Source organism: Eurosta solidaginis, chromosome 1 (genome assembly GCF_040869045.1).
Source record: "Eurosta solidaginis isolate ZX-2024a chromosome 1, ASM4086904v1, whole genome shotgun sequence".
Classification (NCBI taxonomy): domain Eukaryota; kingdom Metazoa; phylum Arthropoda; class Insecta; order Diptera; family Tephritidae; genus Eurosta; species Eurosta solidaginis.
Window position 1 is genome coordinate 362944057 of NC_090319.1, and position 59021 is coordinate 363003077.

At 36.7% G+C, this 59021-nt stretch overlaps 2 protein-coding genes across 2 annotated transcripts; both read right to left on the minus strand.

The window, feature by feature from the left end:
• Window positions 1–28389: 28389 nt before the first annotated feature.
• On the minus strand, window positions 28390–58361 carry LOC137238158 (NAD-dependent protein deacetylase Sirt2-like). The gene is made up of 4 exons (XM_067762828.1): window positions 58121–58361; window positions 50641–50735; window positions 50479–50575; window positions 28390–29609 (listed from the first exon to the last, which is right to left on the minus strand). The coding sequence occupies exons 1-4, from the start codon at window positions 58323–58325 to the stop codon at window positions 28765–28767; spliced, it is 1242 nt and encodes a 413-aa protein (XP_067618929.1). The 5' UTR covers window positions 58326–58361; the 3' UTR covers window positions 28390–28764.
• LOC137238159 (NAD-dependent protein deacetylase Sirt2-like) lies at window positions 32232–33352 on the minus strand. The gene has a single exon (XM_067762829.1). The coding sequence runs from the start codon at window positions 33178–33180 to the stop codon at window positions 32434–32436; it is 747 nt and encodes a 248-aa protein (XP_067618930.1). The 5' UTR covers window positions 33181–33352; the 3' UTR covers window positions 32232–32433.
• Window positions 58362–59021: the final 660 nt, after the last annotated feature.

Genomic DNA, 59021 nt, shown 5'->3' on the forward strand with positions numbered 1-59021 from the left:
TGCTATAGGGATACCTGAGAACTCAAACATTTTCACATAGGACAATTTTTTGACCCGGACTTTTTCGACTCCCAAAAAAAAAATTATTATTTTCTGTCCCTGCTAATAACAAGAGATATTTTTCGAATTTTTTGTCAATCGACGTGGCATACCAAATCCAGCATTTTCCATATTTTTTTTGCAAAGGAGTTCAATGAAAAAAAAAATTTTGAAAGCGCTAGTTATTGTTGTGCAGTGTAAATGAAATGTCTCCTTCACAGTTGAACATAGTCTTAATTTTAAAATTCAAAATTGTCGTGCAAATTACTTATGTCGATTTTGAAAGTAAATAGGAAGATATGGCATACATGTAGAAAACCGCTCGAACATATCCCATTTTATATATCAAATCTTGTTACGGATATTAAGCAGTAAAGTTCAGTCTCCTTCAAACTCATCGTGAGCCTATTTTAATAGAAATATAGGAGTATTACATATATAAATAGTACACTATCCATAAACCGAATTTCATTCAAATCGGTTGAAGCGATTCAGAGTAGTACTGAAAATATAAATATACAAAAAGAAACAATTTTAAGTTTTAAGATAATGTAAGTTATATTCTAATCTATAAACTAAAAAAAATCCAGTTTCGTTACCATCAAGTATTTAATGCTTTTATTCAAAAAAGTATCAAATTTAATACTATTTTAGAAATCGGCTTCTTCTGTTCTTCCCCTTTCTCTCATAATTCGTATTATGTGGGAGTCTTCGGAATGAGCTGTCACTACATAGAACACCTGGCTTTATTACATTATGGGCTGGAAAAATCCATTTCAAATTTATCATTCCAGTTCATTTTGCGGTTAATGTTTGATATGTTTTTGAAATCTATTTTTAAGGAAATCAAATATTGGTAAGTAAAAATATATAATATATATACATATAAAAAAGTAGAGTTTGATTAATGATGACATGTAGAACAAAGTATGTTATGCGGCATACTCGAAGATTGCCGAGCAAAGCTCGGTCGCCCAGGTACTATCTTTTAAACGAGTTAAAATTTTTATTTTCCGCCTACGGTTTATTAATACTGATGTCAAGACGCCTCGTTTGACTCCTCTCTCTCGATATTTTTGGTAGCGTATTAGCAGTCGACCCCTCAACCAGACTTTTACTTTAACTGTCATTTTTGACATTTTTGTGTTGCAAGTCCAACAACCTTTTCCATCTTATTATACTCAGCTGAGTAGAGCTCACAGAGTATATTAACTTTGTTCACATAACAGTAATCCGCAACGGCATAAACTAATCGAGATAGATATAGAGTTCTATATATCAAAATGATCTGGGCGAAAAATGAAATTCATTCAGCCATGTTCGTCCGTCCGTAAACACGATAACTTGAGTAAATTTTGAGGTATCTTGATAAAATTTGGAACGTAGGTTACTGTGCGCCCATCTCAGATCGCTGTTTAAAATGAAAGAAATCGGACTATAACCACGCCCACTTTTTCGATATCGAAAATTTCGAAAAACCGAAAAAGTGCGATAATTCATTACCAAAGACGGCTAAAGCGATGAAACTTGGTGTGTGGGTTGACCTTATGACGCAGAATAGAAAATTAGTTAAATTTTGGAAAAGGGGCGTGGCACCGCCCACTTTCAAAAGAAGGTCATTTCAAAGTTTTGCAAGCTGTAATTTGGCAGCCGTTGAAGATATCATGATGAGATTTGGCAGGAACGTTATTCTGAACACACTTTATCTTGGTATAAAAAATGGCCAAAATCCGACTATGACCACGCCCACTTTTTCGATATCGAAAATTACGAAAAATAACAAAAAAAAAATGCCATAATTCTATACCAAATATGAAAAAAGAGATGAAACATTGTAATTGGATTGGTTTATTGACGCAAAATATAACTTTAGAAAAAACTTTGTAAAATGGGTGTGACACCTACCATATTAAGTAGAAGAAAATGAAAAAGTTCTGCACGGCGAAATCAAACGTCCTTGGAATCTTGGCAGGAATACTGTTCGTGGTATTACATATATAAATAAATCAGCGGTACCCGACAAATGATGTTCTGGGTCACCCTGATCCACATTTTGGTCGATATCTAGAAAATGCCTTCACATATACAACTAATGACCACTCCTCCCTTTAAAAACCTTCATTAATACCTTTAATTTGATACCCATACCGTACAAACACATTCTAGAGTCACCCCTGGTCCATCTTTATGGCGATATCTCGAAAAGGCATCCACCTATAGCATTAAGACCCACTCCCTTTTAAAATAATCATTAACACCTTTCATTTGATATCCATATCGTACAAACACATTCTCGAGTCACCGCTGGTCCCTCTTTATGGCGATATCTCGAAAAGGCGTCCACCTATAGCACTAAGGCCCACTCCCTTTTAAAATACTCATTAACACCTTTCATTTGATATCCATATCGTACAAACACGTTCTAGAGTCACCCCTGGTCCACCTTTATGGCGATATCTCGAAGAGGCATCCGCCTATAGCATTAAGGCCCACTCCCTTTTAAAATAATCATTAACACCTTTCATTTGATATCCATATAGTACAAACACGTTCTAGAGTCACCCCTGGTCCAGCTTTATGGCGATATCTCGAAAAGGCATCGACCTATAGCATTAAGGCCCACTCCCTTTTAAAATAATCATTAACACCTTTCATTTGATATCCATATCGTACAAACACGTTCTAGAGTCACCCCTGGTCCATCTTTATGGCGATATCTCGAAAAGGCATCCACCTATAGCATTAAGACCCACTCCCTTTTAAAATAATCATTAACACCTTTCATTTGATATCCATATCGTACAAACACATTCTAGAGTCACCCCTGGTCCCTCTTTATGGCGATATCTCGAAAAGGCGTCCACCTATAGCACTAAGGCCCACTCCCTTTTAAAATACTCATTAACACCTTTCATTTGATATCCATATCGTACAAACACATTCTAGTGTCACCTCTGGTCCAGCTTTATGGCGATATCTCGAAAAGGCGTCCACCTATAGAACTAAGGCCTACTCCCTTTTAAGATACTCATTAACACTTTTCATTTGATACCCATATCGTGCAAACACATTCTAGAGTCATCCCTGGTCCAGCTTTATGGCGATATCCTCAAATGGTGTCCACCTATAGAACTATGGCCCACTCCCTTTCAAAATACTCTTTAATACCTTCCATTTGAAACCCATGTCATACAAACACATTCCAGGGTTACCCTAGGTTAATTTTGCTAAATGGTGATTTTCCTTATATTGTCTCCAAAGCTCTCAGCTGAGTATGTAATGTTCGGTTACACCCGAATTTAGCCTTCCTTACTTGTTTGATTTTGTTCTCGGACCAGTTGCGCAGACCATACAACGAGCCCCTGGACGTGTCAATTGGGCATTCGTACATTTTAAACATAGCTGGGCATAGCACACTAAGTTTTCATTTCGTGTACCACAATATTTTTACTTGTTCCCAACTATGTTCCCGAGTTGGTCTGTATGTAGGTCCAAAATTAAATTTTTAGAGATAGTTAGAATTGAAAAATTTAGTGAGCTGTGCCATATACTCAGTAATGAAAATTGAGTACACTGTGTCTAACTGCGCCTTGGCAACCAAGCTACTGTTGGCAGCCATAATTTCGAAATAGTAAAAGACTTCGTTTATTTGGGAACCAGCATCAACACTAGCAACAACATCAGCACTGAAATCCAGCGAAGAATCAATCTTGCCAATAAATGCTACTTTGGACTAGGTAGGCAATTGAAAAGTAAAGCCCTCTCTCGGCAAACGAAAATCATACTCTACAAGTCACTTATCGTTCCCGTCCTATATGGTGCAGAAGCATGGACCATGACAACATCAGATGAAGCAGCTCTGGGAGTGTTCGAGAGAAAAGTTTTTCGAAAGATATATGGCTTTATGGCGTTGGCTATGGCGAGTACCGAAGAAGATTTAAGGATGAGCTTTACGAGCTCTACGCAGCGGCTGCGCTGGCTAGGCCATATTATGCGAATGAAGGACGACGCTCCGGCCAAGAAAGGGTGTCTATCGGAACACGCCTATGGAAGCAGAGGTAGAGGGCGCCCCCCCCCCCCCGTTGGAGGGACCACGTGGAAAACGATTTAAACTCCTTTAATGTGACAAATTGGTGTCGGTTGGCAGACAAAAGGACCGACTGGCGCGCCTTTTTGTTCGGCCATAACCGTTTGAATGGTTAAGCGCCAATTAAGTAAGTAGGTCAGTGTCCAACTATGGTTTTGGAGAGCATTTTTTATCGCCTCGCCACCATAAGGCATTCTATATACATATATATTTTTTAAAACGCTGCACCGATTAAACCGGAATTTCTGAACGATTAATCACAAGGCAAGGTATTTCAATCAAAGTCGGTCATATTGAGGCTTTATTTTATTAGTTCTGTAGGTATAGTAAGATGTATAAAAATACGTGGCTATAAAATAGAGTGTAATACAAAGTGCCTTTAATATTTGATTTAAGATGAATTACAGTTGCTCAATATCGTAAATTGGACTTTGTTCTCGTTGACTATAATGCTTACGGAAGAACTCAGTCAAAGCAATGCACGATGTCTGAGGAAGCGTATTCAATTGAATACTTTTTAAAGGCGGATGCACCTGCAATAACCTACGTTGACGAGTGAGTGTATATTCCCCTTGATTGAATATTTTCCGTTTAGCTGTGAAATCCATCTCCTGCGGAGCACGGAAACGTGCTGAACTAATTGGTTTGGGCGATGTTATAATTGTGCTCCTTGTCGATTCCTCATTACGCAATTTACTAAATATATGTTTTTGTTTTTGTTTTGATTTTGGTGGTAAGGCCTTTGTTTTCCGTGGGAAAGGCGTATTTGTTTGAGTAATCTTAATAAAGCCATAATCTCTTAGATTTGGTTTATATGTTAAATCAATATTTTGTTCATCGAAGTGTGTATGTCTCTCGTCCGAAGTGCCAGAGCTACTATCAGAAAAGTTAGTATTTGGTGATGTCATAGATTTTATCGACAGAATAGATTTCAATGGTTGAAAGGACCCTTTTCTTGATATATTTTGATGTGTTGGTTCATTCTTTGGTTGTACGACGTATGCTGTTGGTATTTGCCTATCCCGTGCGTTGTTAATTTTTACGGAAGTCTGTCTCTCGCCACGATACATATTTTATTATCTGTTTTCTCTTTTAATTTTTATTTTCAATGACTTAGCGTTTGCGACTCAGGATATAACTAACACTATAATAAAAGGTTGTTTTGTATATTTAAATAATAATTTACTAATGATTATTTGCATCAATATTTGATTATTTTGTGATATATTATAAGAAAGTGTTTTTGGTAGGGCTTATCCCCCTAGACGGCTTCCCTCAATCAAGATTGGGTTAGGTCCAAGCCAGAATCAGAAATATTTGTGTGATAACAGATTTAAGTGCGGTGAGCCCGGGGATAGCAATAACTCATTTTCGACCAAACTCGGTCTTAGCTGTTAGGGCGTGTGTGATGGGTAAGGCTAAGTTTATGATCGAGCGTAATCGCATCGCGCGATGCGACGAGAAACGCTCCATCGCTTATTACATTTTCGCTAGCGTTATCGCTGGCCAATAAGTTTTATAGTAGAGCGAAATCGCAAGCAATGTAATGCTCAACAATATAACTCAACACCCACTCAGCATTCAGATTATTAATTTTTGAATTTCCCTACATATCAATACAATTTGATTACTCTTTCTGACTAAATAATGAGTTATCATATAATTGAACAAAAGAAATAATCAAATATGAATACTTTTGATGATAAAAAACTGAAAATCATTTTTCGATCACTTTTTGGAATCATTTTTAAATTCCTTTGAGGATTAAATTTTAATATTTCATAAAAACCAACAAAAAGAAAAATCAAATATGCTTACCTTTGATGATCAAAAACTAAATATAGTTTTCCAATCACATTTTGGTATCATATGTGAATCAAATGTGTAACTTAGGTGATCAAAAATTTATAATCATTTTTAATTCAGCTTTCTGAATCTTTTGTGACTATATCTGTTGACTGAATAATGAATTTCATACTTGTTAAAATTTTACTTTTCATTGAAAATCTTATTTTTTCCACATACACAAATATTTCCAATCATTAAGTTCAGAAAAAATATGTATATCAAATTTTTATTACTAAGACATTCTTCAAGACAATGACATGCAAATGCTGCTCGTGCCCAAAGATTTCCCCAACCATTTCTCCACCTTCGGCTTCCCAGAAAATACATAATAGTTGGACAATACAAAAGTTGTGAGCTATTTGACCAGGTAAGTGAAACTCTCTTGACATATGTACCTGGATATGTCTTCAACATCCCGTGCTGTATCGTATTTTAAGATATTGACGATCATACCTGATGTTGGATGTTGTAGTCGCAGGTCAAGTTTGTTTGCGAGTGACCTGTGGTTCAAATAGCTCACTTCCGCATGCTTTCTTCCCCTGATGAAATAAGATTATTATGTAGTATATATTTAGAATGAGATATGAAGAATAAATGCATCATAATCGCCTTCAAAAATGATTCAAAAATCTCAACCAAAACGATTGAAATATGTTCACGAATATGATAAGCAAATGACTCTAAAAGTAGTCAAATATTACTCTCAAACAATTAAAGCTCAATTTCACTATGATTTCAAATATAAATAAAAAGCGTTTCGAAATATGAATCATAAATTATTATTCAAGAATAATCACATTTATGGTACATTTTTCTCCCGACGATACGTTAATTTTCGAACAAAAAATGCTTTTAAAGTTGAACGTTTTTAATCATCTTGGGGTATGATATTTGAATATTTTTTGATCAAAATTTTCAAAAAATGCTGGCTGGGTTGTTACGAAAAAAATATTTGAAAAGTATACATAAGAAAAAAAATATCAAGTGCATCCAATCGCGATTGTAGTAAACTGCGTGACGCAAATTCCACAAACACTGCTTCTCACGTACCTTTTCAATAAAAACATCCATATTGTTTCGCTAATTTCGCTCAACTAAATCAAAATATTTTTGTTGCAAATTTTCGTCGCTTTTGTCGCTTGTAATCGTTCAATTCGCTTTTCGCTAAATCGCTTTGTCATAAACATCTCCATATGCACTAATATAATTGATCGCTAACAGCGATTCTCGTCGTATCGCGCGATGCGATTACGCTCGATCATAAGCTTAGCCTAAAACAGCAAAAGCTCAACAACAAACTCTCTCTAAAGAGTTGTAAAGAGCCCGTCTGAAGCTATTCACCACAATTTGCGTTTTAAGTATAAAGAAGGTATATTTATGCACCAAAAGTCAAACAATGGCACTCAGAAACGTGTCTCCCAATGAAGACTTACTTAATTGGCGCTTAATCGTTTAAACGGTTATGGCCATGCAACAAGGCGCGCAGTGGCTTCTTCGCTCTATCAACTGGCGCAAATTGGTCATACCAAGGGAGTATAAATCGTTTTCCACCTTGGCCTTTCAGCGGAGTGGGGCCGCCCTCTTCCTCTGCTTCCATAAGAGGGTTCCGATAAAAACACATTTTAGCCGTAGCGTAATTTTTAATTCGCATAACATGGCCTAGCCGGCGTAGCCGCTGCGTTTTAAATCGCTGGACTTTTTGATGTTTGCGTAAAGCTCGTTTAGCTCACCATTAAATCTTCTCGCTATCACCAACGCGTAGATATCCATGAATATTTCGAAGAACTTTTCTCTCGAACACTCTCATCTGATGTTGTCATGGTCCATTCTTCTGCACCATATAGCAGGACGACAGTGACGATAAGTGACTTCTAGAGTATGATTTTCGTTTCCCGAGTGAAGACTTTTCTTTCAATTGCCTACCTAGTCCAAACTAGAACTTATTGGCAAGAGTGACTCTTCGCTGGATTTCAGAGCTAATATTGTTGTTAGTGTGAATGCTGGTTCCCAAATAAAAGAAGTCTTTTACTATTTCGAAATTATGGCTGCCAACAGTAGTGTGGTTGCCAAGACGCATATGCGCTGACTCTTTGCTCGTTTTGTGCTCATTCACCATCAAACCCATCTTTACTGCTTCTTTTTCCAGTTTGGAGTAAGCAGAATTTACTGCGCGGGTATTCAGGCCGATGATATCAATGTCATCAGCATATGCCAGTAATTGCACGCTGTTATAAAATATTGTTCCAGAGCATTCTCCAGATGGTATAATTTTCTCGAACATCAAATTAAAGAAATCGCACGATCTTCCCAACTATGGCTAAGCTGATGGTGTTGCTCAACGTAATTTTATACAATGGCATATAATTCCTTTTCGTCCTATCGAAGGCGGCTTTAAAATCGACGAAGGAGTGATATGTGTCGATCCTTTTTTCGTGGTCGCCGGTAACCAAAGTCGAGTTGCGAAATCATTGGCAGTCTGTTGTGATTACAGCCTTTGGACGTCTAGCTTTCCTTGTGTTTTTTGTTCTTCGTATTTTGTATTTTGGCTGCGACGAGATAATGGTCCGAGTCGATGTTAGGTCCTCGAATCGTGCGCACATCTAAAACACTGGAGGCATACCGTCCGTCTATTACAACGTGGTCGAACTGATTGCGTGCAATTTTTTATGCATGAACCTCGTGATGCTGGATATGACCATGTTTCGAGCACTCTCAATGTCAATCAGCCTCAATCCATTAAAAGAAGTTTCATTGTGTAGGTTGAGCGTTCCGATTATGGGGCCAAAAGCATCTTATTTGCCCACTTGGCGTTGAAGGCGCCAAGCACGACTTCTGGTTTGTGCGTTCTAATCATTCATAGAAAGCGTCTTTCTCTTCTGTCGGCATGGGCGCAGATGAATTATATATTAAAAAATTTATTTTTTTATTCGAATAGCGGCGAGACGTTTGTACATAGGCGTGAACGTCAATAATTGGCGACAAATTCTCCTCCAACCACGAATCCGACGCTGAAACTGCGCTTATTTGTATTGCCACTCCAATAGATGTCACATATTTTAATCTTCTTTCTTCCTTGCTTCGTCCAATGCATTTCTTGGATGGCGGTGATGTTAGATTTGCTTTAACGAGGACATCAATCAGCCGGGCACCAATCCCATTCAGGGAACGGACGTTCAAGGTGCATACTTATCAGCGAGTTAAAATGTTTTTTTCCGCCTTCGGATTATTGCTGCCGAGGTCTATACGCGTCTCTTGGCACCTCACTCGATATTTTTGGACGCTCATTAGCAGTCGACCCCTGTTCTAGACTATTACCTTATTGCAGTTTCTTAAAGAGATTTCGCCTATCTTAAGAAGCGTTTAGTTACTTTCTGGAGAAGTCAAATTTGAAGGAAGCCGATACCAAAGCGGGTGTCTCGCCATGAATTCTGCCAATATTTCCTTTTTGGCTTGGATTAAGCTTGTTGGAATTCGGCCTTTGTTAATAATAAGAGTTTGAAATTTGTTATTGCCAGTTTGTGTTCGAATGAAAGTGGAGCGAAACGTGTAGGTTTAGTCACTCGTCACGTATGTTGCGATCTAAAATTACGATCAAAATAGTACGTTCACGTATGTCATAATCCGAAAATCATGTTTTTACGTGACGAGCTATACGATCACGGATGTTATGATTTGACAGCAGTTTTGATATCATTGATTCTGAACGGCATCTGCAAGGCAGATGAATTTTCACTGCGAAGCTTTTCATGGCAGAAATACAATCGGAGGGTTTGCCAAATCACTGCCGAGGATCGACCCCGCCTAGAAAAACCTTTCTAACTGAAAAAACTTGTTTCGAAATTTGTTTATGTTATTTTGGTCGAACCATGGCTCTTCGGTGTAGTGGGCGGAGCACGTTACTACCATACTTCCTTAAACAGTTCCGGTTAAGCAAGCAAATAGTGCGGACGGCTTTTTCTCTGCAATTTCATTCAAAAATAAAAATTCTAAAAAAAGTTGTTTTCAATTAACAGAAAGTGTGTAATCAAAAATATAGAGTGTAGTAAGCTAGATTTATTTCCAAGGTAAGCTGCATAGTTAAAAAATACAGTATTTTATACTTTTTTGTGCTGACCAAGTACAGCAAACACAGGTGTAGTGAAGCGTGGGTATAGTTGTGTAGGTGACACAATGGCGTCAAATAACGAAGAAACTGGTGGAGTGCCTAAAGAGCCGCCACCAAAATCTACTAGAAAAATAAAAAGGATTTGGAATCAGAAAATTGTACGGAGCAAACCCAAAATGTTAAAATTTCAATCACCCAAAGTAATGAAAAAACCGCCAATATTCCTTCTACTAGTACAACAACAACTACAGGGAATACAGTTAGCGAAAAAAGTTAGGCCAGGAGTTTTTGTTAATGCAAATGGTAAAACAAGGAAAACGGTATTTTACCCAGTAAGCCATAAGGGTAAAGCTAGTGTTCTCTTCGATACATCAACCCCCGAAAACGTGCAAAATAAAAATGTTCAAAATGGCCTCTATCTATGGAGAAAAATCGAGAAATTTAACATTGAAGGAATCTCGACTATAAAATCAATTGGATTAACTCTATATAGATTGACTTTTGAAAATGCAACTTATGCAAATAGATGCATAAGAAATAAAATTCTAAAGTATAATAATATCCGAGATTTTGTTAGAATTATATTGAGTCTTACGGCGTTATTAAGGGAATTCTACCAGAATATACGGATGATAAAATCAAAGAAGGTTTGATTTCTGAAACTCCCATAACGTCAGTTTAAAGACTCACTGAAAAGGAAAGTAAGGGAAGTGATACCAGGGTTTCGACCTGGTCAGTTAAAATTGGTTTTTCTGAAGATAAAATCCCAGCAGAAGTAATTCTACACTATTCAACTCTTGAAGTTCACTATTTCTATCCCATGGTAAGACAATGCTATAAATGTGGAAGGTTGGGTCACACACAGAAGTCATGTAGATCCGAGAAAAGATGTCTTAAGTGTGGGAAAAAAGGGGTGAGCATAAACAACTGTGAATCTAAATGCATTCTGTGTGGAGACACGTCTCATATTGCATTCGACAGAAAAATTTTCTCAGCATGGGAAAAAGAAAATCACATCAATAAATTAATTACATTATAAAAAAGAAACCAGGTGAGAGGTAGTTAAGGAAATTAAGCTAGAATCCCAAAATAGATTTGAACTTCTCAGTGGGGATCATTTCCCTGACCTTAATATACGTAAGAATCGCTCAAAAGATAATCAAATTGAGGTAAACAAAATTTTAACACCAATGTCTTACTCTAAGGTTGTAAGACGCCAAAGTCCAAAGGTAGTCAATTCGGAAAATCCGACGTGTAGTGGGGAAGCTAGACCGAAAAGAGCACAAAACAATGGTGTGGCGTTTAATCAGCCCAACCTACATTTAGTATCCGAAATTGAAAAAATTACCACTGAAATGACGAAATTTGCTAGGGATACCTTCCGTCAGGTAGACTTCCCTTCAATGCCTTTCTGCATTTTGCTGACAGACTTAAACAAAAATTTGCAATTTTAGAAGAGACATAATCGGAAGTTATGATGGAGGATGAGGAGAAATCAAACCATTTTGAGAGTCTTACAATATAATATTCAGTCTTTGTCTAAAAACAAAAACAGCCTTGACTTTTTTTTTTAACTCGAAAGAATTTGAAATAGCGTGCCTCAGCGAAGTTTTTTCACATGAGGACACAAACAAAAATAAAAATATATCAAATATTAACATTATTGAAAAGAAAAGAAGTGACGGTTATGGCGGAGTGGCTATTGCCCTTCGTAAATCAATTCGTTCCAGAAATACGAAAAAAACCCTGGTATCACAACTCAACACTCGAAGCAAAAGAAATTAAAACAATTAACAGGTTAATAACAGGTCACACGTAAGATAAAGTATACTTAAATAAAGTTAAAATAGTCGATGCAAACCTCTGTGATGTTTGTCATTCGCTTGACAAATATACCCACATGATCTTCGCTTTCAGAAAATGACACAATAGGAAATCAATACAATGCAGCGAAAACCTGCAAAGATTACTCTGGAACCCTAAAAAACGAGACTTTATCACACTCAATGAGCTTTGCAACTTCACGAATGAAAAAAATTTAAAAAAAGAAATGTAAAATTAATTAGCAAAATAATTGTAATCCAAAATATAACTAACATATAGTTTAGACCAAAGACGGACACATAAACTTATATGTGATATATACAAATTTTTGTATTCAAAAAAAAAAAAAAACAGATCTCATATATACATACATATCTATATGTATCACCTTAACACTGGTCACAAACTTTCATTTTCAACAAGAACTTTCATTTTCAGCAGAAGAGGTCAACGCAAATTCGCATCTTTTTTGTTTCTGTTCTTTTATTTGTTTAAATCTTTTCCGTTTTTTGCGCTCATTGCACAAACTGGAAGTGGGCTTATACTTAGCCCTATATATGTTGTAATAGTTCCAACAACTACATATACAAACATCGCTATACTGCCTCAAGGGCAATCGTTTCACAATCAAACAACTCATTTGAAGCTCTATTACAGTGCAACATTGAGAAATCAACATCAAACAAAGCTATCTGGGATACTATCAAGAACATTTCAATTGGCTGGCAACTTAAGATAACAGAAATCATACCTGTGACAATATGTAAAAACACGTTTTTCACTACCCTGGTTGTATGGGTGGACTGCCCCGACCCTCACAAATCTAAAACCCAAAAAAAAAAAAAAATAACTTCCATAAAGTATATTTGATTTGTTTTAAGTTCATTTGACTTATCTAAAGGAAATCGAAACAAAATCAGTTAAGTTTTGCTTGAGCCATGTAATCATCCGCTTATTATGAGGCTTTATTTCAAAGGATGCATAGACATAAACATATATCTGTTAAAATATAGATATACAAAAACAAATATGTACGTATTAAATAAATGTATATTAATTTAGGGTAGCCTTAATGCATAATCGGAAAATGAAGTTTGTTCCCGCTGACTATAATGCTTACGAAAGAACTCAGTCAAAGCAATGCACGATGTTTGGGGGCGCGAATTTAATTCAATACTTTTCAATGGAGGATGCACCAGCATTGGTCTGCGTTGACGGGTAAGTGTATACTCACCCCGATTAAATAGTTTACGTTTAGATACAAAATCCATCTCAAGCGGGGCATCAAAACGTGTAGATCTAAATGGTCTAGGCAATGTTGTGTCTATACTTCTTATCAAATCCTTCTTTACTAATTTACTCATACTAGGTTTTGTTGCGTTGAATGGTACTTTCGGTTTTTTCCATGGGAATGGTGTATCTGCTTGAGTAATCATAATATATCCATAATCTCTTGCCATTGGTTTATAAGTTTGATTGATACTTTCTTGATCAAAGTGTGTTCGCCTGCGACCTAAAGAGTCAGATGAGTCAGTGCTGCCAACAGAAGAACTATATTGGAACGATTTCATTGTCTTTGCTGATATTGCAGATTTATTCGACAATATCGATTTCAACGATCGAAAGGATGCTTTGCTTAATGGACTTCTTTGTGCAAAATTAGCATTTGTTGGTGGAATGTGTGCTGTATTTGTCTGCTTATCTTGTTCATTGTTTCTTGCAAGAGACCTCTGGCTTGTAGAGCTTGTGAAACGGGACATGCTTTTTTTAATGTTTGTATGTTTATTATTTTTAGTTATAGGCTTCGACGATTTAATGTTAGGAATTCAGAAGCTCAGCCTAACTATCCTCGGAAATAAAGCGCGCCAAGTATTTATTTATTTAATTCAGGATATACATTTATTTCGCTATAATATATGTATGTATGTTTTATATTTTTGTTGTATGTATATTGTGTAATATTTTTTTCGAAATTTCAATGTTGAAAGAAATTTATCACAATTTGAATGCTTTCTAGTTGTTTTGTAATAATTTTCATATGAATTACAGTAGGGCAGTTCAAGGGCCTTATCGTGATTCAGTCATGGGGCCTTATTATGTTACTCGATTCGAAAGCACTTTCTTCTGGATTTGAAATAAAATGTATCCGATTTGACAGCTTTCCTACAAGCTGCCAGATCACTGTAGCGTTTTCCAAGCGAAAGTATTAGCCGTAACCAAAGTATTAGCCATAACCAAAGCAGTAGAAACACTTGAAGAGAATAGCTTAACCTGCAGCTATGTTAACTTTTATATTTAGCACAGCATCTAAAAGTGTTTTAGAGTGTAAGCAATCCCAGGAAAGAATCGGGGCGGGGAAAAGCATCTATCTATACTGGGTCCCAGGGCATATGGGAATAAATGGAATGAAAAAGCGGACGAACTAGCTAAAACGGGCGCATCCCTCGAAGCTTGCTCCGTAGACGTCCCAATCAAATAGGGCGTAGTTAAGAGGAGAGAATTGCACATCTTCGACCAAGCGGAAAAGGCGTGGGTCCAAGAGCGGGACTGTAAAGTGTCGAGGATTATGTCTAGGTCTTACAACCTTAGATTAACAAAGCTTCCATCATTAAAAAGAGAAGACTGCAAACTCATGACGGGTATTCTGACTGAACACTGCCTTCTGGCGTCACATGCCTTTAAATATGGCTTGGCCAGCGATAGCATATGTGTGCGGTTTAGTGGAGGACAAAATGGAGCAACTTTTGTGCTAGTGCCCTGCGCTTGCCAGGCTAAGAATCCAGCTATTAGGAGTGATACTGCTGTCAGATTTAGAAGCAGCAAGTGGCATAGGTTCTAGAAGGCTTCGGACGGAGTTATTTTATAACAAAGGTCTTGGTTTTTGATAGAGGTTTCAGTTTGGTCGTTATATAAACTTCTGGTAACACTACGAACTCATTCAGTATATGTGAGGTCATCATGGACCGGCCAGCTAAACCTACCCTAACCTAACCTAACCTGAAAGCTTTCCAATCGCAGTTCCATTCGAATTGAATAACATAATAAATCCCGCAGGATTTTGTTTATCTGCATTAGCAGATGCCATTCGAAGTGGGCATAGAACATGTTGGCCCGCTATATTTCGATCCGATACGTTACGGTAACAAGCACCATTAAGATACTAGCCCGACCATTTCGGAATGAATATGACCATATTAAACATTCTACGCCATCCCGCCCCCACACCCTAGTTCCATGATGAATTTGTGGTCGCCAGGATTCAAATCGCGTAGGTGAGTTTGACAAATGGGTTGCGGAAGCTATGAATTTTGCCTATTGACCCCTTTAATATTTCTCGGGTATCTTCATTGCTGCAAATCGTTAGCCGACACCATTTCGTAAAGCTGATTGTTGATGAGTGATTATCTATGACCACTATTACAAACGGCATCGCCATGTAAAAAAGGACAATGGGAACCGTTAATAAGGTGTTGAATGAGAGCTTGTACAGTTGTCAAATATATGTAGCCCAATTTTCTGCAGGGCAGATACTGCATTGTTCTTCCTAAAATAAGTTGCGAATGCATTACGAAACTTTGCCAAGTGCCCAATTCTGTATACGCAGAATGGCTTTCGTCCTCAGTTCGGTGCAGTCTGAACATCGTATTACGTCACAGAAACCAAAGATTGCTAGATTGCATTTTCATATTACTGCTCTGGTGACAACAAGGCATAGTAAAGTTAAGTTTGACTGTTACTGCAGCTTAAACAAGCCTCGTCAAGTTTACGCCCTATATTAGAATTTTTTTAAAAAGCGACCTATTTCAGCAATCGGTTGAAGAACAATCTATCTTATATAGCCTGATATTTCACTCAGTAGTCAATAGGTTTTAGGTTTTACTAAGTTTTTTCGTTTGGTCGTCAGAAGATTTCTGGACACATTTATTCTATAAAACTAAGCTCTGTACAGTAAATTTTAAGGTAATTTTTTTTTTTTTTAATTATACCTAATCGGAATCATGCTGACGATAATGTTTGCGGAAGAATTCAGTTAAAGCCATGTGCGGTGTATACAGTGTATAAGTATCCGAATGAATACTTTTTAAAGGCGGATGCACCTCCATTGGCCTTCGTTGACGAGTGAGTGTATATTCACCCTTCTGAAATCGTTTACGTTTAGATATGAAATCCATCTCAAGCGGAGCATCAAAACGTACAGAGCTAAATGGTCGGGGCAATGGTACGACAATGCTCTTTCTCCTTTCCTCACTAAATAATTGACTCGTTCTAGGTTTTAGGTTTTTCTGCGTCTTCCGTGGAAATGGTGTAGCTGCTGTTGTTATTTTAATATATCCATAGTCTTTGTCTGCCGGCTTATAAGTTAAGTCAATGTTTTTTTGATCAAAGCGTGCTCGCTTACAGCTTATGGAATCTGAAGAACTAGTTGTACTGTCACTACTACCGGTCTTAAACGATTTCAAAGTCTTTGTTGATGTTTTAGATTTACTCGACAATATAGATTTTAGCGATTGGGTATATATTTTGCTTGATGCACCTGCATTATGTTTGTTGAAATTTTTTGCTGGCCGGTATGATGTATGTCCCTGCTTTTCTCGTAAACTGTATCTTTGGAGTGAAGATTCACTTATTGAGCTTTGGAAAACTGGCATAATTTGGTGTTTTTGATAATATTTTATTTTGTTTTTATACTCAATGACTTTATGCTAAGAACACAAATATATGTTTCAATATTAGATATATTATGAAATGTTTTAATATCCTTCAATAGTTTACATATGACAGATATTTTCAAATTTTTTTTTTTTTTTAATTTTTTCACAGCAACTACAGTGTTTTTATTTGCTCAAACTCCTAGGCAAATTTTTTGACAAAAGATATTTGAACTAAATTTAGTTTGATTTCTTTTCACAATTCGTTAACGACTTAAACGACCGTTAAACTACGCTTAAACTTATTCTGCAGTTTTTCAGTCTACTTTAACTGAAGTTTAAGATGAGCTTAAGCGGTCGATCTGGCTGATTAACCTATCGGTGATTTCAGTTCGCTCAAAATGGCTTCGAGAATACCCAACAAGCATTTGGGCCTGAGTACCATTAGAGCTCATGTTGATAACTAGGCATACTTCTTAAATCTCAAGAGTTATTTCGAAACAGTGGCTCAACTCGAGAATCATAGCGTACTCAGTAAAGTAGGTTATTTTTTATAAAGCAAAAAATGCTATCACTTAAGGTGAACAAATTTAATTAACAACTCGTGGTTCTTTAACTAGAGCAAATGTAAGATTCTATAGTACAGTTTTTTCACGAAAAATATTACATATACATAATTTAAAAAATAAATAAATGTGGCACGCTAACCTCCGAAGGGGCCGAGCTTCTCTTCCAATTTGTGTCGTGCTCCTTTTAATTTTTTCTACAAATTGGCCGGACGGGACCTACTTGTTTTATACCGACTTCGAACGGCCATATTAGTTTTCACTGAGAGCTTTTCAAAGCAGAAATACAAACGGAGTGCTTGCGAAACACTGCCGATGGGCAATCCCGCTTAGAAAAAGTAGGGTTCTAATTGAAAAACCTCGTTTCTAAAATTTTGATGTTGCTTTGCCCGGGCCATGAATCCAGGATCTTCGGTGTGGTAGGCGGAGCACGCTACCATCATACCACGGCGGCCGCCCATATAATATTATTCTTGATTACTTACGACTCATTACTCCTATCAATTATATGTTTATTTCTCACAATAAATAGTAATTTGCTTTGGTGGTACCACCTTCAAAATTTGTTTTCAACTTCACCTCAACTCGATATCCAATGTAGGATATCAACTGTAGAACCTTGTTGAAAATTCATTTGTGAACTGTACATTTCTCAAGATCTCTCGAAATTAGGATATGAATTGGAAAATATTAATAACGTTGGAGATAAACTCGAAAACTTTTAATTTTACAAAATTTCTCAAAGGTTAGATAGTGATTGGAGAATGAAGTTGGATATCAACTCAAGAACTATATGGTTTAAGAATAATTAAATATGATGTTGGATATCACTTCCGGAACTATATATATAAATTTCGCCGGAGAATTTTTTTCCATGTTTGTTGGGTAAACAAAATCCAGCTGTTGCCATATCTACAAATTATCTAGATAATAAAAAAACCAATGTTGTCACACAAAAAAGCACCCCAAAGGCGGCATTAAACTGTGACTGAAAAACTGCTCAGTAGTTTAACTGGAGTTTAAATTTGACTAGAGTTTAAGCAAACATACTTTAAGCTTAGTTTAACCAACTACTGATAAACCGGGCCTTAAAATGTTAGACTATACTATAGAAGACACATGAATCTATATTCTGCTTCACAAATTTATGTCTTGCGAATTGTGAATAGGATTTAAATTAAGTTGAATATGTAACCTTGTTATAAACAAATAATTTTTTCAGTTACAACAATTTTGGCCAGTCTCCAGAGATACGACTTTACTAACGGTTTCGCTCATATGCAGCCTTATTTACAGAATGTCTGAGATAGGAACTTCCTAAGAAAACCTTTAAGTTACGTCCTTTCTTTTAGGATAGGTCGATATATTGCAATACAATTGAATTTCTGAATATCATTGTAAGAAATAAGAGTAATAATTACATATTATACTGACGAAATGTAACAGATTCCGCTCAGCATGCTTCCTAATGCACAGGATTCCGCTCGGCATGCTGTTGGAATGCAAAAAAAATTCCGATCGGCATTTCGTCGGAATGTGGCAGAACTTCGAGTAGTATAGTATGGTATGCTCTCACAACGCATAAAAAAGTAACATGACTTGCGTTGTTGGAATGCACTACATTCTAATCATCTACTCGATGCCTGACCCACAGAACTAAACTGCCGGAAGGATACGATTCCGGTCAGTATCTCGTGAGAAAGCTTTTTTAACGTTGCTGGAATGCACTAGATTGCAATACAGATATTTAATTTTCCAGGTTGAAGAGTCCATATATATAATCCATCCATATACGATATCGTGTCTGGGTTTTTTTACGGAAGAAATAATGGCATATTAAGTAATAAATTAGGAGCTATCTCTTAGATTAGATAGGGTAGTATTGCATTACGTATCGCGGTCAAAGTACATTCAAAACTGATACAGCTATACAAGTCATTTTATTGTGAACACCGAATAAGCAGAGGATTATTTTTAGCAAAGTTTCGACGACAAAGAGCTATATAAAAATATACAATCGGCTGAGAAGGTCAGCGGAGTGAATTTCTCTAATAATGAGCTTTTGGATGAACAAAACCCCAGTTATATTCTGCGATTTTTCAGGGTGGGTAAGCTAATAAAAAGAAGCCCACTTCTGTATGGAGGATGGTGAAGACTGGAGTCCCAATTAAGGCCATGTAATGCAAATAGATATCAAAAAATGCTCTTGTATTGACTCAATACGCTTCCTGTGATTTTTTGGCAGTCTAACATTTTGCAAACTATCCCTATATAAGCCAGTATCGGCATCTCTAATCTAATGGAATAATTGATTATCAGAGAGAAAAATTTATATTGGAAATTTATTTATTTAATTATCTATCAGAAGTTAAGGACGCTGTGAGCCACTGCATTGGAGTTTTTTCAGTATAAACCAAGTGTGTACTTACCCTGCAGTCAAAAGCCCAAGTAGTCAGCAAACATTCTAGTTCATTGACTAGAATTTTGTGGGGTTATTCATACTAGTAAGCTTTTGACTAGTTCATTGACTATAATTTTGTGGTGTTATTCACAGTAGTTAGTATTTGAGGAAATGTGCGAGTGCCTTCTGTAGCCAGTTTGCAATGCATACTTCAGTTGACAATGCTGGATATCGTCCAAATCAACGAAAAGGCCAAGCCTTCCATATCAATAGTCTCAGACGGAAAACCTATGCCAATGCCAAAACCCTTGGCCATGAGGGCATCAGCAGCCTAGCATATTTTTTCTACTTGTCGTTAGAAGCCTTTGCAATTCCAGAATAACGGATTATGGTAAGGATAGGAAGACCAAAGACCGGAAACCCAGCCAGTGCCTACCTTTGGTCAGTAACGAAAACGTTTAAAGCCGTTATTGTTCCCCCCAATTAAATGAAATTCTTCGGTAATCCAGCCATCATCATGACTTTCGTAAAGTGCATATCACTACCACCGTTCTAAACTCCATTAACACTCATCATGGGATGGTGCTAGTGCAGCTTGACCTGTTTTGACATAGTCAACCACGATTGGTTCGTCCTTCTCCGTTAGATAGATAGATAATTTATTGAAGATTGCACTGCGACTATTGGTCTATTGTGCCCTCACCTCCTTCACAACACATCATCCAAGCCGACTTCCTTGATGAACCTTAGCAGTTCTCTCGGCTTGAGGGATTTAATGTGGGAATTTTCAGGCCATGGTGAGCCCATAAACTAAGCCATGCGTCTTGAGATTGTGTCACATTCCAGGAGGATATGTTCCGCCGTCTCCGCTGATCGATCACGAAATCGGCATGTGTCATTCCGTTACTTTTTAGGTTTTATATATGTGTACGTATTTTTTTTTTTTAATTTATTCCAAAGTATAATGTATTGAAGTGATAAATTTTAAAGGTATATATGTATGTATATATAAATTAGGGTGGGTCGATTTGTATGGACGAAAATTAACCGATATCGCGCCATCGATTTTTCGATAGGATTTGGGCTCAGGAAAAAAAGGTCCACTACGCATACCCAAAAATAATTTTTAATTTTTTTTCGACTTTGATTTTTAAGGCTTTTTTCATGACCTACTAAAAAATTTTCATATGTATACCCTGACCGATCCAAAAATGTCCGCTAGAAACGTTGTCGATAACAGTTTTAAAAAAAAAAAAAATAGTTTAGGGGACATTTTTGGGTCGGACAAAGTATACATGAAAATTTTACAACCAAATGAAAATTTTTTTAGTAGGTCATGAAAAAAGCCTTAAAAATCAAAGTCGAAAAATCGAATTTCGCAAGCTTCAAAATTATTTTTTTGGGTACACGTGGTGGAACTTTTTTCCTGAGCCCAAATCCCATCGAAAAATCGATGGTGCGATATCGGTTAATAAATCGACCCAGTCTAATATACATACTTTTTCTATATATGAAATATAATGAATAAAACAAATTTGAGCTAATTTATAAATTGTCAAGTAATTTTTCAACCCAACTAGGATTAGTATATTAACTAGTAGGATGCTGATGCAAATATCCACTAGTATGACAACTGGTGTTACACTGATGCATACACTGAGTGGTATGCCAACTGGTATGTTGATATTGAATACACTAACTAGTATGTCACAGTTGGTATGATATGATGTATATAATAACCAGTATGCCATTTGGTATAATGCTGGCGCAAAGGCTGACTAGTATGTTAATTGGTATGAGCTTGATGGGTATGCTGACTAGTATGTCATCTGGTATGATGTTGGTGTATATAATGACTAGTTTGTCAATTGGTATGATGCTGATGCAGAGGCTAGCAATTGATATTTCGTAGGACATCGCCGTGTTAAAAATACCAGTTGCTAATATGGAAAAAAGACAGAACTTATACTAGTTAGGATTTTTGGCAAACTAGAATTCTTCTAGTATACAACTAGTTGGTTTGACTGCAGGGTATTTTTGTGAGTAACCGTATGTGAAGGCTTATGGGAGTGCTATGAAAATTTTGTTTATATTCAAAGGTAGAATTTGTATCTGTGCCTATTCTTCAGGTAAAACAAAAACAAAAGTACTATAAGTGTAGAGGGGTTCAGCAGCTCTGTTTATAAGTATAACTTCTTCAGAATTTTCAAAATAGAATAAGTTTCAGCATGTGAATTTATAATCACATTTTTGATGGTGTCGGAATGGACTTGACTCCGAGCGGTAGTTTTTAGGAAGCTAGGAGATGTTTATCTTCGAAGGCTTATTATCTTTATTAAAATTTTGATTTCTTAACATGCCAGCGATAGCAAAATATGTGTAGCAAATATATATACATATGTATGTACATACATGTTGAGTTTGTTGTCGGAATGGGCAGGGTTTCGGACAACCCAAGACCTGATTACGATCTAAACTATTGGCGTACAATTATATATAATGTTGTCGGAATGGACGTGATTGCGAACAACAGAGTGAAACTTTCCAAACAGAAATTGTGGTTGCACTACATGGGAGATTGGAAAGCACGGGTTCCTAAGCCACCCGCCTTAAAAAATGGTTTGGATAATTCAAGGCAACAAGTATAATCTTTTTATTAAGAAGACCAAGTCAGAAGTATCAAAATTTCTACAATGATTATTAAAATACTCACAAAAGCAACGGAAAGGTTTGTGCCTTTCAAAAGTGCATCTGCATGTGCTTAGAAAAAGTGGCTAAAAATGCCTCGACCGCCTGAAAGGAATGTTAAACACAACATACCCAAGCAAAAAGGAGCTATTTACCATAAATAATAACGTAATTGTAATGTAAGCAACTGTAAAAGTTTTAAGCGACTGTAGTACGGAAGAAGATTCCTTAGCTGGTCCCATGGCAAGTCTCTTAACGCGAAAAGTAAAAAATGTTTTTGAACCGATTTCCACACTGCTGAACCATATTCTAGGATAGGTCTAACTATTGAGTTGAAAAGCTTTTTGGTAATGTAAGGGTCATTGAATTCCTTTGAACAACTTTTAATGAATGCCAAAACCCCTTAACGTCGGTTTACACCACTTTCAATATGTAACTTAAAATCTATTTTAGAGTCCATTGTAACAGCTAAGACAGCAAAGCTTCAAGTCTGATTAGGTAGTCACAAATGTAATGCATATATAATTTCTTTATCATGTCCAAGTGACGTCTCACACAGTACATAAGGGCAGTTGAGTTTGTGATGAGTTGGATATATATATACTAGCGGCTTAGAGAAGCGTATAAGTGATTTTCTAAACAAACGACTCAGTAACACTACCAACAAATGGACGCAGCTCAACATACACATCCGAAAGGTAAATCGGTTATATATACATAAGTGCTATTCACGAGGCTATAGAGTATTCGCTGAATTACACATTGTCTACCGTTATATAAACATTAAAACAGAGACAAACTGCATGACATTTATCAGCTTCGAACTTGGAGCCTTATAGGGGGAGGGCTTTATGCTTATTCTACCTTGGTAGCGGTTGTGTCGATGGCACGTCTCCTCCATGAGGGGCGGGTTAATAGCGGATTGGATGGCACTAAAATGAAATGACTGGCATGCCAACGTGTTTCTACACAACACTTATGTAAGACGCATTGACCAACATCTCGACGAGGTCAAAATTCTTCTCTGCAGTGGTAGCAAATGAGCTTGGAAGACACCCATTTCAAGCGGAAAACTTTTTTCTTTTTTTGAAAGTAAACGCGGTATGATATTTTGGAAACCAAAGCTCAATAGGCGCGTTAAGTCATACATGATTCGAGTGATTGCTTCAGTGAATTCTTAAACCGAATGTGCCAAAGCACTGCCACTAAAGCCAAATGACGTTATGCTGCACCCCAACTTCGGTTTATGCATCTCACACAACGCAACCCCAATACAACTCACAGAACGCTGCGGTGTTGTGAAGGTAGAAAACAGTTTTAACTAGATCGCAAGTCCTTTTTTTGTTGTTGTTAATGTTGTCTCATTTTATATCTTCAACGGTGTTCATGTTTAACCTCTCTATCTGAACCCACCTCCCCTCACTACAATGCAATTAAATCGCCGTCTTAAATCTGAAGCATTTCTGTAACAAATGAGGATAAAAAACACACAAGACAACTAGTTGCTTTGCCACTGATTTTAATTAGTACAACGGGGTTATTTATCAGCCAATTTACCACAGAAACTTCATCAAGAAACTGTAACATTTCAACCTGCTGCATTCATCCGCAGAAGTGCATACGAGTTTGCACAATACAGTTGTTATGTTCGTTGCAATGGTACCGTTGATGCAGTGCATTCTATTGTGGTGAGTCATTTTCTCTTTGTATGCCCATCAACAGCAGATAACACACAACCAACAATCACCAACCAACAGTATCCAATGATACATTTTCCCATCTTAGAAATGCTTTTAATGTATGAAAGTTTACAGCAATCAATTGTAACCATTCCTATTGATGGTCATATCAGTTGGCTTCAATTCAGAGTTTTCACGTTTGGGAGGGAGTCCTTGTGATAACGAGAAGAAAGCATCTAATGATAAATGGCAAAACGAATGGAGAATGCGATACCCCAATATGACTCAAGCTAATTTCTTAACTGGAGAAGTAACAAAGATAGTAACTGACTTTATATAGTAGCAAAACATGCGTAGACACCAAGAACCCTTAAGTCTTGGGAGTTGATGATATTACTTCACACAATTATTGGGAACTACCCGCAGCTGGTTAGGGGTTAGAATATACCCGCGGTAGGTATGCCTGTCGTAAGAGGCGACTAAAATACCAAATAGATTCAAGGAGTTGTGTAGCGCAACCCTTTCAAAGGGTTGCCAGCGCAATATATAGCTTCTCCAACCCAATTGTCAACCTCACCTCTCCGTGGCGAATCCTGTTTCATTAACAGACGAGGCTCTGGCGACCCCGATCTCCTCATGGATGTAGAGGGTTTGAGGGCGGTATAGCCTAGAAGGCCACATGTGGCCATAACAAACCGTTCCCGAGATGGTCGGGCTTGGTACCGGAACGTACCGGATCTCATCCGGCAAAGGTCCGTCAACACCGATAACACTCCCCAAGGCCTTCGGGGAGTGTCCTTATAGCTACAACGACAACAACAACCCACTCGAGAGGCAGGAAACTGTCACAGCTTGCCAGACATTTACATCGCAAGCGCAGATCACATCAACTGCATGGACAGGCGTCCAATGCTTATTCGTAACTGAGTACCTACCTTTTAGGGGATAGACTCAATAAATGTCTGTTTTGGAATTTTGCTTAAATATATGTGGAGGAAACGAAAAATTAATTGATTTTTATATAAAAAAGAGAGTTGTATTTTTATGATAAATATAAATTTTTTCGTCGCCAAATACATGGACAGAAACCGTAGAGTCAACAGATCTCGAATTTGTATGTGTGTTCTATATGTGTATATTTAATTTTTATATAGAAAGTGGGTGAGGTAATCAACCGATTTTGTGATTGTGTGACAGTTATTCCAAAAAAACGGGTGACGATAACCCCACGGATAAATAAGCCGATGAATGGATGAGCAATGCTAACACAAACTTTTTCGGTTGAGACTACCGATTTTTCCGGTTGACTTAAGTAGGATAAAAAACAGATCGCTATGCGCGACCACCGTTTTAAACGATAGTGGCTACCGAAAAAATCGGACTTTTTTCGAGAAGTTCCCCGCAAAATACCTCTCTAGATCTGCCCATGACTATGTAAACGTTAAATTGTCGGTACTATCGGTGCCAACGCGTAGAGCTTTTCTCCGAACGGCTTCCTGCGCCGCCTCATTAAATGCTGTCAGTCATCCATGCTTCTGTATCCATATAGCAGGGGGGGTACGACACAGCTTGAGTATTGTTGCCCTTTTCAGGAAGGAAAAAGCAGAAGCATGAAGGTGCGAGTGCGAGGTGATCGAGCAGCTAACCACCAGGAATAACGCCCGCAAATTTTACCAATAAATTCGACGACAAACGGAAGGTTTTTAGTGCGGGGCAAACTACTGTTAGAACGAAAACGGCGACCTTGTAACCGATATCCAGAGAGTACTAAGGTTAGGGAGAGAATACTTCTCTGCTCTCCTAAATGGAGACAGCGATGTACCGCACAGGGCTGATGACGCCGATCCCGCATTCAGTGATGATGGAACTAATGTCCCCCATTGAAAATGATTTAAATTCCCTGGGTGTGATCAATTTGCGCCAGTTAATCCAACAAAGAAGCGACTGTCGCGCCTTGTTGGACGGCCATAAACGTTTCAAGGGTTAAGCGCCAATTAAGTAAGTAAGATCTCCCCGATATTCAGCAAAGGGTAAAGTGCTCCCTCTAAAATGTAGGCTCACTGTGTTCGTCGTCTATCCGGTCGCAATTATTATTCCGCCAGGAATCTGTTCCGGTCTTGCAACTTTATGTCACACGCGGACGTTTAGAAAGAATGAATCAGAACCGAAGCTCCTCACAATCTTTTAAGTAGACGACTCTCTTACTTCTTCACGTCACAACTACTCTACAATACTCCGCTTGTTGCTGCGCCCGTACGCAGCGTTGCCCTATTCCTAGGTAACGCGACACTCCACATTGTACCTGTGGTTTTGCGGACTCTCTACAAACCTATGGTATCCGCAGCGGCGGTTCTTAGTGGGACCACTTCTCGGGTGCATAGTCAGGTGAGCAGTGTGAGAGCTGCGTGGAGTTAAAAAAAGGTGATGAGCAGCTTATCTGGTGTCACTACATGCACTTTCTTCGTGCACACAGACAAGTGCCTATTTCGGCTCAGGCTAGGTAGTGGTCAAGTCGATATTTGGACCTCGTCAACTATGATCAATTTGGTTTTGTTCTCTTCGATTAGCATTTTCTGACTGTAGTCATTGTATGTCGGACACATTATCTACTGATGCGTAGGCGCAAATAAATTTTATATTCAAAATTATCGTCTTAATTCGGATCGCGAGACAATCGTTCTCTGCCGAAAACGGCAGTACTTGGTGGCGAATTCGGTCTCGTATTAACAAACTTTCCTTCTCATGACCTATGCGTTTGATGTCGTTAAGCCCTAAGTAGTTTTGACTTGCCCGTCCATGGTGCTTCTCGTATGACGGTGGTGTATGCTTTTATCTTCACGTGAACAGTAACCAGCCACATCATCTGTACCTTCTCCTGCAGGAATTTGTGCGCTTTAGGTACATGAGTTTCAATCATATCCTCTGAAAGTGGCTGCCTTATAATTTTCCACTTCTCCTTTCCACCTCCTCAGTTTTACCTTTCTTTCATTTTTGTTTTCGTCTTGCTTTCAGCCTTATACTATCCCCATTCCTTCCTTTCGTCTTGCGGCTTACTCCCCCGCGCTCATGCTTTCTCCGCTGCCTCCTATATTCCCCTTCCTCTACCATTAAGCCTTTTCGATTCCTCATCGCCTCCTACGTTCTTATTCCTTAAAATACGTGGAACTTCTCTTTTTTTTCTCCGGCATACCTCTTCTCCCTTTTCTCCTCTTCAAGCTTGTTCTTATCCTTGTACCGATAGAGACACTTACAAAGGCTTCAAGGAGGGTAATTTTGATGGTTCTATAGATGTTTTAGATGACCACGTCGAACCTTATAGGCCGCCAAAGCCCCGCCTAGCGCCAGCCGCCGTGGTGTGCTGGTAGCGTGCTCTGCTTACCACACCAAAAATTCTGGGTTAAGGTCCCGTGCAAAGCAGCATAATGTTTTTCCAATTAGAAAAATGCTTTTTCTAAGTCGGGTCGCCCTTCGGCAGTGGTTTGGCAAACACTCCGAGTGTATTTCTGCCCTAAAAATCTTCTCAGGGAAAATTCATCTACCTTGCATATGCCGTTCGAAGCCGACATAAAGCATGTAGGCCGCATCCCGCCAATTTGTAGGGTTGCCTTACGTAGGTTGCGGTTGACAATTGGGTTAGAGAAGCTACAAATTGCACTGCACAAATCCTTGAACTCTTACTCTTCTTGCTTTTCATCCTCCCCTCCCCCTAACTCACTTTCTACTAGACCTTACGATTTCTCGAACATGTTCGAGAAGAGATTTCTCGCGAGTCTCGCCTTCTCGCGATATTCTCGGATCTCGAATTACTCGTAAGGCTCGCGAGCTTCTCGACACTCAACTTAATCGATTCATTGGCTGTTTTATATGAGCAAGTAAAAAACCCCGAAATGTATAGAATATTGCCAATGCAGCAACTGAATTGAAAGTCGAGAAGATCGCGAGTATTACGAGTAATTCGAGATTCGAGAATCTCGCGAGCCTTACGAGTAATTCGAGATTCCAGAATCTCGCGAACTATACGAATAATTCGAGATTCGAGAATCTCGCGAGAAGCCGTGTTCTTGATGTCTCGTTGAAAAATTAAATATTGCGAACAAAATTATATATATAATAAATATGTTGTGGGTTAAATGTCATTGAAGCAATATAATCAACAAAGCAGTCACAAGTAAAAAAAACCAAGAGTATAAATACTGTCCATACAGCGATTAAGTACGAATTTCGAGAAGCTCGCGAGATTTACGAGTACTTCGAGACACGAGAATCTCGCGAGAAGTCGAGTTCCCGATTTCTCGGGTTTCGAAAATCTCGCTTGTGTGCGAGAAGAAATCGTAAGCTCTACTTTCTACCTTCCCATTCACAGTTATTTTAAAACAGTTACAGCTGGCGTGATCTGGCGATTATGCGCCAAAATAAACAGATGTTAAAATTTCAGAGAAATCGCTGATGCAAAAGCCGCATATTTATGTAAATTAAAGAGGCATTGTTTAGGTTCTTGTTGAATTGTTTTATTGTATTTTAAGCAAGAAAAATTTTTATAATCTATCCGGTTACCTTAATTGTATCATACATTTTATTTAATCAACACAAGCGATACGATTTTAATGACAATTTATACACAGATTATTATACTTAAACATTTACATAATCCTCCTATCTTGTCTTAGTTACACATTTTTTTTTTTGTAACTTTTCATAAGGATTTTCAAACTCTTTTAAAGGCTTACAAATATGTAACTAAGACAGATTGGGGAAGTAAACGAACTTTTAGCTTCCCAAGTCACATATATCTATTCTTATCGTTATTGCACAAACCCGTTAGCGTAACATAACTGTTAATTTCATTTAACACATGTGTCGCCATCAGTAAGGAACTTTTTAAGTCTTTTGTTTTGAATCGACTGCATGAGAAGTAGTTAGATCTTTGCTTGTTTCAAGTTTACTATCCTTATACGGTTTGTTATCTGGAGTTTTTGTTGGACTTTTACTCTTGTTTTCGCCATCAATTAAATCTCTCAACTCCTTCGCCCAATCTAAAGCCTCAGCTATTTGCCAAATTGCATCATCACAATCCCCAATAAATGAAATATCACGCACATTTTTCGGACTTTCAACATTGAATTGATGAATGGGAGTCCTGTTTATAAGTAGTCGTATACACTGGGGACCAACATAGTTAACCAACGCCGCAAATGGATATACTTCCAATGATGTGCCCATTACAATTAAAAGATCACAATCTTCAAAATCTTTTTCTGGCAATTCATAGAACCGTTCTGGCAAATTTTCACCAAAAAATATTATATCCGGTTTTACAAGACTAGCACAATCCAGACATTTGGGTAATTTTTCGTTAAATATTTTTTCTTTCATCCAATCTTTAGTGTGTGGTTTTCGGCATCCAACACAATGACTTGTAAAAAATGTGCCATGCGCTTCGACTAATTTATCTTCTGGCACACCTGCTATACGTTCTAACGAGTCAATATTTTGTGTATAATGACGTATTAAAAGATTCTTTTCATGCATGAGCCGAATGAAATAATGCGCTGGCGTAGGTGTGAAACTGTCAGGATATAGTTCTTTGGCTAAGGTCATGAATGGCTTCGGATTTTCCATAAAATAATTCAATTCAAATATATCGGTCGGTGTTGGTAAGTTATATTTTTTCAAATTATTATAGAGGCCGGTCCCGGGAGAGCGAAAATCCGGTATGCCGGCAGCTAAAAGTAAAATAGATAAATTAATTGTTAGTATATTTTATTAGACATATTCCTTCTTATAAGCTATTGAGCCAAACTGATATTATTTTTACAATAAAAGTCCTTCAGAAAAATTATTTCCGGGCTTTTAATATTTTAGTCCGAAAGCTATTATTAAATCCTTACTATTAATTTATAAATCCCAATATATAAGTTAAATACGACATAGGACAAAATTAAAGTGCGGCCCTATAACTATGGAACGGCACATCGAAATGAAATGAATTTTTTTTAATAATTTGGAGTGCGGGTTCGACTCCCACTCCCGGGAGAAAAGGCTTTGAAGAAACTTACAAGGTATAATCGAAACAGCTGTCGCCTTGTCCGTCCTGATGTCACGTTGTTTAAATTTTTCCCAAATTATTAAATAAAGTATAAAATTAAAAATTGCTTGAAATAAATGTTTTCATACATTTTAAGCGATACGGGCAATCCCCGGTTAACTCATATAAAATGAATTTTTATTCATACATAATCCTTGTTGTTTCAACAGAAAGAGGTGTATTTAATTTCAAGGCAATATCTCAATTGGAGCAATTTTATGGCAATAAACCGGTAAAAGTTTACTATGGAAAAGTATTAGTACCCTGAGAGTTTGTTATGGTTTGTCGATGACAAATTTCTAGTATAAGTAACAAAAATTAAAAAAAAAAATTGTCCCCAAAGGTTGCAAATCCAGATCTTTAGGAGAAACAATTTGTAAAAAATTCGTTTCATTTGGATGAGGCGTTATGGGGCGAACTTTTATTCTGTCTTTAAAAAATAAGAGTCTGTATTTTACTTTTATTTTCGAGTTTTTCTGAAAGGGATCCCTTAAACTTTCACCCATGACAACTTTTTGACCCATACTTTTTCCACACAAAAAAAAAAACCAAAACTATTAAAATGGGTTCTTATTATAAGGAAACAAAAGTGCACCGAGTTTTTCGCAATAGGTCAATGCTCAAGTTATGGCTTGCGAAACGTAGAAAACGGAGCCACGTCAGTTTTCAAAATATGCTACTTGTTCTCTTTTCTTGTTACAATTACAATTTGGAAGTAAAATTGCATTGATATAAATAAATTTTTCGTATATATGTACATATGTACTATGTACTATTCCACTCTCATGATACTTCTAAAAAATTGTATATAAAAGTAGGCGTGGTCCTGTACCGATGTTGTCCGTTTTTACCGGAAATATTCACTGTTAAACGAAGAGTATGTGTTAGGAATTTCGAAACTAAGGCCTGGGTAGCGTTTCAAAAACTGAATAAAGTGTGGCGATCTGGCACACTCAGCCGCAGCACTAAATTTAAAATATTCAACAGCAACGTTAATTCAGTGCTATTATACGACTTTGAAAGGTGGAAAGTGGCGGAACTCATCAGCAGTAAACTCCAGGTGTTCGTAAACAAATGCTTGCGCACAATATGCCGTATATTCTGGCCCAACATTATTTCAAATGAAGATCTTTTAAGACTGACGAACACGGAGCTGATTCAAACAATCATAAAGAGAAGAAAATAGCAATGAATCGGCCATATACTAAGAAAAAGAGAATCATATATAGCAAAAAGGGCGCTTGACTGGAACTCACAAGGAACTCGGCGGAGGCGACGACCCCGGACGTCATGGATTACAACATTTCAATCCGAATGTCAGTCGGAAGGGGCGTGGAGAGAGGTCAAGAAGCTACCCCATAACAGAACTCGGTGGAGGGAACTCGTTTTTGCCCTATGCTCCTAAAGGAGCGATATCTGTTTTTGTAATTTACTTAACAGAAATGTCAAAGATAGGTATCAAGGAAATAAAAATATACCATTTTTTTCTTTTTAATTTTTATTTAAGCTGATACTAATTTTAAATTCTTCCTCCTTGGTACGTTGAGGTGTGATATATATTTGAAATATATTGGCATTGCAAATTAATAAGGAGATCAATACGATAAATGGCGAAAGTTAACGATTTTCCAATGGCTACCAATGTGCCAAATATGAAATGAACACTGAAAAATACTTCCTCAGAAGATAATCGTTGGAAGGATTTTCAACAATGGGCAAAGAAATTTTTTCCTCAATTTATGATATGAATTTGATATGAATAGGAAAAAAAATTTATGTGAGTGTAGAATTGATTGACAGATTTACCGGGCTTCGAAGGCTCCTCTACTGATAACTCCAACCCCACCCCTTTTTTCCTTACTTCTTCATCCAACGCCTTTTAACCAATCACAAATGATTAACACATATTTTTCTAACTATAAAAACCCTAAAAAAGGCACTCCAGACCATGCTAGTGTTAAGTTCAACGCTACCTACAAAGAGAAATACTCATTCCGTTGCTAATTCACACTTCTTTGTGCATTGCTAAATGCCTTTCAAGCAATCCATTCCTTTATTTGGCGGTTTTGCCCTAACTCAGCGGGGTTCACTAAATTGTAAAAATATTAGAAAGGAGAAATTGAAGTAGACCAGGGCTATTATTAGAAAACCGAGCTAGGGTTCGAATATGATTCGTAATCTTCCCTTAGCTAGATTGGATTAAGCAATCAAAAAACGCTTTATGAGTTTATTTAAGTCGAATTGACAAATCTACCTGAATGACATGTGTGAACTGTTTTTCACTGTTACTCAATTTTGATCACCCATTTCCTCCGATGCATGTACAAATATTCGGTAGTTTTGATACATTCTCTTTAAATCTATTGGTACATCGGTTTGCCGAGTTTTCTCTTTTGCACAAACCCATCAGCGTTAAATTACTGTTTCGTGTTACAGTTCTGCTTTCATAAGATTAGACGATTTTAGGACCTTCGTTTTGAATCTCGGGGAGCAGTTATACTTCTTGTTTTACGTTTACTGCCCTCATCATCTGGCTTGTGTTCTGGAGTTTTTATTGGTAGTTTCTTTTTGTTCTGGTCGGCATTTTCGCTATCGATTAATTCTCTCAACTCATTCGCCCAATGCAATGCCTCGGCTATTTGCCAAATTCCATCATCGCAATTACCAATAAATTCGACATCGCGCACATTATCTTCACTTTGCACATTGAATTTTTCAATAGGATTTTTATTTATAAGTAAACGAAAGCAATTCGGGTGAACCTTATCGATTAGCGATGCAAATGGATTTACTGCCAATGATGTACCCATAATAATCAAGAGATCACATTTTTTGAAATCTTGCTCTGGCAATTCATAGAAACGTTCTGTCAACTTTTCACCATAGAAAATAATATCCGGTTTAACAAGACTACCACAATCATCACATACAGGCAATTCATCGCTAAATATTTTTTCTTTCATCCAATCTTTAGTGTATGATTTTCGACATTCAAGACAGTGATTTGTTAATAAATTTCCATGTACTTCAAGTAATTTATCTTCTGGTATACCAGCTAAACGCTCTAAAGCATCAATATTTTGTGTGTAGTGGCGTATTAAAAGATTCTTTTCATGCAACAGACGTATGAAGTAATGCGTTGTGGTAGGAGTGAAACTTCCAGGATACATTTCCTTGGCAAATTTCAAGAATGGTCTCGGATTTTCCATAAAATAATCAAATTCAAATATATCAGTGGGTACAGCTAAATTATATTTTTTTAAATTATTGTATAGCCCGGTCTCAGGGGAGCGGAAGTCCGGTATCCCAGCAGCTGAAATGCAGGTATACAAATAAATAGATTATTTTACAGCAGTCGTATTTGAAGGTAGTGTTTGTGTGTCGCTGCTTGATCGGAATATATAAGCTTTATCTGTGGGTAGGCTCGTTGCGTTTCTCTACGATATAACCAATCTGCTCTCTGAGCGTAACGTCACATTTGAAAAGAACAAAAACAAGTAAGGAAGTCTAATTGCGGGTGAAACCGAACATTACATACCCAGCTGTATATTTGAAATGGTGTTGTTGTTTGTTTTGTGTGCTTAATAGTGTTACAAGGCTGCGCAATAATACATATACATATGGTTCTATTGTGAACTAATTTTCTTCGAGTTATGGCTCCCGAAACATAGAAAATTGCTTAGTCATAAAAGGGGCGGTGCCACGCCCATTTTTTTAAATTTGAAATTTTTCCTATTTATTGTTATAAATCCACTTGGGAAATGAAATACAATTGATATAAAGCTCTTTTTTTGCAAAGATATAGCTTATTTTATTCGTCCACGACCCCTTTAAACACTTGTATATACAAGTGGGCGTGGTCCTTAACCGAATTCGTTAATTTTTCTTCAAGGCATTCCTAATAATAAAGGCAACCTCTCTGCCGAATTTTATTACGATAGGTTTAACGATTTGATTAATAATATTTGTAAAATTGATTTTATCACAAGTGGGCGGTGACACGCCCATTTAAAAAAAAATGTTTTTCAAGTTTTTATCAAGAGTCTCAATATCAGTCCACACGTAAAATTTCAACATTCTAGGTGTATTATTTACTAAATAATCAGGTATTTTGTGTTTTCCAAAATGTTATAATATATATATTATATATAAGAAGTGGGCGTGGTTATCATCCGGCTTCGCTTATTTTCAATACCAATCTATTCTGGTCCAGATAAGCTCGTATACCAAATTTGGTAATGATATCTCAATAGCGGCCACCGTGGTGTGATGGTAGCGTGCTCCGCCTATCACTCCGTATGCCCTGGGTTCAACTCCCGGGCAAAGCAACATCAAAAAATTTTAGAAATAAGATTTTTCAATTAGAAGAAAATTTTTCTAAGCGGGGTCGCCCCTCGGCAGTGTCTGGCAAGCGCTCCGATTGTATTTCTGCCATGAAAAGCTCTCAGTGAAAACTCATCTACCTTGCAGATGCCGTTCGGAGTCGGCATAAAACATGTAGGTCCCGTCCGGCCAATTTGTAGGGAAAAATCAAGAGGAGCACGACGCAAATTGGAAGAGAAGCTCGGCCTTAGATCTCTTCGGAGGTTATCGCGCCTTACATTTATTTTTTTTTTTATTTATCTCAATATTTACTCAAGTTATCGTGTTAACGGACAGGCGGACGGACGGACATGGCTCAATTAAATTTTTTTTTCGATACCGATGATTTTAATATATGGAAGTCTATATCTATCTCGATTCCTTTCTACCTGTACAACCAACCGTTATCCAATCAAAGTTATAATACCCTGTGTACAAGTACAGCTGAGTATAACAAGTGTGCGTTAATATCAAGGTTACCACACCATGTTTTCATTTGGGACCAAAATGCATCGAAAAAAAGGACCAAATGTCAAAGAAATTTACCAATTTTTGTACTCTTTAATTGGTTTACGAACAATTCTGCAACTCACAAATGTGTCGAATTTGTCGTAAAATCTTAAATTTCAGGTTGCTTCCATGGTTTCCTACAAAAAATTTTAATTAAACGAATAGAAGACTTCGTGAATTTTAAACTACATTTCCCCAAAGCTCGGTTGTATCAATGTTATCATAAAATCAGTACTAAAGGTTAAAGATTGAAAAAATGTTTGCAATAGCTGAGTATTTAAATTTTTTTTAATGAAAGACAAATTTAATTCTTTGCTCTTCCGTTTACCAAAACACTTTTACACTTCAAATTTACCATCTATGGCCTAGATTCAGTAAAACCGACTTTGGAAAGGTACACTTTTTTCCAAATAATTTCTTTTAGAGAAAACTGTACATTTTAAAACTCACATTTATTGAATCTAGCCAAAGTTGGTGATGGAACAATATTTCGCTATTGGTGATTGCATCGCGGTGAATGAAAAATCGCTAATAGCGATAGCTATTGCTATCCAAATATATCAGTGATTGGCGATTTTCCTTCAGTATGAAATTCTAATACTAATAGTGATAGCGGCGACACAATCGCCGACAGTGAAATACCGTTCATCGCTACTAGCTATCCAAATATATCAGTGATTTGCATTTTGGCATTCCGCCAATAGCGATATTTCTTCATGAAGCTATATATCTTCCCTCGGTTGTGTCTACTTTTAGCTAGTTTGCTCTTTCAGGCGAATTGATATTTTTATAAACGACGTTTTGATCTGGTTGGCTGCGAAAATTTGGTTGTATTAATTTATTAAAAATCCGTTTTAATACCGAGTGAAAGATGAGAGCAAATTATAGTAAAACAAGTAAGGAAGGCTAAGTTCGGGTGTAACCGAACATTACATACTCAACTGAGAGCTTTGGAGACAAAATAAGGGAAAATCACCATTTAGCAAAATGAACCTAGGGTAACCCTGGAATGTGTTTATACGATATGGGTATCAAATTAAAGGTATTAATGAGGGTTTTAAAAGGAAGTGGCCTTAGTTGTGTATGTGAAGGCGTTTTCGAGATATCGACCAAAATGTGGACCAGGGTGACCCAGGACATCATCTGTCGGGTACCGCTAATTTATTTATATATGTAATACCATTTTGTTCTACTTAATATGGTAGGTGTCACACCCATTTTACAAAGTTTTTTCTAAAGTTATTTTTTGCGTCAATAAACCAATCAAATTACCATGTTTTCTGATCCGTACAGCAGTTCTGTTCGTTTCGTTTTCTGTAGTAGATTTTTTGACAGCTAACCACTTTTCAGTTGGTAGCACTCATGGCTCAACTATATGGTTGGCTCATCTCTACAGCAATAACATACCTTTGTTCACATTTCCAAAATTAGCGTGATGGTGTTAGACGAATGGAATGGAATGAAAACATAAAACTTAGCAGCATTTGTAAGTAGTAAGAAAATGTTGTAAATTCGTTGGTTTCTTTTTAAGTTTGCCATCTCCTTCTGACAATCCCTACTCCAGTGAAATGAAAAAAATAAAATCAGCTGATGAGATGAGCCAACCATATAGTTGAGCCATTGTAGCACTGAACTAAATACGTGTACATTTGTGTATACATAAAAGATCTCGCCACATTTAAAAGCAAGAACACTGAAAGAGTAAACAACTTGAAGATGATGTAAGGAAAATAAACAGTTTGCTTACGTGCGAAACTATTTAAATGGTAATAATTCTATCAGTATCTTAAAATTTTGTGTACGTTTCTTATTTTCTACAAAACAGATGTTTTATATTAGTGCTGCCAGCTCTCATAAAGTTGATCTAGATCGTTCCAATGAGATTTGAGCCAGAGCCAGAGCTCGATAAACCAATGGAACGGCCCTACTGTGTTATAAATTAATCGATAAGTGTGCGTGTGCGTGCCGCACATTACTGTGTGTTAACACAATAACACAGCACAGTGCTGTGTTACTCAGCCTTAAGCACGTGTACACGCATGTTTGTTAGCACTCAAAAAATAATTCGTTAATCTTAATGTAATATTTTTATGTACGTGTGCTTGTTACTCAACTTCTCCTAAACGGTTGGACCGATTTTGATGAAATTGTGTGTATTCAAGAGGCTTCGCGGATGCTTTAGATTCATAATTGGGTCGGTTTTCTTTCTTGTATGCAAAAAAAATATAAATATAAAAGTACAACAAAATATGTTGCTAACATTAAACAATTAAAACAATGCGCATGAACTTTTGTTTGCAAAATATGTTTTTTGAAATGCGCAAATAATCAATAGCCTCGATGCTGCCACTCTGCTTGTTCCGAATAATAATATGTGAAGTGAGCGCGAATTATTATTCCACTAGCGTGGCACGTAGACGGTCAAAGATTATTTATTTATGAATAAATGAATATGAATTTATACTCCTTGGCACGGTGGCATGCATACAAACATAAAAAAAAATTCCGTGTTTTGCAAATCGATGGACTAATATCAAAATCGTACTGCGCCGGAAGCTAAAGTGTCAAATCATATCAAAAAAGAACCTATCAGCTAATTTCCGACCATCAGCCGTTTATGGTTCAACCATGTTTACTAACTCTACTTAATAATATACTTAAAGTCCCGTCAAATAAGCATTTTTTCATATATGTAGATGCGTTTAACTCAATCTTATGCATTATGAGTAGATTGCACGTATTTTTATAGAGAACGGCAGATTGGGCGACACTGGCGCCATCTGACATGAAATAGTAGCCAACATCCAACTTTTGTTGCAAGCAAAGCATAAGAAGAAGAATTTGAAGTTTGCCTTTGCTTTCGGGTGCTTTCATAATTTGCAAGTGATATTATTTTTCCCACACGTTGGGAAATATTCTAAAATTTTTCACAGTTAAAAACTGCAATATAACAAATAAATACGACACTCGAAATATAAAGGACTTTCGGATATGGTATTTTACTGATAATTTTCCTTGATATTTAGTAAATTATTATTTTAATAAAAATCGGTTCAAGATAGTGTGGTTCTAAAACCGTGTTTAAAAGATTCAAGCAATGCTAATTTAATGCCTTAAATATAACTTATTTTCTCTATTTATTTTGTCATAGCTCGGCAAATATTTATGTATACATTCAGTATCTAATGTTACTTAATGAAAAAACTAATAAAATAATGCTAGCCTAGTTGCTATACAAGAAAAAATAGTTTGGACTCCGGGGTCCCATATGCATGAACAAGTTAATATTGTGACGAATATTAGCATCACTAATTGATTCACATCACTAATCTGATACTAAGTAAATAAAGGCACAACAACAATAAAGTAAGCTGACATTATTGTGTACATCAAAACAATCATCATTTACTCACATACATGCAAGGCAGCAGAGAGATACTCACAAACGCATGTCATCATCAGCAGAAGTAGTACTCACATATACACACGCATATGGATACAAACTACAAATATACATGTACATATGTATATGGATGGTACCCAAGCATAAATTTCGAGAAGTTACTAGACCTTAGGAGAAATAGGTGGACGACAACAGATGGTATAAAAGCAGCGAAAGCTGATTAGTTAAGTAAGTATAAAGACTCCATAAATGGAATGTCTTCTTACGTGCAATTATGCACCATTACACACAAATACGCTTTAATTAAAACACACATACACGTATATTTTATAATTATTTATATTAATATTTTATTTAATAGTTAAAATGTATTTTTTTAAAATTTGATTATTAATTTACATATAAGATGAACAACGATACTTCACATTCGATCACCTTCAATTCAAATTACCAAAACTCAAACTAAATTATTTTTTCACCTCGCCTACTATGCATTTGAAAAATCCAAAATATTTTCAATTGCATACTAAGCTCAATACACACAAGTGCGCAAGGTGGAAGTGTATTATATCACCCTCCTTTCGAAAAGAAGGATGTGACAAATTGATCAGTTTTGTCACGTCCTTCTTGCTTATTCAGCTGCAAGATTAATTGTTTTAAATGAACGAATATGCATTATTTAGAAAAAAAAAACCAGACTAACTTATTTATTAATTATTATTATTACTACTATGTTAATACTATATTAGGTTAATACTACATTAAGTAATTTACAAATAATTACTAACTTATATTCTAAACATTATGTTAATAATTCAAATATTAAATTCAATTTGTATTATTAAACAATTTATTCATTTAGTATTTTTTTTTTTTTGAATTTTTTTTTTTAATTTTCATTAATCCAACAACTAAATTTTAGTCTATGCTAAAACTAAAATATAAGAATATTTATTTTATCTTATGTATTCTATTTTTATGTACTAATTTTTTCTTTTTAATTTTGTTATCAAAAATTGTTACATTAACTCCATCAATTTTTGTTATAGTGTAGGGGCCCTGATATATGTTTGCATGTTTATCTCTAGGTTCTTTTTTTATTAGAACTCGATCATTTATATTAATAGTCAAAGGTTTTGTTGTTTTATCGTAAACATTTTTATTTCTAATTTTATGTTTATTAATTAATTCTTTTGCAAGTAGATGTGACTTTTGCATACGATATTTTACCTCTTTTGCATAATTTTCAACATTATAAATTGGATCTATATTTTCCTTCTTTAACTCATTTGGCAAAGTAACTTTTCTACCAAATACTAATTCAAAAGGTGTAAATAGATTATCAAAAACAGTACTTGTTGTTGTATTATGCAAAAATGTAAAATATTTTAAATAAACGTCCCATTCGGGAAATGAATCGTCAAGGTAAGCTCTTAAATATTCGTTAAATACACGATGATTCCTTTCAATAGTACCAACAGTTTCATGATGATAAGGTGTTGAAAAATTATGCTCAATTTTCAAAAGTTTAGTCAATTCCGCAAAAATTTCATTTTTAAATTCTGTACCTAAATCTGATTTAATAGATTTCATTATTCCATAAATTAAAATAAAACTTTCAAAAATTGCAGATGCAACTGTTTTTGCACTCTTATCTGGAATAGCTATTGTAACTAAATATTTGCTCAAATCGCACATAATGGTAACTGCGAACTTATTCCCATTATTCGACTCAGGCAAAGGTCCTATCGTGTCTATAACTACTATATCAAAAGGCTTGCAAGGTGTTGGTGTAAGCACCATATTTTCTTTTGTTTTGGGCTTAACTTTGTTTAACAGGCATTTTTCACAATTTTTCACAAATTTAGCAATATCGCGCGTCATATTTTTCCAAAAATGTTTTGTACGTATTTTCGCGTATAACTTCTTATATCCACAATGACCACCTGATATTGGATCATTATGATAAACTGTCATAAGTTTTAATTTCGTGTCTTCATCAGTTACCGTCTCTACTGGCTCTGTCAATATAATTATTAAATGTTTTAAAATTTTATTCCCGGTTTCTTTAAAATTTGCAATAGTAAAATGATGAAAAATATTATCATCTTTCTGCCATTCAATATTCTTAATATTGTGATTGCCGGCATTATGTTCCAGCCTCAAAAGTAGCTCATCTAAATTCACTATTTTGTTAACAATCTCAAAATTAAGTAGCTCGAGCTTTTTATGTTTTAAGTGCGCACATATTTCTATATTACTAATATCACCATTCTTATCATAATTTATATTCGACTTTATTCTCGGGATTTTATTTGAAAAATTATAAGCAAATTTGTCGTAAACTTGTAATGTTTCTGTCTGTATTTGTCGGTTATCGTTTTGTATCTGTATTTCCTCTTTTTGCTTTGTCATTGACCTTGTTTGTACTGCCAATATATGTTTAGTCGAATTTTTTAACTCATCTATAGTTATACGAGAAAGAGCATCTGCACCTACATTCGCTTTACCTTTTATATACTCTATAGTAAAATTATACTCAGATAACTCTAAACGTATTCTAGACAGTTTTGACGTAGGATCTTTCATATTAAATAAATAAACTAACGGCCGATGATCTGATCTCACTATAAAGTGTGTACCATAAACGTATGGCCGAAACTGCTTAACTGCAAAATATATTGCCAAAAGTTCTAATTCGATAATTGCTTTATTTTGTTCAGACTTGCTAAATGCTTTTGAAGCGAAACAAATTGGTAAATCGTTACCATTATGATCTTGACTCAATATCGCACCACACCCAATTTTCGAAGCATCAACTGTTATTAGAAATTCTTTAGTGAAATCTGGATATTGCAAAAGTTTTGGAGACATTAAACTTTTTCTTAGTTTCTCAAATGCCAGCTCGCACGAGGTATCCCAATTAAATTCAACATTTTTCCGACTCAAACGATTCAAAGGTGCCGCTAAACAAGCAAAATTAGGTATAAATCTCCTATAATAGTTTGCAAATGCAACAAATCTTCTAACTGCGTCTTTGTCACGCGGCTTAGGATACTTTTTAATTGCCTCTATTTTTGAATCATCAGGTAACAAACCCTTTGCTGAACATTTATGCCCCAAAAATGTTACCTCAGATCTAAGAAAATTACATTTATTAGGATTAAGCCGCAAATTAAACTTTCTGCATGTCTCAAAAACTTTCTCCAAATTTTTTAAATGATGGGTCTCACTACATCCAATGACTATAATATCGTCTATATACATAAAGGCTTGATTAGGTGCAATACCGGAAAATGCTATTGACATCATTCTTGAAAATGAGTTAGGAGCAACATTTAGTCCAAATGGTAAAACTTTCCAACGAAAAGATCCACGATCTGTACTAAATGATGTTATATCTCTCGAATCTTTATGTAATGGAATTTGATGGAAACCCGAAAAAAGATCCAAAGTCGAAAAATATTTAGCTCGACCAAGGTTATCCAAAATATCATCAACACGTGCCAAAGGAAATTTATCTGCAACAAGTTTTTTATTGACTGCTCTAAAGTCTACACACATTCGATATGCTTTTTGTCCATTTGGGTCGTTTTTCGGTACTAAAATCAATGGGCTGTTATAATTTGAACAACTTCCTTCAATTAAATCATTTTTTAACAAATTATCAACCTGTTTATTTATTTCAGCACGCTGTGAATATGGCAATCTATAATTTTTTATGTACACTGGTGTCTTGTCCGTTAGTCTTAATTTTTGTTCGTAAAAATTATTAATCGTCATTAAGTCTGTTTTTAGAGCAAAAATATCTGAATATTTCAAACATAAGTCAAGTAATTTATCTTTTGCATACGAAGGTATTTGTTTTACTAAAACTGACTTAAGCTCTTCTATGCGTTTTGAATCAACAGATGTTTCATTTATGCGATAGATATCAAAATTTTCTATGTCCTCAGTTTGAATATTGAAGTTTTTAACATACTTCACTTCATCAGTAGTATTAATAATTTTTAAAATAGGATGTTCCGTATCAATGACACATTTTGCGGTAAAAACACCACTACAAAGTTCATGAGAATCGACAAAAACTGGATTTTCCGATTTATTCAAACTAAAAACACGAAAAACTTCACATCTTGGTGGAATTACAAGAGTATCTGTTGAAGTGCAATGCAAAATTGAAATATTAACTCTTTCTCTCCCTAGTCCTATCGTTATTGTATCATTCGAATAATTGATTATACATTTGTTTGCTTTTAAAAAGTCTTTTCCTATTATACCATCCGAAGGAATATTAAAGTTGTCATCAACAACATGAATAGTCAGAGGAAATAATATATTTGAAACTACTATGTTCGTACTAACTGTGCCTAAAGTTGTTACTGTGTCTGTTGTTACACCTGTTATATTTATTACATTACTGTTATTTACTATTACGTCACTTGCTAAACTAGAAATTTTTATAAGTGAAATATCTGCCTGAGAATCTACAAGAAAAGAACATATTTTATAAGAATCACTACAGTTGACTTCGATGAAGTCAGAATAATTTAAATTTAGACAATATATTGATTTAAAAGAATTTAACCCAATAGCACCTGCTCCCTCAGTGTTCGCTCCTGAGGGGCTTCGGCATTTAAAGGACGAACATTGACTGAATTCCTGTTATTTACACGTTGATTATTTGAATTACTGTTATTTACAGACCGATTGTTATTTCTATTGTAATTGTTGTTGTAATTATTATACCTATTGTTACCTCCATTGTAATTAGTATTTCGAAAATGTAAATTATTGTTAGGTCTAGTTGCATTACCATTGAATCTAAAATTGTTATTGTATCCGAAATTATTATTACCTCTAAAATTCCCGCGAAAACTATTAGATCTTATCGGACGTGAGCGATACGCTAACACCTGCCGCTCTTTTACCTCCTGTTCACGCTCAATAATCATTTTAGCAACAACATCCTTTGAATCCTTAAAAGTTGTTGATGCAAGGATAGACTTCACCATATCTGAACGACTGTTCAACCTACAAACAGTAACAGTTTGCTCAACCGCCATCTCATGAGCTTTTGCCTGTGTCATACCTTCGATGATCAAAGAGCGTTCTAGCGAATCAGAAAGATCTTCTACTTGTTTTGAAAAATCAGTAAAATTATTATTGTTTACCCTTAAGGCCGCAATTTTACCCGCAACAACCTTCGAGTTATCTGGCCTAATTCTGCTATGTAAAGCATCTTTAATCTGACTAATAGAATCTATTTGCGTTGGTAGAGCTTCGCGAGCTTTGCCTTCGAGTTTCGACTTTAAAAATGATATAAATGTAGTAGTTAAAGATACATCAGTTAAATCTTCTATTAAATCAATTTTATCTATAAACGAGGCCAGTGATAACGGATCACCGCTATAGTTTTCTCGAATAATCGAGGCACAAGTACTAATGAATGACCTCTTTTGCTCAAGAGTAGCCATGTTTAAATCGTTAAAATTTGAAATAGTATCAGAAGTAAAATAAGAATTAGAATTTGAAGTTAGGTCAAAATTAGAAATCGAACTAGAAGATGAAGTTTGCGTAGAATGATTTGTGTTATCAAACCCTAAAAAGTCTTCAAATAATGAATCTCTATCTGCACTAAATTCTATTCTAGTATTTGAAAATGTATGTGGACTATTAGAATCGCACATATAAAAAAAAACAAAACAAAAGCAAACTAAATTGAATATTGAATATGTAATAGTAAAAGAATTACCGTGTAATTTATCGTAATAAAATGAAATTTCCGCTGAGCTTACAAAATTTGGGAAAAATAAATTTTTTTATATTACTGACGCATCGCTTTCAAGCCACATCTTTGAGAATTGTATCGCTTTATTTCAAAAGTAACATATTCATTTTACGCACACACTGCCTTATATAAAAAAACTTGTATTAAATTAAAGTAAATTTTACCACATGTGAATATAGGACAGTAGGGCAAAAGTAAATTTTCAAAAAGAAAAATTAAATAATTTGAATTCAATTATTTTGTTTTAATTTTGTCTTCAAAAACAAATAAAAACAAAAAGAAATATTTTAAAATTTTCATCAACACCAGCCCACTGTCATTAACATGTACACTTGTACATACATATGTTAATATATTTTAATATATTTAAAATAAAGTTTAGTAAAATGTTAATTATTATTATTATTATTTAAATTTTATTTCTTTTTTTTTTAAATTTTTTTTTTATTGTTAAATATTTAGATAAATTATATTAGTAATAGTTTGTATGTAAATATGTAATGAGTACATGTGTGTGGTGGTACTATAATAAATGTGCAAAAGTGTAAATAATATAAATTAAGAAAATTTTAGTTCAAGAAAAAAAAAATTTATTTTATATTTGCTAAACTACATGTTTCGTACACTGTGCGCCATACCCAATTCTGCAATCATTATTAGTTGCTGTTGTTGTTGTAATAGTGTATGATTTCCGCTCGTAATATATTGTTTCGTAATATATTGTTTCATTATTGCTAATATTCAGTGCTGACTTGTTCCATTCTTTTTATACCATTGTTAATATTAGTATTTCTCTCAGTTCTGCTTTTCGTTCACTTAATATATTAATATTAGTATTTCTCTATGTTCCTCTTTCGTTCACTTAATATGTTAATATTAGTATTTCTCTCAGTTCCGCTTTTCGTTCACTTAATATATTAATATTAGTATTTCTCTATGTTCCTTTTTCGTTCACTTAATATATTAATATTAGTATTTCTCTTCGTTCCGCTTTTCGTTTTGTTTTTTCTTATTGTAAGGCTCCGGCCCACGGTCGCCATATAAAGACTCCATAAATGGAATGTCTTCTTACGTGCAATTATGCACCATTACACACAAATACGCTTTAATTAAAACACACATACACGTATATTTTATAATTATTTATATTAATATTTTATTTAATAGTTAAAATGTATTTTTTTAAAATTTGATTATTAATTTACATATAAGATGAACAACGATACTTCACATTCGATCACCTTCAATTCAAATTACCAAAACTCAAACTAAATTATTTTTTCACCTCGCCTACTATGCATTTGAAAAATCCAAAATATTTTCAATTGCATACTAAGCTCAATACACACAAGTGCGCAAGGTGGAAGTGTATTATATAAGCAGTTTGATTTAAGCACGCTATCAGTTGCGAAGTGAAGTTTAATGGCGAAGTACTTTCAAAGTAGTGTAATAAAGACCATTTTGTAACACAGAATATTGGAGTGTTTAATTCAACAGTTTAGCGATACGAACGTAAGCAGAAGGTTGCAAATAGACGGAATTTCACTAAATTCGTTACAATATTATAGTGAAGTGTAAAAATTAATTTAAGTGCACTTCAGGTTTAATAAGTTTTAAGGGATAGAACCACTCACATGTATAAGAACTAAACCAATACGTTCCTTTTTTTACTTACACCCCTATTATGAACTCGTACGATACACGATCAACGCTTGCAATCTGTTCTACCGTATTATGAAATAAATTCTAGCGTGTGAAACCCGATCGTTAGAGTTTATCGTTTATCGTGGTATTGCCATACGCTAACTATCGCATACGCTGTTCAATTTTCTACGCTAGCTATCGCTGATAAATTTTTCCACGATACGTTGGGAACTATTTAAATAAAAGTAAATATACAATTATTACATAATCCAAAATAATCCAACTACAGCCTCATTCCCAACACTCTGTTGCAACACCCTGGGCAAGGAGCCTTAAAGTGGCGCAAACCTTCAAAATATTTGGGATGGATGGCCTATTTTTACGGTCGCGCAAATTGCCTTCTATTTCTGTTAAGACATACTCTGACATCAATTTTGTTTATTAAACTTTTTTTACTTTTAGTATGTCAAGTACTTACAGTGTAGACTTCATTTCAAGAAGATTGGAAGCATCTCTAAATTTTCTTCTTTCTATGGAATCTATGCAAGTTTCGTAAATTTGTTCATTTGAGTTTATATAAAAGGTAACAGAGGTTGCATAAAACATTTTATTATAACAGCTTTTGAAAACTTTTGCCACTTTTACGTACAAGACAAATGAACTGTTAGTATTCACGTTTTGTTTTGCTATCTGTTTGGTATAGATTCACAAAAATTTGTAAACAAAACTCTGCTGTCATTCACAATAGAACATCGGGCGTGTGGAAATTGCAATATGAAAGCTGATTTTTTACGATACGCTAGGAAGCGTTTATCGTCTATCGTATGAAAATTAATAATAGGGGTGTTAGACACTTATATTTTGATATGTAAAGAGACTAGTGTATTTAGATCCATTAAAACTTGTTGCTGCTTTTCAGCCATATGCACATATACATACATGGACTTTTTAATTCCTTTATATTAGTTTGAATTCATGTTTATCCGCAAAATTGGGTGAAAAATTGGGGAATTTTGCAATCGATATTTGAGGAGCTTCCCGTATAGCTAAAGTCTTGAACCTTGGAACATTTAATGATGACAGTGAAACATGGCGCTTTATGGCGCAAGAACCGCGAGATTTAAAAGAATCGTCCGAATTTGAAAATTCTGCTTCAGAATTTTGAGAAACGTCCCGAGACATAAAGTAGAGTTATGTTAAAATGTGAACTAGGGAAAAATTTCTCTATAATCTTGTGATCGATTTTTTAATTTTTTTTACTCAGCTGTCAATGATGTTACATCTAAAATCGTATGTGTTCAGGCCTTTACACTTTATTTAGAGCACTGGGACAAAGCAACAGGAGTAAAAAAATTCCGCCAGGTGCCGCGCGGGTCGAGATAGTTAAAAAATGTATGCGAGACCTTGGGACCTGGTAATTCTTCTGATGGGGCAGGGTTAGACATATTTAGAGATACAGAAGAAAAAGTTGCACTTCAGTATAGTTAGAATATGCACACGAGACTAGGAGTCTTGTGATCGGACATTTGAAACGTGGTTTAGAATTCAACGACACTTGAACATATGTGACAAAAGGATTCGCTAGGTGTCGCACGGATTTAGATTTTTCGGAAAATGGTATGGATGTGATGGAATCTTGCCATTAAATTTTCGATTGAGCTACGAACTTAAACGCTGATACGAAGTTGAGAACTCGATGACAAGGCATTAAATAAAAAAAATCAATCGAAAAGAAGGCACCCGGGGCAAGATGTTTAGAAATTTCATACCAAACCGAGGATTTTTGCGATAAAGTTTTAAGAAACTTCCCGTTCTTCAAACATAGTTCTGATGGTCAAGGCAATGCAACAAAAGGATAAAGAAATCTTCATACGAGAACTGAAATTTTCCGATTGATTTTTATGTAGCTTCCCGAAAAACTTTAAACAATTTAGTTTTCAAAGGAAGTTCCGTTATTCGATATACGGTTTGAATTAAGAAATATTTTACGGAAGAGGGGAAATCTTTGGAGGCTGCACATTGAGCTACAAATTTGAAACCGACTGCATAGAACACGTTGACAATTAAAAACATGTAAGCCTAAGTTCGGGTGTAACCGAACATTCCATACTCAGCTGAGAGCTTTGGAGACAAAATAAAAGAAAATAACCATATAGGAAAATTATCCTAGGGTAACCCTGGAATTTGTTTGTACGATATGGGAATCAAATGAAAGGTGTTAATGAGTATTTTAAAAGGGAGTTGGCCTTAGTTCTATAGGTGGACGCCTTTTCGAGATATCGCCATAAAGGTGGACCAGGGGTGACTCTAGAATGTGTTTGTACGATATGGGTATCTAATAAAAGTTGTTAATGAGTATTTTAAAAGGGAGTGGGCCTTAGTTCGATAGGTGGACGCCTTTTCGAGATATCGCCATAAAGGTGGACCAGGGGTGACTCTAGAATGTGCTTGTACGATATGGGTATCAAATGAAAGGTGTTCATGATTGTTTAAAAGGGAGTGGGCCTTAGTTCTATAGGTGGATGCCTTTTCGAGATATGGCCATAAAGGTGGCCCAAGGGTAACTCTAGAATGTGTTTGTACGATATGGGAATCAAATGAAAGGTGTTAATGAGTATTTTAAAAGGGAGTGGGCCTTAGTTCTATAGGTGGACGCCTTTTCGAGATATCGCCATAAACTTGGCCTAAAGGTGACTCTAGAATGTGTTTTTACGATATGAGTATCAAATGAAAGGTGTTAATGATTGTTTAAAAGGGAGTGGGCCTTAGTTCTATAGGTGGACACCTTTTCGCCTTTGGCCCAAGGGTGACTCTAGAATATGTTTGTACGATATGGGTATCAAATGAAAGGCGTTAATGAGTATTTTAAAAGGGAGTGGGCCTTAGTTCGATAGGTGGACGCCTTTTCGAGATATCGACATAAAGGTGGCCCAAGGGTGACTCTAGAATGTGTTTGTACGATATGGGTATCAAATGAAAGGTGTTAATGAGTAGTTTAAAAGGGAGTGGACCTTACTTCTATAGGTGGACGTCTTTTCAAGATATCGCCATAGAGATGCAACAGGGGTGACTCTAGAATGTGTTTGTACGATATGGGAATCAAATGAAAGGTGTTAATGTGTATTTTAAAAGGGAGTGGGCCTTAGTCCGATAGGTGGACGCCTTTTCGAGATATCGCCATAAAGGTGGCCCAAGGGTGACTCTAGAATGTGTTTGTACGATATGGGTATCAAATGAAAGTTGTTAATGATTGTTTAAAAGGGAGTGGGCCTTAGTTCTATGGGTGGGCGCCTTTTCGAGATATCGCCATAAAGATATCGAAACATGTCCAACACTTCCTATACATCGAGGAATCAAAACGCAGCGACGAATTTGTCCCTAGACAGATATAAGTTACTTTTGATTTTGAAAATTAAAAAAGTACTTATAATCAGTTTATCAGAAACAGGTAGAACGCAAATATTGTTTTCTTTTCACTTCCTCTATCTATTAATCGCTTTAAAGTTTTGAGCATAATTAGATGTACACATATGCAGTGACTACCCAAATCGAACCCTGCCGCAATATGTGGCAACATCATAGAACAGCTGAGTTTTAGCAACTACAGCCAACGTCTAGTAATACTTTGAATTTCAACGCATATAAGTTGGGACTTTCCCTTTTAAGATACGACATTGTTCTTTTTAGTTTTAGTTTAAGTTTTGTTGGAGTTAATAAATATAGAATAATAAACATAACGTTCTATACATATATAAAATCGAGTATGAATGAAACATTTTTCTCTTCAGTACAACATGCTACCAGCATAGACAAGTCAGTAGAAACTGCATTGCATAGGGTGGTCATAAATATAGATAAAGCAATGCACCACCAGGAACATGCCCTAGGTGTTTTTGTGGACATTGCCGGGACGCAATTCGATTGATGACATCTGGTCTTAACAAATTAGCTTCCATGTTAAGCTGCGGAATGATCACATCGCAATGAACCAGTCAAACTCAGGACGTATGCAAGTGACGTTTCAGTCATGATAAGAAGCAGATGTCTCCCAAAAATCAGCTCTCTGATCGATCAGGCGCTTCGGGATGTACTAGCCTGGGCATCTGGAGTCGGGTTAACTATTATGGCGGAAAAAAACGATATATTATTTTTTACTAGGAAATTTAAGGTCCCTAATTGGACTAAACCTAAGCTTGGAAGGGTAACCGCACAAGAAATGAACGGCACAAAATGTCTAGGAATTATACTAGATAGCAATTTATCGTTGAAACTCCTTGTGGAAGAGAGAGCAAGTCACTGTATGCATGCAAGAGGATGCTGGGAGCCTATCGTCCAAACTCTCTTATTGGGTATACGGCAATTGTCAAGCCCATACTTTACTATAGGGTCCTAGTTTGGTGGACAGCCGTACAAATGTACGTATACCAAACGACTTGAGGAGGTATGCAGATTATCAATAAGCATAAAGGGATTCCTGGACACTACCCCGCCTGCAGACCTTATGGCCAAAAATGTAGAGCAGCGCCATGCCAGTATATTGTCATTAAATATGGAGCAAACGGACACCATGGCGCGTGCCCAAGCTTTGAAACAGATATTGGGGCCACAAATATAGTCAAAGGATTGGCGCAGGGGTACGGAAATGGCAAAACATACTATACACGTTTATACCGATGGTTCCAAAATGCTCATTGCACTCCAATATTCTGTGGCCTGGAACCAAGGCCAACAACTCTACGTTGTGTGCTACTAATTTATTCAGCCTTCCCACGCACTGAATTTTTTTAAAATACTTACACGTTGATATTCCAGCACCAACCATGGTAATTATTCTTTTAAAGCCATGAGTTTTCCAATGGTGGAGCAAACCATCAAATGTTAAATCAGATATAAGCTGTAATATTGATGTGTAAATTAATATAACGTAATATATTTTGAAATCAAATTAGTTAAACATACCGTTGCTCTTGGAGTTGGTGGTTGTGATGGACGCTGCTGTTCAGTGACTAAACTGAGCCTAGAAAGTAGATTTGTCAAATTTGTTTCCATCGTATCTGAAAATATTTTTCGTATTACAAAATTGTTTTTTTTTTTTTTCAAGTAGTAAAAATAAGGTTCTTGGGTAATATGTATGTGTGTAACGACGACTAAATTAAATACTTCACTACTACTTTTTTCCCCCGATCGAGGGCAGTCATTTCAGTGTAACCCCATTTAATTTATCTTTATCTCAAACGGTTATACTTTTGCCAGTGTGTCACGTGCAAAAGATAGTTACACCGTTAGCACTGTTCTGGCTTAGAACCCCAACGTTCGTCGGACGTCAAGCGGTTTACTCTCAAGTAAACCTCCGCCACCTTCTAGCAGCAACGCTGCCCAGCAGGCCACATCAACTGTCCGCTGTTGCTCGTGCCAGCTAACGCGGCCGCGACAGCTAAAACTCGTCCAAAAATATCGGGAGTGGTGTCCAAAGACGCGCTTTGTATCCAGGACGATGAATCCGAATTGTGCTTACTGGCTACAAATGCATTATCTTGCATCGGGTTTTCTAAAATTACCGGATTTGTCCCCTGAGATAGCTTCCTAGAATCTATGAAGATCATCTTCGCTGCCCTCACCACTTCAGCCAACGGGATCTTCAAAATAAGAAACTCAACATTGAGATCAACACTGCGATATGCTCTCGCGGAAATTTACATATGTGCTTGTTTCGTAAAGATAGACATCCCCGTATGGCTCATCAACCTTCTTAGCTGTGAGGAAGTTATAAACGAATGTTTTCTATCGGTTTCTGTTCAGCTGAATCAAATCGATAGATATTCCTACATTTGTCTGTAGCGAAAGTGCTAAGCACCGTACTGTTGCCTCACTAAGTCACGAACTAAATCATGAACTAATCAAAATGCCAGCACATTCCTTATAAATGCCATATATAATTTTATATACTACATATGTGCTTAGCAAACTTCCTAAATATGACAGGGCGACCCTTGTAACCGCCTATCTGTCAAAAACTTTCAACGCTATCATTCAATCCTTCAAAGTAGCTCAACCTCCGTCCTGAATAAAAAAAAACTATTCGGCAAACTATCTTTTTGGTCGATAAGCATCTATGGAATTCTTAAATTCAAGAAACAAAGCTTCTTAATCCAGAAGGATTAAACAAAGACGCTCACACTTCATACTTTTCACGACATGAAAAGCAACGTGAACAATGACATATCTCATTCGTCACAAATCTCAGACGAACTCTGCGCTTTTCTTTGTTCAATCTATCGCATCTATTTTATGACGATGTTATCACCGCTTTCCTTGACAAAGACTAGTCGGGACAATGGCATTACTGCCCTCAATGGACCGAAAATTTCAAATGAATGACCTCAATTCATTGGGGTTAAAACTTTTGTCATTGTCAGCATCAAAAGTGCCAGTAGACGGGGCTTTTGTGGTTGTTTGGTTGGTTGCGTAATATACTCTGTTTTGCTCAAACCGTTTGGTTAGGCCAATATACCTGCTGATGTCCTTTATGGATCATTTTGATTCCGCCTTTTAATCAGGTAGCACAAACTGTCTAAAGTTCGGCACCTACTGTTTCCTAGGACTGGACTCTCGCAGAGGAAATTGGCGACTTTCCTCACTACAGCTGCTACACCTTTCATGGAAGGGCCATGTTTGCTATATCGCAAGTTGGAACATGCAAATTTGGCAAATTCGCTATATGTATCGCCAAAAATTTTTAAAACAATGGCAGCGCAAGAGATTCTTATATTGGTTGCGCAAGATGCGCACGGGTCCGGCTCGTTGGCGTTAGCGCATGTTGTAATTTAGGGGCTTTTCAATTTGCTGGATAAAGTAATCGGTATTAAAAACTCACAACAATCACGAACAAGCACAAGACCAAACGCCAAAAACGCAAATGTTTTTCCGTCATTTCAGTTGTTTTACTAAATTAAAATCTAAAATTTTTGTAATTCTATACGAAAGCATGAAACTCTTAATACATGTCCAAAATAATAAAGAGGGGTCTCAAAAGACGCATTTTGGATCCAGGTCGTGAATACGAAACGGAAAACAAAAATGTTTAGTCGTTCAAAAGATATTGGTTTTTTTTTCATCTATAGACGTTTACGCTTAAACTTTATATGGACTGCTAAGCGTCACAACTTTTTTGCGCATAAAATTTGTACTACTAAATTTCAATAAGCATTATACTCAAATGTAACTGAAATATGTGTCCATGTTTCACCCTCTGCACTAATTCTCCTCGTGTTGCAATGGTACATGGACCAGATACGGATAGAGATTTAACATGCAAATGCAACAACAGTGTGATCCATATGGTTCACATTGTTGTTGCATTTGCATGGTAAATATATACCTGTATATGGTTCATGTCCCATTGGAACACGAGGTCTATATATTCAATGCGTGTCCACTATTCATCGCAACTGATTCAGGTATATGTTATACATTATGGCCACCAGAGGTTTGTGTCTCCAATTTTACACCCTGTGCTGTAGCTAGTTAATTAACCACTGCCGCTAGATGGGTCTCCTAAGCATTATCTAAGCGATGATAAGCGTTTTTTTCGCGCAAACGTAAACGTATACGCGTGTAAAAGAAACACGGCTATTAACTAAAACCCGACCTCGGAATCCCCCGAAACCGGGGGTGGGATCTATTGTATTTTTGCGTGGAACACCTTTCTGTATTCGTGGCCTTTGGGTGTGTCCAACACAGTTTTTTTTTTGCGGGTACAACAAAATCATCAAAATTAAAACAACCACATGAAAATTTTCAATTTATTTTGCAAATATCTCTTGACAGGCCCAAAATACTTAACCTCCGTTTTCGGATACGCGATCCTGGACCAAAACGAGTCCCTTAATACCCCACTTAATATTTTTGGACGTTTATTAAGAGTGTCATGCTTTCGTATAGAATTTCCAAAATTTGTATTCAAATCAATTTTGGATCTTAAAATTGATTTTGCTTACAAATAACATGGGTGCATTACGCGATTGCGATTATCGCCAATGAGTAAGGCGCTAATATTAGGGACACTAGGGCAGCAGGTGGCAGGAGGGATGTAGATGTTGATGATTTCTAGGCTTTAGAAAACTTCATAGCACAATCACCGCACTAAATGCCATTAGCACCCAGATACTTTGCGGTTTAAATCAAAACCCCGACCACAGAACAGTACTCGTTGCGCTAGACCTATCACAAGCTTTTGATACGGTCAACCATGGCACGTTACTGCAAGACCTGGAGGGTCTACCCTTCCCCCATGTCTTAAAAGGTGGACCGCAAATTATCAGGGCGGTCGGCAGGCATCGGTGCAATTTAGCAACGAAACATCAAAACCAAGAAGTATTAAACAAGGGGTGCCACAGGGTGGTCTCCTATCCCCACTTTTGTTTAATTTCTACATATCTAAGATACCTTCTTCACCAGAAGGAGTCACTATCGTTTCATATGCCGATGACTGCACAATAATGGCCACAGGCACAGGCCCACAGATCGATGAGCTCTGCAACAGAATAAACGGCTACCTCCTTGATCTCTCCAGTTTTTTCGCCTCGCGAAACCTGGCATTATCACCGACTAAATCTTCCGCGACCTTATTTACAACTTGGACATCCCAAATGTCGACCCTTTTGAACATCCACGTCGATGGCACTACGCTACCGACTGTCCTACACCCCAAAATCTTGGGTGTGACGTTTGATCAGGATCTACATTTTGGTGAGCACGCAGCCGCAATTGTACCGAAACTCCAGAGCCATAATAAAATCCTCAAATCTCTTGCTGGCAGTAGGTAGGTAGGAAGGTTGAACTGGCCGGTCCTTGAGGACCTCACATAGACTGATTGAGTCCGTAGTGTTACCAGAAGTTTGTTTTAACGACCAAACTGAAAAACCCTATCAAAAACCAGGACCTATGTTATAAAATAACTCCGTCCTCTTGGCAAATACTAGAAGCTTCCTAGGACTTAAGCCACTTGCTGCTTCTAGATCTGATAGCTGTATCACTCCTAATAATTGGAGTCTTAGCCTGGCAAGTGCAGGGCACGAGCACAAAACGTGCTCGATCGTTTCCTCCTCCAACCCGCACTTCCTAAATCTGCTATCACTGACCAAGCCTAGTTTAAAGGCATGTGACGCCAGAAGGCAGTGTCCAGTCAGAATACCCGTCATGAGTCTACAGTCCTCTCTTTTTAATGATAGGAGCAACTGTGTTAGTCTAAGGTTGTAAGACCTACACATAATCTTCGACACTTTACAGCCCCGCGCTTGAACCCACACCTTTCCCGCTTGGTCGATCATGTGCACCTCTCGCCTTCGCTTAATCTCGCCCAATCTAATTGGGACATCTACGGAGCAAGCTTCAAGGGATGCGCCCTTTTTAGCTAGTTCGTCCGCTTTTTCACTCCCATCTATTCCCATATGCCCTGGGACCCAATATAGATGTATGCTTCTCCCTCTCCCGATTCTCTCCAGAGACTGCTTACACTCTAACACGCATTTAGCTGCTGTGCTATGCGAGATTATTGCCTTAATTGCTGCTTGACTGTCAATATAAAAGTCAACACGGTTGCAGCTTAAGCTATTCTCTTCCAGGGTTTCTACTGCTTTGGTTACGGCTAATATTTCCGCTTGGAAAACTCTACAGTAATCCGGCAGCCTGTAGGATCTGCTTATTTCCGGATCAGCGCAGTATACCGCAGACCCTACTTCTTCCACTACTTTGGAACCATCGGTGTACACATGTATCGCCTTGTCCGCCATTTGCACACCCTTGCGCCAACCGTCCACCTCTATTGTGGCCTTAAGATCTCCCTCGAAGCGCAGATAGGGAATCATGTAGTCTGTTCGTCTTGTGAATGATGACGCTATACTACTATGGCCATATGGTCGGCGCTCAAGCTGCCCCGAAGCACCGAGCCTGGTTTTTCATTAGAAGCATTTTAGATTCAAGGGATTTTAGGGATTCAAGCTAGCTTCTATAGGATAGCTTCTCCAACCCAATTGTCAACCTCACCTTCGAGCGGCGAATCCCGTTTCACTAACAGACGAGGCTCTGGCGACCCCAAGCTCCTCAGGGAACTTGGGGGTGGGGAGGGATGGCCTGAAGGTTTAATGTGCCATATAAATCCTTCCCGAGATGGTCGGGCCAGCACCTTAATGGTGCTGTTACCGGATCGTATCGGATCTGTATCCGACAAAGGACCATCACATCGATAACACTCCCCAAAGCCTTCGGGGAGTAACCTAATCGCTACAACAACAACAACAACAACAACCGAGCCTGGTTGCGGTCGTTAACGCTTTGTTCTTTGCTACCAGGTCTACAGGTGGGATGTGCAAAATGGCATACAGTGCAGCCGTCGGGGTTGTTTTCAGGGCTCCCGTAATGCTAAGCATCGATAGTCTGCATACCCCCTCTAATTTTTTGAGGTATGTTGTTTTTTGTGTGGCTTTCCACCAAACAAGAACTCCATAGTATAGAATAGGGCTTACAATCGCTGTAAAAACCCAATGAGAAAGAGAGGGCGATAGGCCCCACGTACACCCCAGCATTCTTTTACATGCGTAGAGTGCCGTTGAGGCCTTCTTGACCCTCTCCTCCACGTTGAGCTTCCATGACAGCTTACTGTCTAGGATGATTCCTAAATATTTTGTCAAGGTTTCTCCTGTAAGGTCACCCCTCCTAACTTAGGCCTGGTCCAATTTGGGACCTTGTACCTCTTTGTAAACAAGACCATCTCCGTCTTCTCCGCATTAAATTTCAACCCGACATTAGATGCCCAGGTATGAATATCGCGAAGCGCCCGATCCATCAAAGAACTAATCGTTGGAAGGCACTTTCCACGTATGACAATTGCAACGTCATCTGCGTAAGCCGTACTTGCTGGCAGTACTTGGAGAAAAGATAAAGAAACGCTCATTACCAATATCAAAGCAATTGGCCAGCCGATTGCATGCTACGCGTCCCCGATATGGTCACCAAGCTTAAAGTCTACTCACTGGAAGAAGCTAAAGGCCTACCAAAATACTGCCCTCAGAAAGGCCACGGGTTGTCTTCTTATGCCCCCAAAACACCATCTACATAATGAGGTAAGAATACTCCCCATCAGGGATAGAAATGAAATGCTAACCAAACAGTTCCTGTTGAATACCCAGAAATCTGGGCATCCCAACAGACATCTGATTGATCAGCCAGCCCCGCCCAGGGGCGTAAGGAGTCATCTCCGTAAGCATTATGAGGAAATACGGCCCCAAAGAACACAGCCGTATGAAGCCAAAAAACACAAGCAGGTCATCAGTGAAATCCACAAACAGGCGTCGGACCTCTATGTCGGGAATTGGCCGGCAAATCCTGTACTCAGAGAACAATACCCGAAACTTGCAGAAGAGGAAAGCACACTCCCTGGGAAAACGCGAGTCCCTCTAGCTCAACTTCCATCTGGATACTGTAACAGGTTAACCTCTTACCTATCCAGAATCAACCCCCGACATACAAAATGTATGCCCTGCTTACAATGTGTCCCCACATGAGGCCAACCATCTCTTCAATTGTAATGTGGAACCAACGCCTCTAACACCCCTCTCATTTTGGTCCACCCCTATTGAAACAGCAAGTTTCCTTGGACTCCCGTTAGAGGATATTGATGCCAAATTGTGATCGGCCACACCTATTGGATGGGGCGAAGCACTGCTACAACAACAACAACATGGGTGCATTTCCTGTAAGGACAATTACGTTCCTCGTATTCAATTATTTGCGTTTGAACCGGCACGTTTTAACCCTACTGTACTATAAGTAATTTGGTTTTTGTAGAAGCCTTTCTATTCATCGCATCGTCGTGGCTCTCAATACATCTCTCTTACATTGTTACATAACACAGGGAATGTTACCAAATTATCTGAGTGATAGGATACAGTACAATTATGAGATCCATAACTATGGAACTAGGAGTAGCAGAAATTTAAGACTGCCCAAAGTAAGAACCGAGTTCGCAAAAAAGACCTTAGAATACGTAGGCTATAAAATGTATAATGAACTACCAGCAGAGATAAAAGACTGTGAAAACGTTGTTAAGTTTAAAGAAAAACTATTTCTATATTGTAAAAATTTAAATATTTAATACTAGTTAAACAATAAATTTACTCATTTCTTTTTAATGAAATAGTTTTAAGAAACAATTATGAATTTTGTAAATTGTACTATACAATGAATTAGGCTTTTTTGGCCGTAATAAATAAAATAATAAATAATAATGATTTTCTATACCTTATTCAACAGTAAAATTCCTGCAACACAATACCTTTTCCTTAAACGGCTTCTAAATTTTATAACATGGTAGGATATAAGTTTATAAGCAGCCTTGGTATATATATACTGAAAGCAGTATGCCCTAGAAAAACAAACTTACTCATTGTTGATGCTTCATCAGCTGCGGTGCTTGGAGCACGACTGCTACTAGGGCGGCTATTTGCACGAGACGTTCCGGATCTTTCGTTTCTGCTCATTACTTTTAATTTTGCTGGTGAACCTAACAAATTTCTAATCAAATTATTTATTTCTTTAGCTAAACAACGCCGTCTTTGATTTGATATATTTTTGTAAACACAAATCATCGAATTTCAATGACAAACTTGACAATCCGAACCAAATACAATCCACACAAATTCACCATATTTCAAACAGTGCTGGTAATCCTGAATAAAATCTGAATTATGAGCTCAGCAGATACAATTGGTTACCGTCCCGACGTCGCAATTTTCCACTAACACTTTCGTTGCGAAAAGAAGAGCTGATTAGAGTTGAGCTTTTTCGTTCATTTCAGAGATTCGAATCTTTAGTTCTTTTTCTGATGAACGAACAAGTTGTTCTTTTTGTTCATCTGTTCTTTTTTTTTTCAAGCAAATTTGATCTCTGCTGCTCGCACCAGCGAAAAAAGCCAACAAGTATAGGTGGGGGTGTGTATGCAGCAATGCTTTGTGTAGGTATATTTAAATGAGTAATGAATAAATAAGTTAATATATATGTATAATTAACTTCAAAAAAAGTTACAAATTTCGGAAGATCTAGGAAATTGAAAGAGTACAGACACAAATTATAAATATGAACTTTTCAAGTTTAATAAATGTAATAATTAGTTTCTTACAAATCATGTTTTTTCATAAATAGTCCATACATATATTGTTGTAGCAGTGCCACACACAAAGATGACCACACATATCTTTAGTGTAAGTGGCATCATCGACATTCGTGCTCAGAATTTCTGCGTATGTATGTGTGAATTTACAATGTTCGCGAACGAGAAGAGAGAA

Excerpts from the sequence above, each read along its gene's own strand:
- LOC137238159 (XM_067762829.1), bottom strand. The coding sequence starts at position 33,180 with ATGGAAAATCCGAGACCATTCTTGAAATTTGCCAAGGAAATGTATCCT.
- LOC137238158 (XM_067762828.1), bottom strand. The coding sequence starts at position 58,325 with ATGATTTGTGTTTACAAAAATATATCAAATCAAAGACGGCGTTGTTTA. Across the intron at positions 50,736-58,120 it reads TGATGAAGCATCAACAATGA|ATACGATGGAAACAAATTTG; the intron begins GTAAGTTTGTTT and ends AAATATTTTCAG. Across the intron at positions 50,576-50,640 it reads CACCAACTCCAAGAGCAACG|CTTATATCTGATTTAACATT; the intron begins GTATGTTTAACT and ends TCAATATTACAG.